The sequence below is a fragment of the Nannospalax galili genome, unplaced genomic scaffold (genome assembly GCF_000622305.1).
Source record: "Nannospalax galili isolate Female #2095 unplaced genomic scaffold, S.galili_v1.0 scaffold767, whole genome shotgun sequence".
NCBI lineage: Eukaryota > Metazoa > Chordata > Mammalia > Rodentia > Spalacidae > Nannospalax > Nannospalax galili.
In genome coordinates this window covers 2,118,698-2,172,102 of record NW_008357164.1, presented here as the reverse complement: position 1 = coordinate 2,172,102, position 53,405 = coordinate 2,118,698, and the positions used below count along the sequence as shown (strand labels likewise).

Below are 53,405 nucleotides of genomic sequence, written 5' to 3'. Positions count from 1 at the left end.
ATAGGCTAGGATCAGAATATGAAAGAGAACATACATTTGGTTGTCTTTTTTTTCTCTGTGTATTCTGGTCACCTCATTTAATAGAATACTTTCCAGGTCCGTCTGTTTTCCTACAAGTTTTATTTCTTTTTCTTTATAGCTGACTAAGTCCACTACTGTGTATGTATGCCATGTCTTCATTACCTCTTCATCTGTTGAACATTTACACTGCTTCTATTTCCATTAACAGAGCAACAGTAAACAGGGGTGTACAAATATGTCTGTGGTAAGAGATGAAGTTCTCTGGGTGCATGACCAGGAATGGTTCATCTTGAGAAATCTACAGACTAATTTCCTCAATAGCTGTACCAATTTGCCCTCCCACAAACAGTGAATAAGAGTTCCTGTTTCCCCAAATCCTCTCCAATGTTTTTTTTTTTATCAAATTTCTTGATGATTTCACTCTGACTGTGGTAAAGTGGTATCTCAAGGTGGTTTTAATCTGCATCGCCTGATGCCTAGGAATGCTGGACATTCTTCAAAATAGTTATTGGCCTTTGTGTTAATTCACCTGTTAATTTTTTTAACCCTAGTGTTGATTGGCAGTTTCATTTCCTGAGTGTTTAATTTTTACAGTTCTTTGTTAATTCTTGATATTAGCTCCCCATCTGAAGTATAATTGGTAATGATTTTCTCCCATTCTGTGGGTTGTCTCTTTCATCTGCTGATAGTTTCTTTTGATGTGCAGAAATCCTTTCATTTCATTTAGTCTCTTCTGTTGATACTACTACATTTTGCATTAAAATGACAACCACAATCTGTCAGTAACAGGACAAAAACTGAACAGTAAGTAATTCATTCATACCAATAAAAACTATGCTTCTAAATATTTTGTCTTATCTAAAATACCATGCATGTGAACTGATCAATAATCCAGTATAACAACTTCAACTAAGACTATAAAAGAAGGATCATACCCCCCACAAGGGGTGGCACAGCATGTGACTCATGCACCTGTTAGGAAAATTTTCCAGAAAAATCACCTGAGAATAAATTTCCACTTCCCCTGAGTTTGACTCAAGGATGCTTTCTCCTGCCCACCATGCATGGTCCACTTCAGGATGATATTACAAGCTGACATTCTAAACAGCTTGCCATGTGGATTTGTGGCTGACATTCTGCTCCTTGGCAGCCTTGCTCCTGGGTATCTTAATTCCTTATGCAGTCACCAGCACATCCTTCTGCACCAATATCTACCCTACGCCTTTGCTCTCAATATAAACTCTTCAGATTCTATAGCCTCATTAACCTTTTCTTGACTGTTCTGTAGCCTATACATCATATCACATGAAGTGTAATGAGTGATTGTTATTGATTTTAGCAATCAAGACTGAAATGGATGGAGTAAAACTGCATATTAGGAACTCCTTCATATGGTGAAGGAGCAGTAATGATAGCAAAAGTTAGATTCTATTATAAAAAGACTAAGATTGCAAGAGCATTAGAAATCACAAATGGCATGTTAAGTTATTATAGCAGTAACTGTTTAGATGTTCTTGCTTCTTGCTGTTTGTGCTTTTGTAGTAGATGGAATATCACTGAAATGGGCCAACAAACCCATGGGATGCAGATGATGCAGAGACCCGAAAGTTCAGTGCCTCACCACAATGGGAGGAAGATCATCCCACAACTATCATCCCCACCAAGGCTCAGGGACTTTCATGGAAGAGGTTGGCAGAAAGAATGTAAGAACTGGAGGAAAGGGTAGAGTGTTACCTGGAAATATCCCCCAACCACTATGCCAGCAAGCTATAGTCATACCTTCCCACACTTGTCAAGGCATCGATGGGGGAATCAGTTGCCCCTCCCATCTAATCAGTCAACCTCGGCTGCATATGGGGGAGAGACTAAGGATATATGAGCCAAGAACACCATCAAGCACCTCTCTCACCATTTTGTGTGGCTGTCAGGAAGTCACAGCATCTATGCTTGAGTGTGGACTTGTACATAGGGGGAGGGTGCCCACTCTTCTGTAAGTAACCTCCACCCTATGCTCTGTTACTAAACCCAATAAACTCATTAGGATTAAAAAAAATAGAAATCACAAATGGGGTGATCTGAAAATGGGGACACTGAAAAATGCAGAGAAACATAAGGCTAACACAGCACAAAGTAGTAAGCAGCATATCAGTTGATCAAGCCTGCCTCCCTGCGACAGAGAGAGAGGGAAAGCCATGGATTCCTTACTCAATTGGTAAGGCAGGGCTCCAGGTGAAAGATAATTGGCAGTCCTATGCACAGCAAGAGCCTTCAGTTCTTTAAAGACTTGAATCTTATTGGAGGATTTCGTGAACTATTGACTTTTCCTTTGTAATAGTTCAGCAGTCTGTACAGGACACAAAATCTGGTGGGAAATGGGGAGGGGGTGCAGTAAGGGGAATGGGTCTAAATATGATCAAAATATATTGCATGAAACTCACAAACATGCAATAAAAACCTTTTTTAAAAAGTGGTTCAATTTTTTCACTCTGAGTTTCTGAGGGCTGCAGCTGGGTGCCATCCTGAGGAGGAACCTATCACTTATGATTAAACTACTCTACCATCCTAATAATAAGAAACAACTATGAGACAGTAAGTCCCTGGAAATTATTTAGAGGAAACAAATTCTAAGCAAGAAAATGCTAAGGTTATTGAGGGTCATATTGACCATTGTATTAAAATATGCTAGAATCTATAGCTTATATAAATCATTTGATATTTGAGTTATAAACAGTTATTATCTACTTTGGATAACCTGAAGTTTAAAAATACATCTTTCTCTTTTACTAATTAATGGATTATTTCAAGACTGGGGATATAGTTCACTTAGTATAGATTGCTTGCCTTGTATGATAAGGCACTAGTTACTATCCTTAGCACCACAAAGACTATTTCAAGTAGCTAGTAGCTTAAGTTTGCCTAACTTAACAGTATGATTTGTTGATGTGACATGATGCCATAATGACTGTAGAGATGAGAGGCTTGCCCTAACCAAGCCGGCTCCTCTCTAATATGTAAGCTGTTTTTTTATAAAGTCTTTGCTTAAATTATTGAAAATGTAGTTTTTAATATTTTTGTTTTTGCAGGAAAATCTAACAAGATTTGGAAACTAAATCATTAGAGTTTTCATATGACTGTACAGTACAGGCATCTATAAAGATATGCATATTTTATCTGTAGTACAGACATAAACATATAAATAAACACTAGTTAACAAAGAAATATTTAGAACTCTACAAGCAGGACTCTAAGTGTAAGAATAACCTGAATTCTAAAGAGTTTATAATTAAATGTTCTTAAAGACATTATAAGATTATTAAAGAAATCTAATATTTGGTTGCTGCAGGAGGGTGTATCATTTTCATCAGTGGTCTAGCCACTCAAAAGTTACTCATACTCCAATAAGTAATGTCCCATCGATGTTCATGGGAACATCCCTAATTTTACTCAGTGAACAACACACATAAAAATAGACATGAAAGCAGAAGAGGGACTTCGGACTTCAGTTAAGAGGGGAGGAGTGTTGAGAAAAGGTGTTGAAAGTAAAAAGAGCTAAAGGTCATTCTGTTTGAAAGACTAAATAAATAAATATTTATGTTTTTCTCATGTTAAGGATAAAGTAGGTAGATAGAAATCACAGGTGATTTTTAACAGTACTTGATAGCATATGTGTATTTTCTGATTTCTATAATGTTATACTTTTATAGCAATATGGGGATAACATTGTTGAAACTAAAGGTCCATATGAGCGATGAAAGTATAAAATATTATAGAAGTGTTATAAAAATAAATCTTCCAGAATATTTATATGTAATTAAGTCATATATAATCAAAAAAGTTATGAAATTTTCAAAGATCAAAACTATTCAGGTATAAAACTAGAATCTAGTTCTTCAATCCTTTTTAAAAATTTTTACTGGTTTTATGTATTTCATTTAAAACATTTTAATTACCTTTAGATCCACTCCACAATCTGCACCCTTCCTAATTCCCACACTGGATTTCATGAATTCTTTCATTTATGTTAAGGCCTATCAAATTAAGTTAGTGTACTCAGACCTCCCTCAGTGCAAGTTCATCCACAAGGATCTAATCAGCAGCCTATCTAGAATTTCTCTCAAAGAAGATCAGCTCTCTTTCACACAGTAGTAATGAGCTGCTAATAGTTATTTGGCTAAGATTGGGGTTTGTTGTCCATTTCCACTGTTCTATACTGGGTTTTAGTCCGATTGAGTTTGCATGGGTGGGTCTTAGGCATGCTGACACCATGGCTGTGGATTTATATGAGCAAGTTCCAAGGAACCTGTAAGACTGTTTCCATATGATCATGACTCCTCACCTGGCTCTTAAAATCTTGCCACCCATCTTCTCAAAAGGTCTCCAAGCTCTGGGTAGGTGTTTGATATAGGAGTCCTGCTCAAGGACCCACACTCTGCAGACTCATTCTCTATACTTTGGCCATTTCTAAATTTTGTGTTCATTGCCCTGTTTTGCATGAGGGAGCTTTATTGATGAGAGTTGAGAAATGCAATAGTATTCTGTCTACTCCTTGTTCCACTAGTTCTGTTAGCCTTAGGTGTAGAGGTTCCATTATACATGTGTCATTTAGAGTACAGCATTTCATAGACACTTATTGTCTGTGTGTGATCAGTTGTGGAACTTTGTAATAGTCTCTGTTGCAAAAGAAGGTTCTTTGATGAGTGATGACTGGGATACTTGTCTGTAAATAGAAAGATCCATATTTAGCATTATAGTAAGAAATTACACTTGTCTAGGGATGTAACAGTCTTAGGATTTTCTCTAAGATTTATGACATCCCCAGACCTGTGTATCTATGTTTACAGTACCACACATGAGTTCCTTCCCATTGAGTGGACTTTAAGTCCAATTAGTTAGCTGTCGTTTACCCCCAAGATAAAAGTGACTCTATGTCCCTAATGTAAATTGCTGTACCAGTCAATGTTGTGATTATTAGGCCTTAAAATTGGGGTTGGATCATTGATTAAGTTTTCTCCCTTAGCAGTGGAATAGTGTCCTCCAAAACTATGAGATCTAGCCTTCAAGGACGTAGCTTCCAGGTCAGTTCCAGTTTCTTTGCTCCAAGTCCTGTGTGGGAAATATATCCTGTCTTCATCAATGGAGTCTTACCTTCAAGTTCTAGGTGGTAGTTAAAGGCTATGGCAATAGGCTGTATAATTTCAGAAGTCTCTTAGACTACCCTGGTCAACAACTCCAAGGGAGGTTTCTCCTGTCTGGAACTGTTACTTGTTATATAGCATTTAGCTATATACATGGATATATGCAGATACACTGTATATGTATTTTTTCAGTAGGATTTTGAACTAATACATTCTTTTTGGTTTTTCACCCCAGCTAAGCATTATTCTCTCTCTCTCTCTCTCTCTCAACCCTCCATCCTCCCTATCTCTCTCTCCCTCCCTCCCTTTCCCTCTCCCTCTCCCAACCCTCCCTCCTCCCTAATTAAAGTATGCACATTTTCTCCATGTCACCCTTGATAATATCTGTCTCCTACAGTTCCTCTCTCTTGAATGCATTCTTCCCCTTTACCTCTATGGTTTTCTATAACCCTCTGATTTAAATACCTCCATTTGATCCATTTTCCTCATGGTAACACCTGTTTTCTTATGATCTTCTCTCTCAGGTTCCTTCCTTCCCTTTACCTGCCTGGTTTCTTTCCATTTCCTGGCTGCTGAACTTACATCAAGATATACTTACATATAAGGATTCAGTGCTAAGATCCACAAATGAGAGAGAACACATGTGGTTTGTTTTTCTGAGTCTGTGTCACTTCACTTAGTATATCAATTTCTAGTTCCATTCATTGACCTGCAAATTTAATGACTTCATCTTCTTTATTGCAGAGTAGAACTCCATTGAATGAATGTAACACATTTTTATTATCCACTCATCAGCTGAGGGACACTTAAGTTGCGTCCATTTCTTGGCTATTGTGAAAAGAGCAGTAACAAACATGGATGTACAAGGATCTCTGCAGTAGGATGAGTCTTTTGGATATATGCCAAGTAGTGGTATAACCTGATCATATGGCAGGTTCATTATTAGTTTTTTACAAGTTCTCCTCACTACTTTCCATAGTGGTTGCAGAAGTTTGCAATCCCACCAGCAGTGAATTATCATTCCCCTTTCCCTACATTTGGTATCATTTGTTATCTTGATCTTAGCCAGTCTGACTGCTTAGGATGAAATCTTAAAGTGGTTTTAATTTGCATTTCCCTAATTACTAAAGATGTTGAACACTTTTTACAGTGTTTCTTAATCATCTTTATTTCTTCATTTGAGAACACTCTATTCAAATCAATAGCCTATCTTTTTATTGAGTCATTTGTTTTCTAGATTTTTGTTTTTTGAGTTCTTTACATAGTCTGGATATTAAACCTCAGTCAGATGTGTTTCTGGTGAAGATTTTCTCCCATTCTGGGTTTTCTCTTTACTTCCTTGGTTGTTTCTTTTGCTATGCAGAAGGTTTTTAGTTTCATAAGGTCCCACATGTTGATTTTTTACTTTAAGTCCTGAGCAACTGGTATTTGATTTAGAAAGTCTTTTCATATACCTATGTGGTGTTGGGTACCGCCAATATTTTCTTCTAATAGTTTCAAAGTTTCAGGCTTCACATTGAGGTCTGTGATTCATTTGGAGTTGACTTTAGTGCAGGGTGAAAAATTAGGGTTTAGTTTCATTCAAGTTTTGCCAGCACCATTTGTTGAAAATGTCTTTCCTCCAGTGTATTCTTGGCATCGTTATCAAATATCATGCAGCTGAAATTGCATACACTCAGGTTTGGATCTTCAATTACAGTCCATTGATCTATATGTCTGTTTTTTAGCTAGTACCACGCTGTTTTATGACTATAGATTTGTAGTATAGTTTGAGATCGAGTATAGTAATCCTCCCATCATTGATCCTTGCACTCAGGGCTGCTTTGGCTATCCGGGTCTTTTGTGAGTCCATAAGAATTTCAGGGCTCTTTTTTCTAGTTCTGTGAAGAATGATCTGGGGTTTTAATTAGGATTGCATTAAATTTATAGATTCCTTTCGTTAGGATGGTCATCTTCACGTAATTCATCAATTCATGAGCATGGGAGGTCCTTCTATCTCCCAGTGACTTCCTTAAACTTTTTTCTACAAACTTAAATTTTTCATTATAGAGATCTTTAATGTCTTTGGTAACGTTTATTCCCAGGTTTTTTGTTTGTTTGTTTTTTGAGGTTATTGTAAATGGGAGGATGTCCATGTACTCTTTCTCTGATTACTTATTGGTATATAGAAAGGCTACTGGTTTTTGTAGATTGATTTGTAACCTGCAACTTTGCTGAAAGTGGTCAGAATTTGTAGGAGTTTTTTCATAGAATTTTTAGGATCTCATATAATATATTGCCTGTAAATAGGGATAATTTGACCTCTTTTTTCCAGTCAGTACTCCGTTAATTTCCTTCTTATCTTATTGCACTAGCAAGAGTGTCAAGCATTATATTAAAAAAGAGTGCTCAGCCTTGTCTAGTTCCTAATTTTAATAGGAATGTGTCCAGTATTTTTTTTTTTTTTTAGAATGATGTTGGTTTGGGGTTTGTTGTTCATAGCTTTAATTACGTTGAAGTAGGTTCCCTCCAGTTCAGTTCCCATAAACGCATGTTGGATTTGACAAAGGCCTTTTCTGCATCTATTGAGTTGACCTTGTGATTTTTTTAGTCCATTTATATGATTCACGACATTTATTAATTTACCATCCTTGCATCTCTGGAATAAAGTTGACTTGACCATGGTGGATGATAGTTTTTATATGTGTCTGTAGGTCTGAAGTTTTCTTTTTTGGTTAGGCCTTTAACTGGTTTTGGTATTAGAGTGATACTGGCTACACAGAAGAAGTTTGGGATTTCTCCCTTGGTGTCGCCCAAGTTTTCACCAGGTCTCTTGTGCTATCAGACAAACTGCATATTTTTATGTGAATTTATTATAGTTTATACCGTGGGGGGGGGCGGGTAACTCACAAAGAGACATACACCGGCTGCCCAGCTCTGTGCTGCAGCTCAGAGCCTCGCATTCCAGATTGCTCCCACGCCCGCCCATAGTCACCGCTACCTTTCACCCACGTCTCCTGGGCCCACAGTCTCACCCCAGGTCAGCAAATGCCAGGCCATTCGTTCTTGCACGCCCGCTGCCTTGCTCCTGTCGACTCCCTTCCCCAAGACAGCATAGCAAGTCCCTCCTCCTGTGGCTAGGTCTTCAGTCAATTCTCAGCAGGCCTCGCCCCTTGGAGGAAACAGGCTGAAACAGGCTGTTAGGGACACACTAGGTTTCTATCTTTTTATATTATTTAAGTAGTATTGATTGTAGATCTTCTTCAAATGTCTTATATGTCTGCTATGAATCCATCTGGGCCTGGGCTTTTTTAGTTGGGAGGTTATGTATTACTGTTTCAATTTTCTTATTTGTTAAGGGTCTGTTTATGCTTTTGGGTTAGCTTTGGTGGTCCACATGAATATAGATATCCATTTGTTTCTTTTAGGTTTTCAAATAGAGTATAGGTTTTAAAGTATTACTTTATAACGTTCTGCTTTTTTTTTTCTGGCATGTGTTGTGATGTTCCTGCTTTCATCTCTGATTTTCTTGATTTGGATTTGCTCTTTCTTTTGGTTAACTGAGCTACAGCTTTGTCTACCTTGCTTATCTTTTCAAAGAACAAGATCTTAGATTCATTGATTCTTAGTATTATTTTCAGTGTTTATATTTCCTTAATTTCTGTTCTAGTTTTTGTTATTTCTTCTTATCTGCTGGGTTTAGGTATTGTATGTTCTTGCCTTTCCAGAGTCCTGAGTTATACTGTTATTTATTTGGACTTTTCCTGATTTTTTAATGTTGGCACTTAGAGCTATAAACTTCCCTCCTAGGATGGCATTTTATATATGCCAGAGGTTTTGTTGTGTTGTATTATCCTTTTCATTTAGTTCCAGGAAGTTTTATTTCTTAATTTCCTCTGTGACTCATTCATCTTTCAGGAGTTTTTAAATTTAATTTCCATGAGCTTGTCTAGTTACTAGAGTTTCTTTTGGTGCTGATTTTAAGCTTTATTGCATTGTGGTCTGGTAGAATGCATGGAATTATTTCAATTTTTTTTTTATTTGTTGAGGTTTCTTTTGTGCCCTCATATAGGGTAAGTTTTAGAGAAACTTCCATGGACTGATGAAGACAAAGTTATTCTTTGGGGCTTGGAATAGTCCGTAGATGTCTGTTAGATCCATTTGATGCATGGTATCATTTAACTCAGATGTCTGTTTATTCTTTGTCCAGTTGACCTGTCTATTGGAGATAGTGGGGGTATTGAAGTCCCTTACTATTACTGAGTTGGGATTAATCTGTATCTTAAGGTCCTGTTGCGTGCACCAGAGTCTGGTGCATATATGTTCATGATTGTAATATCTTCTCAGTCAATTGTTCCTTCTCAGTCAATTGTTTCTAGTGACCCTCTTTATCTCTTCTGATTAGTTTTAGTGTGAAGTCTATTTTGTCAGATATTAGCATTGTAACCACTGCTTATTTCTTCATGCCATTTTCTTGGAATATTTTTCCCCCATCCTTTCACCTAAGGTAGTGCCTATCCTTGAAGACAAATTTCTTGCAAACAACAAAGAGATGGATTTTGTTTCATTATCTATCTAACTATCCTGTGTCTTTTGACTAGGAAGTTCAGGTCATTTACATTTAAATTATTGAAAAGTGTGCATTGGTTACTGTAATTTTAACTGTTTGCATTCTTAGTCTAATTTTGTGTTTCCACAACTATAACTTCACTTAGTTTCTTTCTGTTGTCTCTTGGTAACAGTCGTTCCTTCCTTCAGTCCTTTGCATTGTTTTGGTCATTCTGTGAAGGCCTGATTTAGCAGGCATGAATTCTTTCAGCCTGTTTATGTCCTGGAAGATTTTCCTTCTCCTTCAACTATAATAGAGAGTTTTGCTGGATAAAGTATTCTGGATTGGCATCTATAGTCATTTAGAATACTTTGATCCAGGCTCTTCTGGTTTTCATAGCTTGCATTGAAAAGTCAGCTGTAATTATGATGGGTTTTCCTTTACGTGAATTATTTTTTTTCTCTTACAGCTTTTAGAATTTTTTCTGTATTTAGTGATTTCACTCTGATAAGCTGTGGCCAGTTTCTTTCCTGGTCCTATCTGGTGTTCTATGTACTTCTTGTACTTGTATGGGTATGTCTTTCCTTAATTTTGGCAAAGTTTCTTCTATAATCCTATTGAAGAACTGGTCAACAGCATTTATCTGTGATTCTTTTCCTTCCTCTATGCCTATGATGTGTAAATTTGGTCTTTTCATGGTGTCCCACATTTCCTGCATATTCCATTCCTTTTTAAAAAATGTTTTCATGTTCTTTGAGTGGTCCAATTCTTAAAATTTTATCATAAAATCTTGATACTCTGTTTTCATTTTCATTCAATCAGTGAGGTTTTCTCCTGTTGTTTCAAATAGGCTTTTTGAGTTTTTCACTTCCTTCTTCATTTCAGCTTGGGTTTCTTCAATATTTTTCTCTTTTGAATTCAGTCAGAAGTTTATTGCTTTGTTCTTTTAGTTCTTTGATTTGTTTTTGTGTTCTTCATGTTTGTTGAATTCTTTGATCATATTTATGATTGTTTTTAAATTCTGCATCCTGAGTTATCTCTGGGAGGGTCTCACTGTGGAACTATTCTTTAGGACTGGTGGTGTTTGGTGGGAACATATTGTTTTTTCATATTCTTCTTGTTCTTGTTGTTTGGCACGTGGAGTTCTTCTGCTTGTGATTCTGATAGGAAAACCAAGCCATCCTTTACTGAGTTAAAGTCTGATTGGTTTGGCTGTCAGGTTCTCTCTTTCGACTTTATATTGGAGGGACAAGATGGCTTGAGTCAGGCTACTCAGAGAGGGAGAAGCAGGCCTAGCTAGTTGGAAGCACTTCAGAAGTCTTAGATGAATAGTGCCAAGAGCCTGTAGAGGCTGAGTCAGGCACTCTGAGGCAATCTTCAAAGGTCTAGGTCCCTATTGTTCAAGGAAGCCTGGCCCTGGGGCAGCAGGATGGACTGCAGATGGTCTCAAAGCTGGGAGATGAGCATGACGTGATTTGGTAGGATCACCCTGTAGAGGCTGAAACAGGCAGTCTCCAAAGGTCTGGGTCTCTACTAACCAGCAGGGAAATGTCTTTTTAACAAGACTTTCTTAAAAGATTGAGCTGCTCTTAATGAAATTTATGAAAACATCAACTTCAGGAAAAAAAGGTTTTGTGTATCAAGATATATATTGTGCTTTCTGCTTTAAGGTTTTTGGTTGCTTGGGAAAACTAAATCTCAAGAAAATTGTTTAAGCATTTATCTTAATCTTTTTGTCTTTTTTCAATTTTATTGATTTCTTGTGCATTTCATGCAATCAAGCATAATCATATTTAGACCCCTCCCATATCTACACACCCCCATAACCAGTCCAGAGGATTTCATGCATTCTGCCATCTATGTCAAGGCCCAGGCAGTCAAGTTGGTGTACCCAGATGTCCCATGGTGTGATTCATCCAGTAGAGCCTGTTAGCCTATCTAGCATCACTCCGTTAAGGAAGATTAACTTCCTCTCACCCAAAGTGATCTGCTGCCAACAGTTCCTCATCCTGCTTAGCATCTTCCAGTACAATGAACACTAGCTAGGAGCAAGGGACTCTCCAATTAGGTTCATCTTGATTATTCTGTGTCCTGTAACAAAAATGTGTGGTATTTTCATCTGGTGAGTAACCAAGAATAAAATAGCTTGTATTTTGGGGGGACCCCTGAGAACCTCGCAGTCTAACAATTCATACACAGGAATCTCACAACTGATGTTGAAACTCTTCTTTAAAAGCCTAGAGCTTCTTGGAATGGTATCATCTATGAACCTTGGAACTTTTTTTTTATTTTGTTCTTTGAAACAGGGTCTCTCTGCAGCCACAGATGGCCTTGAACTCACTATTGAGACCAGGCTGGCCTCAATCTCAGAGATCTTGAAACTTTTGACACACAGATTTTACTTTAAAATCAATTTGGTAGATGTAAGACAAATGTAAAACAATGGTTCCCCTTCAATGATAATATCACCTTAGTTTCTGACAGACCTACGCTTTTATAAATTGGTTTTTAGTTTTCAACTATGGCCTATAAAAAATTCTGTGAGTACCATTTGTTTTATGATGCAATCACTTCCATAGTAGGCTCCAGGTGAATTCACCCTGAGTCACTCTTCCCAAACTTCCTTTGGTCTTCAAAAATGGTGAAAAAAGGTTTTTCTCTATATTGCCCTTCCCCCTATGTGAGACCAGACTAGCAAGAGGGCATACATATCCCACCAAGAGAAACCAATGCACAGAGTGATTAACTAGTGATGTCTTCATACAAAAACTTCAGAGATAAAACTGAAGGGCCCCACCAAAAAGCAGCAACTACAGTCAAAGAGATCTGAGTTCTTGCTCATGTTACTTATCCTTTCCCTAGCAGAGTATGTAACTATCATCTGACCTTGGCTCCTATTTATATTCTGCTCATATTTCTCTCATGCAACAGCACATGAATCTTTTATTATTTATATACTGTAGGTACCCTCAGTGGAATCCAGATGAATTCAGCAACAGATGGCTAACCAGATGACAAAACGTCAACTTCCTCAATATTGGGGAATGGTCAAGCAAAGGAATGTTATAATAGGGCCTCAAGAATTAGAATCAATTTGCAAATATTGTCTTTTTTCAACTCTAGCTACCCATAAGAAAAACAGGTTGAAGGTGGCAATGTTCCTGGCTCCAGAAGAAATACTTATCTTCCAGTTATCTCCAGTAGCTAGGGCCCACAGATGAAGCACACAAGCACATTCAATGGCTTCTGTTTCATGTTTTCTATAAACTAAAACACTGATGTGATGTGGGAAAAGTGGTGACTGAAAATTTCTTGCTGGTTTTGGTCAAAACTGAAATTTATGTAATCATTTTTCTCTTATGTAGGTGAGCACTTGAACCCAGAGCCAAGCGTTTGCTCAGGAACTCTGGTAACATTTTAATTCATTAAAAATAGATCTGAAATGTCTTTTACCTTTGTAAATCAACTGGATTGAAGTAAAATTTACTTACATTTCATACCTTTTCAGTGTGTAGGTCACAGACTGTGATAAATGTGTAGTTTATAAATATTACCTCAATCAGTATGAAAAACTCATTAGAAAATTCCTTCACTCTACCTTAATGTAAAGCCCTAAAGAATCCCCAACAGAGAATCATTGACTAGATGCCCATCAAATTAAAGATTGTCCTAAAACTTCTTAAATATGGACTATTACAGTAGTGGGATGAGAGGTGGTCTGAAAACTACCTGGTTCTTTAATTCATGAGAGAAACTAGAAGGAAACTGAAGGAAACATCTTCAGCTTGATTAAAAAAAAAAAAAAAAGTGGAGAGAAACGTGACATTTTCCTTCCTAGACAAGGAATAAGGCAAGAATGTCCCCTTTCAGATTCCTATTCATCATCATACAGGTAGGTCTGGCTAATGGCTTCAAAACATGACAAGGGGCTGGAGAGATGGCTCAGTGGTTAAAGCACTGGCTGCTCTTGCAGAAGACCTGGGTTTGAATCCAAGCACCCACATGGCAGCTAAGAACTATCCTTAACTATAGTTCGAGGGAATCTGATGCCCTCTTCTGACCTCCATAGGCACTGCATGACACCTGTGCACATATGTGTGACATGCAGGCAATATACTCATACACAAAAAATAAAAATAATATTTAAAAAATTACAAAATAAAGCACTTGGGAGGCAGAGGCAGGTGGATCTTTGTGAGTTCAAGGCCAGCCTGGTCTACATAGTGAGTTTCAGGACAGCTGGGGCTACAAGGCGACCCTGTCTCAGAAAGACAAAAAAAAAAAACAAAACAAAAACCAAAACAAAATAAAACCTATTTTAAAGTAACAGATAATAATAGCAAGGAGCAAGAGTGTAGGACACTATGCTAATATACAAGTCAGCTGCTTTCTTATATAAAAGTAATGTTAATTTTGAACTTGAAATTGTTTTTAAAACTTTATTTTCTAAGGTGAAAATGATTCTTTCCACTTATTTTGTGAAGAATTTCCTACATTGTATAACTCATTGTTTTCTCTTTTTGTTTTTTTTTTAGTATTTCATTTTTAATGTGTGAGTGTATTGCCTGCATGTAATTGCATCTGTGTCATGCAATTCCCACCAAGGTCAGAAGAGGGCACTGGATCTCCTGAAACTGGACTTAGGACTGTTGTTAGCTGCCATGTGGGTGCTGGGAACCAAACCCAGGTTCTCTTCAAGAGCAGCCAGTTCCCTTTAACCACTGAGCCATCTCACTCACCCCTAGTACAACTCATTTTGATCTTATATGTCTCTCCTCCCTCCAACTCCTCCTGTGTCCCTGCCACAACCTTCTCTCAAATCCATGCCCTCTTCTTCTATTATGTATTATCATACATACCCACACCCACAGATATATAAACCTACTGCAGACAATTAAGTACTGCTCATATACACAGGGCAGACCACTGCATGAGCAACCTATCAGATCAGAGGTTCATTTCTTTACTATCTCCTAAAATGGTGCACTTTAGGTATAAATCTAGCAATTTATATAAAATTTATATGTAGAAAACTACAAAATTGTTAATTTTTTTAAAAAAACTAAAAAGAAAATTTCATATCTATTAGCAACATTAAGATGTCAGTTTTTCATAACATGATCACAGATTCAATGTAAAACAAACTAAAATCAGAGCATGTTACTACAAACTGATTTTAAGTATAATGTGGCATGGGATTAGGTCAGAATCACCAACAAAGTTTGAAAGAGAATAACAATGTCAGGATACTGGCATAATTAGAATTAAACACTCAATAGACAGAATATTCAAACCAGGATGGCATTAGAGAAAGATAACAGATCAATGAAAAAGAGCATAGAACTTAAAAAAAAAAAAAAAGACCCATATAAATACCCAACTGCTCTTTGACTAAGATACAAAGGATACAGAATAACTTTAATATTTTCAGCAAATGATGATAGAACACAAGTGAATATTTCCAAAGGAGAATGAGACAGACTTTATACTTTAGAAAATTTAACACAAGATGAGCTACAAATCTAAATACAAAAGGCAAAATGATAAAACATCTATAAGATAATATAAATGAAAATCTATGTAGTTATCAGTGTGGTCATTACTTTTTATATGTATTACAAAAGGCATAATTAATAAAAAAAAACCAACTGATTTCATTAAAATTATAAACTCTTGCCCTGTGAAAGACTATCAAGAGTATAACACAAAACACATATTAGAAGAAAATATTTGCAAAAGATAAATTTGAGAGATACTATCCAAAATGCATGAAGAACTCTGAAAATTCATTGGTGTGTTACAATTAAAACAATGATACACCATTATAGACTTAGAATTAAAGAACATGGTAGCTCTAGATATTGCTGAGGATGTGTAGAATAGGAACTCATATTCATTGCTTATGTGAATGCAAAACTGTCCAGCTTAATGAAACATATCCTTTCTTTATAACAATAGTTACCAGGAAAATATGCATCTTCAAACAGAACCTTCTGCAAGGCTGATTAGAACTTCAATGATTGTGGAAAGCTCGGAATGGTGCAGGTCCAGAGCCTAATTACAATTTATCTTGGGCTATATTTAGCCACCTAATTACCCATTTCTTGACCACTTCTGTGTCTGACCTAACATCCCGTAACAGGTAAGACCTTTTGGAATGTACTAACTCAAGAAAACCCTAGCCTCTACCATCGAAAATGCTGTGTATCAAATAGCACAAGACATAACATCTGAAATCTCTTTCTGTTACCGCCCACTTAGTGTTTCCACCAATCCATCTGAACGTGCCCTGATTTCTGACTTTCTTTGTTCTGCTACTATAAAAACTTCATGAAACTGCTTCCACATCAGAACATGGAATTAAGGGTGACATAAATCTGTGTTCTCAGGCCACAGTCATGCATATTTAGCTCCAGAATAAACTATCTCTTATTCTCTTTGAGGTGAGAATTGTGCTTTTGCCTAAACACATACAATCTATAAAAACACTCCCTTGGTGTTTACCATACTGAGTAAAAGTCAAAAGCCCACATGAAAACCTACATCCATTGTTTACAGAAGCTTTATAATTTTGAAACTATGAAGAAACCATATAGTCTTCAGTAGATGAACAGAAAAACCACGGTATATTCATGCAATGGAGTTTTAGCAGTAATAAAGAGCGAACTAGTAAGTTACATATTTCAAGTGAAAGATGACAATTTAAAATTCTATATTCTAATTCTAACTGTATGCCTCTAATTAAAATCAAAATATGGGCTGGGTGCTTGGGAGGCAGAGGCAGGCGGATCTCTGTGTATTCAAGGCCAGCTTGGTCTACATAGTGAGTTCCAGGACAGCTGGAGCTACAGGGAGACTCTGTCTCAAAAAGACCAAAAAAAAAAAAAAAAAAAAATCGAAATACGAACAAAGAACATGAATTGCTAAGAACTAAGGGAAAGAATGAATAAATAGAACATGAAAATTGCATGAATTTGTCACATTACCTTACATGATACTTCAATAGGAGATACATATACTTGCTCATTTGGCAAAATTCATGCAATGGTCAACACCAAGGAGGCACCTAAATGTAAATTTTAGTAATGAAGATATATTTAGAAATAAAGAATATATATATAAAATTCAACAACTGAAAAAATGCACCACTCTGCTTCAGGATAAGCAGAGGTGGTGGTGTGGGGGGAGTACAGATATACTGAAACCATAATGTGTATTCATCTTTTTTGTGAACTTAAAATGCTCATAAAAATAAAGGTTATTGGCCAGATGTAGTAGCACATGCCTTTAATCCCAGCACTGAAGACGTAGAAACAGGCAGATCTCTATGTGACTGAGGCTACCCTGGAGGGAGCAGGCATGGATTTGATCAAAACACGTTACATGCATGTATGACATTCTCAATAAAGTATAAAAAAATAAAGTGTTAAAAAATGTAAACACTGAAAGATCATACAAAGTATATTCTTTTACTATAGCTACTTTAGGCTGAAGCTGGGGATCACAAAGTAAGAATTTTTTTCAACATTAAATAACAGCTGAATATGCTTAAAGCAGAATTTTCAAAGGAAATTACAAATATATGAATAGAGTAAAAAGGAAAAACAAAATACGTGAGATGCAGTTTAAGGAGGGTTTAAATGCTATACATTTTGGAAGAGAAGGGAAATCACAAAATGGCCTTCTACTTTTAAAAGCTAGAAGAGACCAAGAACAAGTAGAAATTAAAAGAATAAACTCATAAGAAAATAGAAAAAGGCAAAGAAAGCTGGTTCCAAGAAAAGATTAATAAAATTGAAAAAGTTCTAGCCACACTGCCAAGAGACCAACGATAAACACTGTAAATAAAAGACATCGAAAGCCTCTTTAATAGTCTCCAAATTCTGAAAAGATAACATTTTACCTAATTTACTCCATAAATTTAGGAAAAGGACCAATTTCTTGGTGGTCACAAGCTACTAGTAGAGTTAAGATACAGTAGACAATCTTTTCTTCAATCTGTAAGAAATTTACTTTGTAAATCTTCATGCAAGGAAAACTCAGCCCATACAGGATTACGGATGAATTTTGACAAATTTCACATAGTTCAATACTCTAGTCCCAAACTCATTTTGCAAAGCCTGCATGCACATTCAAGACCATGAGTAAGGAATCTATGATGCAGTCTTCCTCATGAACATACAATAAGAAATTTTTACATAACATTAGTAAGTAGTGTCAACAATACGTTAAAATAAGCAATTCTGACAAGTGGGATTTCTCTTGGGAGGCAAAATTTGTTCAACTTTTGAAAAATCAGTTATTATAGCAACATAAGAGTAAGAAAGGATTTGACAAAACTAAATATTCATTTATGATAAAATCTCAGGAAATCAAGAATGAAAGAAATCTTGAGTATTTTATAAAACTTTCAGTTATTTTAATGCTGAAAGATTCAGTAGAGTCGTTTACCTGAGGTTGAGAACAAGACGAGCATGCATGAAGGTGACACTCCTAATAAATGTCTTACTAACATTAGCCAGTATAATAAAGCATGAAGATAAAAGTGTGAGGAATGAAGAAATGAAACTGTCCCCTTCAGTAGTGGCCTGATAATTTATGTGGAAAATCCTTAAGTGCTAACAAAATTTCTCCAGGCAATAAGTGTTAAGGTTGCTAGATTTAAAAATAAATATACAAAGTCCAGGTGTTTATCAGTAATATGCTATTAGAAACTGAATTTTCAGGGTTAGACATATGGTTCCACAGTTAAAAGAACTGGCTGCTCTTGCAGAGAACCAGGGTTTAGTTTCGATCACCCACATAGAGGCTAACAACAACTGTAACTCCAGTTCCAGAGAATCTAATATCCTCTTCTGATCTCCATGGGAATCTTCCATGTTACACTTACAACATGCATACAAAACAATAAATTTTAAAAGAAACTGAGTTTTCTTTTAAAGTACCATATCCAATAATGCCACATATAAGAAATATATAACAAACAACTGCCTGTTTCAGGAAATGACACTCTCTTCTGGCCTCTGAAGGCATTGCACATGGGTGCTCTTATATTCATGCAGGCAAAACACTTATGCATTTTAAAAAATACCATTTATTTAAAGTAACTGAAGAAATCCAACTAGCTAATAGGCCTACATGTCCAACGGTATTGTTAGTACCTCTCCATGATAACTCATTTACACTCTTTAATGACACTGAACTATTATCAGGATTATTGTCAGCACAATGGGAGGCAAGTCTAGGCCTTGCACTAACCAGTAGAGAAAAAGTTTCTACGTCTAAAAATTCCCATAGCTGGATACTTGGATTGTATGTTTCATTTATAGAGTATATGGTATACATTTTATTTCTTCTACACACATGCATTCCTAAACTTGTCACAGAGCTCCATGCTCCAAAGAATGAAGCAAGAGTTCTAAGAGTACTGGGAATCTGTGATGATTACGGTGGATTACTGGGGCCTTTTTTTTTTCCTCACAACTACTTCACATTTTTTACCTAACTCATAACTGTGTTGGTTTGATGCTAGTTTGAATATGGCTTTCTTTAGTCCCACAGGGGTTTGTATGGCAGTGGCTTGTTCCTCAATGTGACAGTATTAAAGTGATAAAATCCTTTCAGAGGGAGAGGCTACTGCCAAGTGATGGGGTCTGTAGGAGTAACACCATGAGAAAGGGGATGAATGGTTCTCATGGGACCCTAGCTAGTTCCTAAGTAATTGCTATACAAGAGCAAGATCAGCCCCAGTACCTATTCTCTGCCATCCCGTCGCACTATGCACTCATTCCCTCACCACACACTCCATGGTGATGGCATCTACCATAGAACCCAGTGCCATAGAACCCATCAGAGCCCAGCGGAGGCCACTGCCATAGTCTTGAACTTTCAGAGCCAAGAGCTAAATAAATTTTATTTAATCTCTGATATTTTTATAGGTATGGCAAATAGACTACCTGTGACATCTCATATTTAAATCTTATTGTAGATTCAAGTCCTGCCCAGTCCAGTTGGGATTAGACCTGTCACCAGTGTCCATCTTTGAATCCACTGCAACACAGGAAATTCCCCTATGTATCAAACTCCATATGCATTAGAATCACCTCTACATGAAGGATGCTCTACATGAAGATACATGACTTTACAATTGTTTATGAAAGTCTGTTTTGCTTGAGACATTATCTGTGTAGCCAGGCTGGCATGGAACTATAGTTCAACTGCCTCATTCTCCAAAATGTCGAGATCTTGAGTACCACCATACTAGGGCCTAAAACTGAAATTTCTGGAGTATCCTTTTCCCTAAACGTGCAACAAAATGAGCTCCCAAGTCTCACCCACACTAGTGGAGCTGGCAAATGCAGGTGTTGCTGAGTGATGAGGCCTTGGCCAGCTGTACTCTGGGGAAATTGCCAATGGAGGTCTTCCTAACAATGTTCAAGGAAGCCTTCATGAGCAGGCCAACATCCTGAGGCTAAATGCATCAACCTAGCCCTGCTACTGCCTCCCTGTGGGGCCCTGAATTAAGATTCCCTCACCTGGAGACTTTCAAGGCTGTGCTAGATAAAGAGGATATGCTGGTAAACCAGGTTTAGTTTAAAAATAGTAAACTTTAAGTGCTAGGCATCAGGAGTGAGTCCAGGAACTTCTGGAATGTATGGGCTAAGGCCCAGTATGATAGCTGCTCAGCACAGGTCATGAATAAGGAGTTGGGAACCGTCTAGTAGGTGGTGAAGCATCTCGATATTAGCTGATTGTGATTTCATTGTGTAACATCTTGACGAACATGAAAAATATTAGGTGCAGTGTACCCAGCAAAGTTCAGTATATATGTACTGCAGATTTGTGTACTGCCCTAAAAATTTTAATCTAGAAACATTCCTAACCTTTCTACATTGTTTCTTTTATCAGCCCAATTAACAAACCTTTGTCTCCAATCTAAAAAACAAAATCAAAGCAAACCAAAAGTCTGTTATGAAATTCCTACCCGCCATTAAAGATCCATTTACCTATTTCATTATCTTTTTTTCTCTGTGTTTGTCTTTTTAAGACAGGGTCTCCTTGTAGCCCCAGCTGTCCTGGAACTCACTATGTAGACCAGGCTGGCCTCAAACTCACAAAGATATACCTGCCTCTGCGTCCCAAATTCTGGGATTAAAGGAGTGCTCCACCACGCCCGGCTCATTATCTTTTAAAAGGGTTGTATTCAATTTTTACTAAATTCATCTCTACTGTTTTCTTGAATACATTCTCTCCTTTTTTAATCAGTTTATCAGGCTCCAGGTCATACATGTTGCTTAAAGATCAATCTTAAGAACTCATCTTTTCTGACACATCAAGGAATCGATGTACTTTCCCTCCGCAGTTTTGGCCTCTTCATCTGACCTCTAACTTTTCCTCCGTGCTCTTCCTTAGTAGTTCTTTACTATTAGGAAACTGCTAAATGTTATTCGCATGTTCCAGGATTCACTTCTTTCTACTTCTAATTCATGTCTTTACTTTTGTTATTGCTCCCATTTCATAAGGCTTATCCGATAGAAGCTGTGATTCACAACAATTTCATTAAAAACCTCAGCCTTTGAGCAGTGGCTCTGGGGAAAATCATCATATACTTACAAGCAACCACAATTATTTTTAACCTAAATTTTCTTCTTATATACACCATAATTTCCTATGGGAAACAATTTTACTTTTGAGAAATGTTTCTATAGATTACAGGTTTATGGGTATAAAAATAAAATTCTAAATTTAAAATGTTTACAAAAACTACTTAAAAATATTTTTAATTTATGCATATGGGGCTGGAGAGATGGTTCAGCAGTTAAGAACACTGGTTGTTCATGCAGAAGACCCAGGTTCAAATCCCAGCACCCACATGCCTGTAACTCCAGTTCCAGGGGATTCAACAGCCTCTTCTGTCCTCCGCGGGCACTGCACGACATGGGTACACTTTACCTACACGTAGGCAATACACGTATACACATAAAATAAAAATATTTTAAAATGTATGTGTTTGAGTGTATTGCCTGCATGTACATAATGCACTCGAATCATGCAAAGTCTTCAGAGATCAGAAGAGGGTGCTGACCCCTTTGAACTGGAGTTATATATGGTTGCTAGATACCATATGGATGCTGGGAACTGAACCAGCTATGGTGATTCATACCTCTAATCAGAGTACTTGGGAGGTAGGCAGAACTCTGTGAGTTCCAAGACTGGCCTGGTCTATACAGTGAATTCCAGGCCTGCCAGGGCTATAGGGAGAATACATGTACAAAAGAAGTTTTGTATAGGTACACTGTACATGGATAATGAAAAATAAAAATTTATAATCATGGCTGGACGTGGTAGTGCACGCCTTTAATCCCAACACTCAGGAGGCAGAGGCAGGCGATCTCTGTGAGTTCGAGGTCAGCCTGGTCTACACAGTGAGTTCCAGGTCAGCTGGGGCTACAGGGAGACCCTGTCTCAAAAAGACAAAAAAAAATTTATAACCATAAAGGAAAATGTAAAGCTAGTACTACAAAATTACCTAATTGAAAAAGCCATGTAATTACTAAGTTACATATAATATGTATAAAATAATGAAAAATATGGACACTGTTGAGATGAAAATAATTTATTATATACTCAATAGATCATTAAAACATATATCCCACCAAAAGCTAACTTGAAGATATATAATTTCTGAATACTCTTTCAAACTTGTTACAAACAGATCTGTAGTCCAGATGATCAATTTCTTCTTCTCAAACAATGATAGTACTTGAAAGATACGGAATTCAGAAGGAACCTAAAATACCATAGAAACCCATAATAAATAATCATGATAGAACAGTATATTAACTTAAAAATAAAAGCCAAAACATTTGTATTTAGAAAATTAGTGAATCATGTCAGTAAATTTATGTAAAAACTACTACTTATGATATATAAAACTACCATTTTAATTGCACTTATTAAGGGACTGCAATCTTAACTTGGGTAATATTTTTCTAGTCTTAACATGATCAATAAGAGAAATTTGAATACTTTATAGTATTTATAATAGCATTTTCTACATATAAAACGTTGGATGGCTAAGTTGGTAGTGGATAGCCAAACACATTCTAAAAATGTAGTATCCGTATTAACCAGTCCTTACTAAGGAAATCTTTTCAAATTAGACACTTGGACCTTATTCCTAGTGATTCTGATTTATTGGCTCTAGTATAGACTCTGGACATTGAAGCCTGTCCTTAGTGGTTCTCTCTATATTAATAATACATTAGAATGCCTTTGATGTTTTGACAAATTCTAATATCCACGCTACACTCTGAAGTCATAACCAATCAAACTTTGAGAACAGAAAACAGAATTCAACAATCATATTTTCAAAAGCTTCCCAGGTTACCCAAATGTGCAGCCATGTTTGAAACTGAATGTTATGAAAGACTCTGGCCATCACTCAGCCTGGTAATCAATATTCTTAGATTTCTCTCTTACTGAGCTATCTGAAGCATAGCATGTCCTGTCTTGCAGGTTTCACTTTTTCTTTAGAAAAGACAAACAGTAAGACCCTTTCATTTATCAAGGATATTTTCATTAGACTTTGGATGTAAAATTTGCTCTTCTAATTTTGAATTTACATGGAAACCTAGTTACTCTTCCATATATTTATTGTTAAAAAAAATTTTTGTCCCAAACTTTAGATGTTTAGAATAGAAGAGATATCCTGGTTCATTCTGTCAACTCGACATGACCTAGAATCACCTGAGAAGAGTCTTAACGAAGAATTATCTAAATCACACTGACCCGTGGGCATATCTGTGGGGGACTTTCTTAACTGTTAAAAGATGAAGACCTGGAGAACTGTGGGCAGCACTGTTCCTTGGGCAGGGAGTCCTCAACAGATTGAGAGGAAGCTGCTGAGAGCAAGCTAGCAAGGAGCCATGGGTTTATTTCCTCTCTCCTCTTGAGACTGTGGATCTGATGCTTTAAATCACTGCCCTGAACTCCCTGCAGTAATGGACTTACAAGCTGGTATTGAAGCTAAAATACCCTTTCTTCCCTATGTTGCTTTATGTTAGGTTGTTTCCAACAGCAAATGAAACTAGGACAACATCTAAACAGGAAATATCATCAAATAGAAAGCATGTTAATTAGGATTAGAAAATACACATAGAGAAGAAACAGACTATTATCTTGTGGTAAAGCAAATTTATACACTAAAGTGACCTGATTCACTAACTTTCCCTGAGAAAACTATTTGATCTATATTGTAGCATAGACTATTCAACAATGACTCTGAAATACACATATAACAGTTGTTTGGGCTACAAAAATAATTTGAGAAATATTTGAATAAAGTATAAAAATACTGCTTAATCTGGATCAAAGGTAGAAGATGGACTAAGCATTACTAGAACAAAATAAAACAAAAAGAAACAAAACAAAATAAAACCAGTGCCCCAAAAAGGATACAAGAAAGGATACACTTTGTCTGACAGTATTACAGCAGTATTTACGCAGGAATGCTTCTAAAGAAGAACAGCAGAATGCACTTTAATTTTTTTCTAATCTTCAGCAATAGATTTAAAAATGAATTTCTAAAATACATTACTGAAATTCCTCAATTTTTCCTCTACTGTATTTATGAGACATCTGATTATACCATATACTTGAATGTGAACTTAAATATTTTAGGCATCTCAGAGAGAATAAAAAGTGCCCAATTCTTCCTCCTAGCTAATATTTTTTCAGTTAAACAAAAGCGATTTGACCAATCTATTGCATGATCTTCCAGTTCCCAAGGGAAAAATGACTAAAAGTAAAATCTCCCTCCCCAAAAGAAACCCAGAAAAGAATATCCCCACTGATTTCTCAAAGTAACATAAACTTATGAATTTAAATGTTTAATTCCACTTGTAATTATTAATGTACCTACTTTAACTTTAAAGAAACATTTTTATGTGTATGAGTATAATGTCTACATGTATATAAGTGCACCCTTGTCACGCAATGCCTGCAAAAGAGTGTGTCGGAACCCCTGAAACTGAAGCTATGGATGGTTGTTAGCTGCCATGTGGGTGCTAGGAACTAAACCCAGGTCATCTCTAAGAGCAGTGTTCTTAACTGCTGAGCCATCTCTCCAGTCCCTTGGGGTTTTTTTTGAGATAGGGTCTCCCTGTAGTCCCAGCTCCCTGTTCACTATGTAGAACAACAGGCTGGCCTTGATCACAGAGATTCACCTGCTTCTTCCTCCTGAAGGCTAGGACTAAGGGCAAGTACTGGGACTAAAGGTGCACTACCATGCCCAGCCAATTTACTTAAGTAGTAAAACCAGCTGTTCTCCAGACAAATACCACAAAATCACATTTTTGTGAAATATGTTAATAATTTTATTTACATAGCACTTTAGCGTTTTGGGGGGCGATTATTTTAGACAAGCTCCCCCTGTAGCCCAAGACGGCTTGGCACTTGCTTTGTAGATCAGGCTGGCCTCAAACTCAGAAATCTGCCTACTTCTGCCTGGGATTAAAGACATGCGCTACCACACCCAGAGCACTGTAGCATTTTTAAGAGTTGGAAGGAGTGTTTTAACTATTTCCTTGTGGAGTTTTCCAAAGTGTGGTCTCCAGACTCAACAAATTCTCTGCTACCTAGGAACTCACTGATAACATAAATAGTCCAGTGTCAACAAAAGGAACCAAGTAGCCCTGGCTTGTCAGACACTTTGCACTTTCAACACCGTAAGTCCTACATATGAGAAATTCCTTAGTCATAGGAAAAACAGGACTACTGGTCACCCACCTCAGACTACTGAATCAGAAACTCTAGGAGGCAAGAGTCAGCTATCTGTTTGATCAAGATTTTCAAGTAATTAAAATATAGAATTTAAAAACCATCTCCTTAGGCAGAAAAAAAAAAGAACAAAATAATTGACATATTTTCCCTTTATAAAATTATCTAAGCCTATTCATATACATTAACTTTATTCTAAGGTTGTAATTTTGAAGTTTAATGAGAATTAAGTTTACACAAAGAATTTTCTAGAAACTTCATAAAACACATGTGAATTAGTACTTCACAAGGCTCTTAATCTTTTATTCCAAGAAAATGTCTTTTCATGTTTTATTCACACTTACCTTTACTCATTCTTATCACTTTCTTTTTCCTTCTTTAGAATCTTGTTTCGGTCTAGCAGATCGAGCAAATTGCTAATACATTAAGGTTTCTTTTACAAACATAGAAATAATTTTTTCTAAATAATTGTAAGATCTAATATACAGTAATACATAGGATACAGTAGCAATATTCTAATAAAAAGTAGAGTACCAAACAGTCTTTATATTTTTCCCCTAATTCCTGCATTATTTTCACAATTTGTGAGGTGTAAAGAAAAAAACTCAGTCTTTTATTTACAATCATTACTTTCCCAATCTGCACCTTTGGCGATTTCTGGTTTAAAAATTGCCATGTACTTAGTAAGGCATGGTGGCACACACCTTTAGTCCCAACACTTGGGAGACAGAGGCATTAGCAGGTGGATCTCTGTGCAATCAAAGGCAGCCTAGTCTTTATAACGAGCTCCAGAATAGCTGGGGCCACAGGGAGGCCCTGTCTAAGAGATCCCCCCCCCCCAAAAATGCATTTACTACTAAAACAGAGTTACTAATTATATAGGTTAGATATTAAAATTATTCAAGCAGAAATGTGAATTATAGTAAAATTATAATGAATTCCTTCCAAGTGACTCTAAATATATTTCTAAATACCATCTCTCGATCTTAGCATGAGGAAGTAATTTTGAGCTTCACAAATGAATAAACTTGGCTGAAATTCAGTAAGTTACATTACAGAAGTTACCCCACTTTCCAATAAAGCTCTGAATTAAGACCATCATCTGACTTTGCTAAGGCATGTTTAACTATTAAGGAATAACTCAAATTTGAATGCTAGCTGTTGAGATTATTATAAAGGATAACTTGAGAATTAAGTATTATATATACATATGTGTATATATATCTCCTATTGCTAAATATAAAATGGTTTTAGAACAGACTGATTCAAAGGATACAACCACCATAGGTTTTCCATAAAGAACATAGCCATTAGCTTCCTTTAGGGCTTTTGCTGCTGCTTTTTCATTTGGAAGTCCAATGAAAGCTTGTCCTTTCATGCGGCCTTCTTTCATCAAACGTATATCAAACCTGGAAGTCAAAGAAAGTCATTTTGATTCAAAGGACATCAAACAATTTTAAAGCAATAAATCAAAATGTCTTACCAATTTAAAATGCTATTTCAAGTAAAGACAGCAATATTATCTAATAACAAACATTACAGTTTATAAATTTTTGTTCTTCATAATAGTTTGTAAAATTCTTATATTTAAACTATTACATATGTAATTTAAAAATTGTATTAGTAGTAAGGATAAAACATCTTATTTTGTAGTTTACAATAATTAAAGCCAGGATTCAATTATTATAGCTGTTATCATCAACAAAGCAAAATGAAGTTTTTCTTTTCATCTGTCCTTCTTAGGTTTCTTACAATTGGTTCACTATTATTTGCTCAAGTGATATGATGTGTGTATCTTCAAAAATAAAGGCTAAGAGGAACCAAAAGTAAGTAATTATTGAACTTACATTATAAGCAGCTACAGGCATTTAGCACAGACAGGAACTCAAAGCCACGATTTTATTAGTGGTACCTAGAGACACTAAGTGACTCTTCAAACATGACTCAAGTTACAGACAGTATCTTATTAATCTACAGAATATTCATTTTTCAGCATCTTTGAGAGAAAACTATATTCAAAAGCTATTCAGAAAAACAAGGCTGCAATTTACAAGTAAAACATGGTCTAATATACCAAAACAAAGAAAAAAAAATTAATTGATGGGACTAGGGTAAAAGCTGAACTAGTGAAGTGATGTGACAGCACAAGGACATGGGTTCAATACTGTGGTGGTTTGAATGAAAATGTCCTCCCATAGGCTCCAAGTATTTGGACATTTTGTCCCCAGATGGTGGTGCTGTCTTGGGAGGACTTAGAAGGTGTGGCTATCCTAGAGGGAGCACATTACCACCGGGGGTGGGCTTAGAGAGCTCTTAAGCCTTGCTGGATCTCCAGTTGCTCTCTTGCTTCCTGTGCCTGCTTGAAGATATAGAGCCTAGCTTCAGCTTCTGTTCCAGCCACCTATGGCCAGCATGCCTCCCTCACATGAGAGACTGTAATTCCCCTGGAACTGGAAGCTCAAATAAATGTTTCCTTCTATAAGTTGCTTTGGTCAGTGTTTCTAACACAGGAACAGAAAAGTGACTAATAGAAACACCCTGAATACTCAATTAGAGGGGGGAAAAAAAAAAAAAGCTGCCAGACATGGTGGTGCATGCTTGTAACCTGTAATCCCAGAATTAGAGAAGATGGGTGCCCCTGGGGCTCACTGGCCAGCTAACCTAGGCAGCTTGGGGAATTCCAGGGCAGCCAGAAACCCTGTCTTTAACAAAAAGGCTGCATTTGGAGGTATAGACATATACATACATGTGTACATGTGCAACCACCTAAATTGCATGCACTCTGCTGTATGCATGTGCACAAACACATATATACACACAGTAAGTATCAAGTGAAAATGGGAAATTTTCAAAAAGTTCATTGCTATTATTACTAGTCTCATGGAAAACAACCACTTAGGAATTTGTAATTTTTTTCCAAACAGAATTTTTTTCCTGCTCAATACTGGAAACAGAATTTTTACATAGCATATATATGTACTTATACATATGAATTATTTTTTCTTTACTTTTTTCAACCATTTGGATTCACTGGTAGTATCGAAGGAAAAGAACAAGCATTTCACATTGTGAGAAAAGAAACTTCTGATATCCATGAGGAGACAATCTAAAAATAGATTATAAATAGCATGTCTTAAGACATTGTGCTACCTGAATATAAGCATCCAGAAGGGTACATAGAACAGATACAATTTTAAAAGTATTGATATCAGATGAAAATTAAACAAGCTAAAGTCCTTTCTGCATTTTACCAATACCCAAGTCTTTAATCTCTCCTACTTCTTCCTAGCTTCTATTTATATGACCAAGAGTTGTTCTTTGTTTGAAATTAATATGGAATTATTCTTTAGTTTGTATTTTATTTGTGTATGTGTGTGTGCCTGTTTATCTGACTATGAACCACACATGTCCAGCAGCCAACTGAGGCCTTAAGGTGGCCTGAACTGGAGCTACAGGCAGTTGTGAGCCACCCATTGTGGGTGCTGGGAATCTAACCTGGGTCTTCTGCAAGAACAGCAAGTGCTCTTAACCGCTAAGCAAGCCATCTCTCTAATTCCATAATATGGAATTCTAAACACTGAAATTCTAACTCAAGCATTATGTTTTACACCATTTACAGACTGTATCCCTCTTTTGCTTTCACAAACTTGTGAAGTTTGCTTGAGGAAATTCAACTAAAGAATGAACCTCCCTTACTACAATATAAGTCTGAAGAAAATCTGCCTGATTACTCTAAGTTCCGGATGAAACATTACATCAACGTTTCAAAGTACGGTGGTTGAACGAGGAGCGTCAGCATCAACCGCGACCTTTTTAGAAATGCAAATCTATGAACCTTGCCTCCCTAGAACACAAAAATCTGGAGATAGACAGAGAAGGACATTTAACTGATCTCTCCAGGTAATTCTTAGGAAATGTAAAAGTTGAATACATATGTTGAAGTGTCAAAGGTTTTGACAGAATTTATCAGAAGGCCTGAATTTGTAAATATTTACTAGATTAATCTGAACAGTTACAACAAATATGGCCTGAATTAAAATACTCCATCTTTCCTATCCATCCACTTACAGACAGATGCTTACCTATTCTTGTTCTAGCCCTCTATTTTCATGTGGGTTTTAGCATTAAAGAGAAATTCAGGCATTAACCAAACATGATAAATTTGTAACAGATAAAACATAATTTGAGCCAGACCTAGTAGCACATGCCTTTAATACCAGCACTTGGGAGGCAGAGGCGAATGGAGGCATTTCTGTGAAATGGAGTTCAGGTCAGCTGGGGACACAAGGAGACCCTGTCTCAAAAAGACCAAATACAAAAAAATAAAAACAAAAACCAGAAAACAAACCAAAACTAACATAATTTGAGGTTATACCTGCCACTTACATGATCCGCTGTGTTTCTGATGAAAAGTCAACGTATCTTCCAAAGATAAATTTAAGGTCCTAGAATTTAAGGAAAAAAAAAAAAAAAAAAATTAAAGACAAGACGGAGAAAAAGTAAAATAACAAAATCAATTTATAAATTTCAACTTACCTTTTCTTGAACTTGTCTAGCTAAATTCTTTACATAAATTCTACAATTTGGTTCACCAGGTTCGTAACTTCTAAAAACTGAAAGTGTTTCCATTTCTTTTCAAGAACAAGGGAAAACAGAACATAAAATAATTGTATCAATTTTTCAAATAAAACTATATCATCAATTTTAACTGTTATATAGGCAATGGTAAGCTTTATGAAAATGTTAACAGACAATAGTAGCAATATTACTAATGGATATACAAATAATCATTAAAAATATAAAAAGATAATATAAAAAATTAACTTGCTTAAAAATTTTCAATTAAGCAGAATAAAAATGTTATAAAACAGTATTGAAGGTTTTTTAAGAGGTGCCACTTTATTAAAAATACTATATCACACTAATGCATTTGTATTAATATTTTACTTAAAACTAAATCCCGAAATCTTTCTCAAACCTAAGAATGCAGTAATCAAAATCAATGATCAGAACTTCTAGGCAAATCAAGGCCTCTCAGCTCCTTCAGAGCTCCTCCTAGTCACTGTCCATATGTGAACTGGACAACTCGATTTTATATGCAAAGACGTTAATTTGGAATTTGATTTCTCATTATAGTAGAAAAAGATACTATACAACAATGAAAAAAATTCCTAATTTTCCATATATCCCTGGCTGTTGTGGAACTCAGAGATTATAAAGGTGTATGCCACCACTCGTAGCTCAAATACAGTTAATCTAATCACATTTAAATAATAACCTTGCATGTAACACTGCAAATACTATATGTAAGGAATTTTCCCTGTATAAAATCTGAATTCCAAAAATACAAAGCGGTGTTAACTAGTAGTAACTGGAAAGAGACACGCATGTGTCTACCTTAAAGTAAATGAAATCAAGAGATTTGTTTCATTTTTGTAATTAAGGAAATGTAAAATGGAAATAGAGAATAGAAGATGGATTATGTGCTGGCTTATTTCCATTATTTTGTTACATTACCTTCTCTAGAAATTCGACCCTTTTCCAACTCCCTTCTAGAAATACATTCTGAGGGCATATCATCAGAATCTTCTTTAATTTCTTCTGTGATGTTCAAATTAGGTTTAGGGAAGATCTTTCCAAATCCTGTATTTGAAGCATCAACTTCAGTGGCTAGTGAATCTAAGAGTTCAACATTAACATTAGTCATTAAAAAACCTCTTGCTTCAAAACATATTTTAAGTTTCTTTTCCCGTTCTATACTTAATAAGGAATCATGTAGTATTATTAGTAAGGTATCTCAGTGTTTTAGAACAGGTAAATTTTTCCTGTAAAGTTCAGAGTAGTATTCGTCACTTTTGCAGACCAAGGACTGACTTCACGCCTGACTACTCAGTTGTCATTGTAGCATGAATACAGCTATAAACAATATCTAATAAGCCAAATAAATGGCTGATTTGTGGTGTTTCTTAGAGAACAAAGAGGAAAGAAAACTAATTCAGATTTAGCACACCCAGTTGGATGTGCAAAATGAGAAAGTGATTGAAATATTTAGCGGTCAGGTGTTTTTGTTGGGATACACTAATTGGTATTTTGTTGAACCTACCCACTCTGAAATTTTAATAACTGTGTAATTAATTAAATTACATAATTAATGGTGTTCTAATTGAATATAGTCATTCAAGATCATTTACAATAGTTGTGAAAACTTCATTGAATATAGTCACTCAAGATCATTTACAATATTTGTGACACCAGAATATTGTGAAGCAATATTTATTCCTCAACAAAAATTAGATTAGTATCTGCACATGACAACGAAATAAACACAATTAAAGAACATATTTCCATCTGATTGTACTAAAAATCCCATTAGCTTTTCCACCCTACCAAAAAAAAATTGTAATCTTTACCTTGTAAGAACAAGAATTTCACATTTAAGAGATTAGCTAAGTAAATTTAAAAAGTGTTAACTTTCTATTTTGGATAGCAACATGCTAGATTTATAAATAATCAATTTTAGCACCTGCAATAATTAAATGGAACTGACAGAAACTGTTAAGAGAGGCTTAAATACTACTAAAAACATTCTAGCTAAGCCTGAAAAGAAAAAAATGGAAACTAAAAGGCTGGCTGGGGAAAGGTTACAAAGAACACGCTACACTGAGGATTATAAAAATCTTAATTTAAAGGCAGTTACACAAACAGAACTTCTATGGTCTAAAAACATCAGTAACAAAAACGTCAAATGCTTCCACTGTCACACTTCAACGTTACTGCTTTCACAGTGACACAGAACAAGATGATAGACTGCTTTTCATACAGGCAAAATCTTTTTAATTAACCAAGCTTAAAGCTGCACTCCATAAATCCATGTAATTTTATGTACCAATTATAACAAAAGTAGGCCAAGGAAGGGTGACTAGCTATGAAATGAGAAAATAACAGAAATAACAAATACTGAAACACAAAAAGCTACCTGAAAAGACAGTATTTTCACAAACTATCAAAAAAGACACTGTCTTAGTTTCTCCATTGCTTTGACAAGACACTCTGACAATACCACCTTGGGGAGGAAAGGGTTTATTTGGCTTATATCTCCCGGGTCACAGTTCATCAGGGAGCCCAAAGTAGGAACTTGGCAGGAACGTGGAAGCAGGAGCTGGAGCACAGGCTATGGAGGAATGCTGCTTACTGGCTTGCTCCCCTGGCCCCTGCTCAGCCTGCTTTCTAATGCAACACAGGACAACCTGCTCAGGGGTGGCACCACCCACAGTGGGCTGGGCCCTCCCACATCACACAACAATCAAGAAAATACTCCACAGACATGGCCAGAGTCCAGTTCAATGGAGGAAATTTCCCAATTGAGGCTCCCTCAATGCAGGTGTGTCAAGCTGACACTACAGCTATCCAGCACAGACACTAAAACTAATTCACTTCTATTTCAATCCTTACTAGAATTCTACTCTGTATTACATATGTGACAAGAAATATACTCTAGTATTTTCTTTACCAGATTAAAAAGGGGCTGAAGAGGGGCCTCAATGGTTAGGGCAGCTTGCTCCACAACCAAGATGATTGGAGCTTGGATCCTGGAGCCTATGTAATAAGCCAGATGTTCCCTGCAAAGGCCTATAACCCCAGCTCTGAGGGGGACAGACACAGGACGATCTACTATTGGGTCTTTCTCATTCCAGCCAAGCAGAAACATGAGCCCCAGGCTCAGGAAAAGACCCGGCCTCAGAGAACAGGCTAAGAGTGACAGAAGAGGACAGCAGACCCCGTTTTCTAACACCCTCACCCCCCACACATAAATAAATCTTTTATTAAAATGTAAGAAACACCTCAAAGCATAAAAGCTACACTTAGAAGACTGATATGACTCTACTATGTACTACTACCCGGCAATAAAAAGGTATTTGTTCTAACCTGGTAAGTTATTCTCACTAGCCTGTAAACTCTAAGAGTTGCCCAAAGAGCCTGTCATATAACGAACTTCAGCAAAAAGAAAAATGTGCTTTTACCTATGTAGGATGCTTTAGATTTAGAATGCCTTCTACAGACGTGTATAAAAGCTTGGTCTCTAAGCACAGCAATATTTTCATCTGTAAAATATGGAGTCTTCAGATCATTGTGGGTATGCTCTTAAAGGGTGTTGTAGGAGCCAGTCTCTGGCCATCCCACTCTGCTTATGCTGGATACAGTAAAGTGAGCAGCTTTCTGTCACATACTCTTCCATAGGCCTGACCATGGATGGCTGAACCTCTAAACTGTGAGTCCAATAAATTAGCCTTTCCTAAATTGTATGAGGTACTCTGTTAGAAACATAAAGCTAGGAGACAACAATATAAAGTCTAGAACACACAAACACACACACACACACACACACACACACACACACACACACACAGTTACTAGCATTAGGTACCTTCACATAACAGGATAGAAGATAAAGGGATTTGGTATTAAAACTTTTTACTTTAAATGTTTCTGTTGTGATTAAATTTCTAAGTTTGTATTATCTTTGAAATTTGAAAAGGTTTTTGTTTAAAAGATGTTACAAAGACACAGTTATACATATAATTTATCATAAAAAACAAATTAATAGCTAAAATAAATAAAAATAATTGTAATTTATATTTAAATTAATGTCTTTGGTAGCTAAAGCTCTTTTATAACTTTCAGAAAAATAAAATAAAATAAAAATGTGTGTGAAATCTACAACTCCAGAACAGTAACATCACTAGTGTCCTAAGAAATTATATAAATCATTATACAATTAGGCTTATAAAATCAAAGAACATCTTGTCAAACAAGCAATGAAAAGTTGTGTTATATTATCAGCATTTGTATGAGCAAATGCCCCTACCTAAACTCCACAGACGCTATCACTAGCACAAAGGAGCAAAAAGCCAAAGTGGTGGTGCACATTTGCGACTCTAGCATTAAAGAAGCTGAGAAGACTGAGATCAAGGGAAACCTGGGCTACATAGAAAACAATCTCTTACGAGACCAAAAAAAAAAGTGAAAAAGTTTCCATTTAGTGTATTTTAGTTACATGAGTTGAAAATAGTATTATTACCTATTTTATTGATTTCAATTTTGGATTATTTATTTTAGATAGTCCCTTGTAACCCAGGCTAGCCTTGAATTATTAGTCAAGGATAACCTTGAACTTAGATCCCCCTGCCTCCAGCTCCCAAGTGCTGCAACTACAAGCTCTGTCACCATGCCCATTTCATGCCAGGCAATCTCTCTACAAACTAACTGAGCTATATCCCTAGACTGTAACTGCATATTTTATTTGCTTATTTTTTCACGTGTTTAGGCACACTGCCTGCATGTCTATAAGTGCAACCGTGTCGTGCAGTGCCTGTGTGCCTGCAGAAGCCAGAAGAAAGCGTCAGATCCCCTGGAACTGGAGATACTGATGGTTGTTAGCTGTCAAGTGGGTGCTGGGAACTAAACCTTTGTTTTCTGTAAGAGAAGCCAGTGCTCTTAACCGCTGAGTCATCTCTTCAGGCCCTGTATTTGTATTACATATAAAATTTAATTCTAACATAAAAAGCAGACTTTAGCATATGAAATAACTAAAATATTCTTACCAGAATTCTTTTCCTCATAATTTTGTTCCCTTTCTGAATCTTTCTTCAATGCTGCTGGCATGTTGGCAGATATATGGAATTCAATTCTTTTATTACTTACAGATTGTGGTTGGTCAAATACATCTGAAGGTAACAGCACAGGATGCAAATTGCTATTTACAAACAATCACAGCATAAGTTAATCAAAAGAAAATTAAAAGATTATTTCAAATTCTCGTTACATTTTAAAAAGCTAACAATGATTAAACATTCACATTACAGGCACTGCACACAGTGACTTAGATAGTTCAATAAAGTTCAACAAGTGTGCTAATGGTACTATAAACACCTAGTTTACAAATAAGGAGACTGCAGTGAAGGGCGTCAAAAATTTACATAGTCCCTTGGTAAATGAGAATCTTAGGACTCATTTATTGATTTTAAACATATTTGCGTATCTTCACACATGCACACACACAAGGTTCTTCTACGTCAATATAAGAGGAAATTTTTTTGTTTGCTTAACATTTATTTATTGATTGATGTATTTATTTTGTGTGTGTATATGGGTGGTGGACACACTTGCCATGCAGGTCATGTGGAGGTCAGAGAACACCTAAAGTCATCAGTTCTCTCCTTCCAATATTGGGTATCCTGGGAATTGAATCCTGGTCATCAATCTTGGTAGCAGGCACCTCTACCCACTGAATCCTTGCTTTGTTTTTTGCATTTTGTTTTTGAAACAGTGTAAAACAGGCTGGAGCATAATGGAGGAGAGAAAAGTCCTTCACCTTCTGATCATTCTCCCTCCCCCTCCCAAGATCTGGGATTACAGGTGTATACCACCTAACTTAGCAGTACTAGAGTTTTTAATACACTATGTAGTCAGAGCTATGCTATATTATATTAGTGAATTTCTGTGAAAATAAATATGTAACTGCTCAGTAATTTTCCCCCCTGTCTCTCTTCTATTTATTTTTTATTCTTTTTTAAAATTTTTTACTTTTTATGCAGATTATCTGATAAAATAATATTTGGATATAATGGATAAAATAAAATTATTAAAAGTAGTCTAAGTAGTTTATTTTTAATGTTTTAGTGTGGATACTGGACAACAATGTGGCTCCCATTGCTTCTGTTGTTCAGCAGGGCTACAGAGGTTAAAAGTATGGGACTGCAGTGTCAACACAAAAACGATGGGCAGCATTATAATTTATGTATCATACTCTATGTAAAACAAAATAAAGATTAAAATCCTACTCTCTTAAAACTGGGGAAAGTTAAATTTGAAGGATACCTTTCTTAGTGGATTTACAACTCCAGGAGAAATATAGCTTGCAGAAAAGCTAAAAAGTTAAAACTGTAAATATTGCTAAGAGAGAGTTAATTCAGATAACCAAAAGCAAAAGGTGGTAAAGTAAAATGAACAGAGTATTATCAAATGCTGGTATACAAAAACAATTTGTGAATTATTACATGGTGGCGCAGGCCTTTAATCCCAGCACTTGGGAGAAAGAGGCAGGCAGATCTCTGAGTTTAAGGTCAGCTTGGTTTATATAGCAAGTTTCAGGTCAGCTGGGGCTACAGGGAGACCCTGTCTCAGTAAGACAAAAAAAGAAAACAAAACAAAAACAAAACCCAAATCTGACAACTAGAACCCCAGCTAAACTAAATAAACTAATAAATTGTCAGCTTGAATAATCTTGAGTTACACAATGAACAAAGTACAATCAGACAACCTTCATTTCATAAACATAAGTAAAATTACCTGTGTGAAGCAGATGAAGGTACGTTCAGCATATCCTTTATTTTTTGCTTTTTCCTCACTTGGCGAGGCTTCACTCTTTTGGGTCTTTTGGGCTGAAGTTTTGCTAGTTCCATTAGTTTGGTCATTCTATGTTGAGGAAAGGAAAGGTAGGTAAGATTTCACTTTCTACAACATGATTTCTAATATGGAATAGATTTACATGGAATCAGGATAACTTTTAAGCCAACAGTAGACACAATCAATTTGACTAATGATCACCTTCTAAATTGACTTATATCATTTAGATATTACTTTGAAAAAATTTAATAATTCACCTAATTAAAGTTGTTTTTCATTATGACCATTAATTGTACAAATGAAATGCTAAACAATGGAACAAGATAATATAATTTATCATTTGGCTTTTATTTAAACTAGTGAATATACTGAAGTATTTCACTGAAAAATATTCTCTACATATTTATTACAAATAAATCAATTATAAACAAGGTTAACAATTTGAGGAAAAGTTTCCAAATACTACCTGGTAAAGTTGCTTACATGCAATAATCAGGAATTGACAACTGGTATCTTATATATACTTTTGTCTATTATGACTACAGACAGTTTATGTTTAGAATACATAGATCTTCTTTAGGGATTTTTCTATCTTCCAGAGAAAAGCAATTTATAACTAGTTACAACTCTATCCCACAGGGTTTCATTTATGAAACTTGAAGGTGAAATACAACCAAATATAGAGGAGAGGCAGAGGGTGTGGTTATAAAAATGCTTTCTTTCAACAAATAGAAAAAAAAAACGTAAGCACATGTGACATAGTTTAAAGCTTCACAACAATCAAGCCTTATTATCAATTTCATTAAAAGTCTGGTATCATGGTACATACTTGTAATTCCAGCACTCAGTAGGCAGAAGCAGGAGAGAAAGAATTTCTGGAAGTTCAAGGCTAGCCTGGTCTATATAGCAAGTTCTGGGACAAACAGGGCTGCAGAGTTAAGACCCTGGCTCAAAAAGCAACCCCAAACAAAAACAAAACAGAAATGTTACAAAAAATTTAGATAGTCCAAGGTATTCAAATCATACACCTAAATTAAAATTGCTCACCCAAATTATAACAAGCCTATAAAACAAGACCAAGAACATATTAGGCAATCAATAAATACTTGATGAATAAGTTAGTATTGTTGAAGGTCTTGTTATATTTCTAGAAGATAACACACAGGCATGTGTGTTTTAAGACTCAAGATGAATTACTACAGAATTCCACACTACATTCTAAATAGAAATTTACAAAAATGAAAAAGAGTATGGGCTAGACTATATAAAGCATTTCTAATTAGGATTCTAATAATAATTGCTATTTTTACTTAAAAGAAAGCATTTCTAGGGGCTGGAGAGATGGCTCAGAGGTTAAGAGCACCTGCTACTCTTGCAGAGGACCTGATTTGATTCCCAGCACCCACACAGCAGCTAACAACTATCTGTAGCTCCAGTTCCAGGGGAACCGATGTCCTCTTTTGACTTCCCCAGGCATTGCATGACATGGGTGCACTTATATACACCCAGGCAATATACACAGACATGCACATACACACTATACACACACACACACAAAATAATTAAAAATAATTTCTAATTAGTACTATTTAAAAAGTAAAAACTTCTAAGAGTAAAAATTTAACCAAATGCAACCTTAGCAATAAGCATAATATACAAGGTGGAACTGTCAGCTTTGCTGAATACCTCTACTCAGATTCTCTGTTTATTCACCTGCTATAGTTAGCATTCCACCTGCAATTTGATTTTTACATGGAGAGACAATATGCACTGAACCACTACTTAGGTGGACAATAGTTTAGTAAAATTCCTGCTGATTGGGGCTGGGGAGGTAGCTTAGTGGTTAGAAGAATTGGCTGCTCTTATAAAGAACCTGGTTTGGGTTTCCCAGCACCCACATGGCGGCTAGCAACAGTTCCTAACTCCAGTTCCAGGGATCCAACACCTTCTTCTGACCTCCACAGGCACTGCATGACACAGATGTACCTACCTACATGCAAACAATATACTCGTACACATTAAATAAAAACAACAAATATTAAAAAAGAATTCCTGCTGATCATTTGTGTATGTCTTCCAGAGTCTCTGAGTTCTGACTCATGTTAGGAATTCCTTTTATATCTCAACTTCTGTGCCGTTAACTAAAGATGTGTATCATTTGCCCATTAGTTCTTATAAGCTAGGGGTTGGTCCAAGGCTAGCTATCTTCTCTGTAAAAGGTTTTGTACCCACACACTTGGGTACGGATTCGTTGCTTTCCTGCTACTAGAGTAGAGCTGAATCACTGCTGGGACAAAGACCATTGGGATCACAAAGTGAAAAATATTTATTGTCTGGACTTGAAAATGTTTGGCAATTTCTGCATTCCTGTAGGGATTATATATTCAACATTAACAACAGAATATTCCAGAATCTTTAAATAAAATACATGTAAGCTCTCAAGAATCACCAATAAAAAAATAAATGGCCATCAGCAGAAACTACTATGGCTGGTGCTGCACAGACTCCTACAAAAACCCTCTACGCTTCGTTCTGGAGTAGAGTCCAGGGCTACACAAACATTAAATTACTGAATATAAATCTGTAGAAGTTCAAGGCTATGTTCTTATACGTCTTTGCTTAAAGCCCATGAGAGAAATTATATAACTACGATTTATGTGCATTTATGTTAAAGTCAATTTATTTAACATATTGTTGATGCCACTCCCACTCAATACCATAAAAACTCTGGTCTGGTTTTTTTCCGTTCGGTTTTACTGAGCTTAGGATCATTAGGGAGCACTTAAATAGTATGACTAAGAACCATTTTGAATATCCTAAATCACTAGCAAAACAAAAATGCTAAAAGCGTAATAGCAAATAGACCCAGAAAAGAATACATAATACATGTGTACAGCACGAGAGCTAAATGAGAAGGCAGAGGATAACTGGGTATGGAATGTTCACAATAGCCTATTTGTGAAGAGCTCTACTCTAAGGTTGGTGGAACCTGGTGCACAACCTTGGGTTACATGGGCTATCTCTAAAAGGAATTGTGGAACCATGGTTTCTTCCTTTCTCCTTTGTTTCAAGGTTTTAAGGTGAGTAGTAAGTACTATGCTATCTTGCCCATGATGTGTTTAACCAATGGCCCATGGGGCCAGCTGGTCATGAACTGGAACCCCCAAACTGTGACCCAAAACAGACTTTTCTCTTTTTAAATTAATTCACAAGTATTTCATTATAACAATGGAATACTGTTTAACAGTTACTAGATTTGACCTCATTTGGGAACATATGTGCCAAGGATGCAAAATTTTCAGTACATTGTACATACTCATATTTACCAAACACTGTAAATACAGAACAATTTTTGTAAAGAAAAAATAAGAAAAAAACAGGACATTTTAAAAAGGAAAAAAATCCTAATTTTGGAGCTACAAATAAATTTTAGAAGTAAATCATAAATATGGAGTGCACAAGTAATGAGGCTGAAGTGTACTTTGTAATATTAGTATGACCAATCTAAAAAATTATGCTGTACTTAAAATTTTTTTTCCTAAAACGCCAATACATATTTAGCTACTACATATGCTTAAGGAACTGGGAACAGGCTAAGGAAAATCTGAATGTCTCCAATTTTGAAGAGTTAATATACACAGGACACAGGAAGAGCAAGTCCTGCTCACATTCTGATCTGATTCTTAAGAGTCAAATAAGTATTGCACATTACAAACCTCTGTCGGTCCTCCTCATCACTACTTTCATATTCTGATTCTTTACTAGATAATTCTTCATCCTCATCTGGTAAGGGAGGTTCCTCAGGTGGTTGAGGAGATGTAGGTGGAAGAGGTGCATGGAGAGGCATGTAGTCCTCATACTAATTAGAAGAACAAAACACACAGTACAGTAATCTGCAATATTTATAGAAAAGAAAAACAATTTTGTATAATACCTGATTCTTGAGTCTCATCAACAGAATCTTATTAAATATAAATATCTTTTTTTAACCTCATGATATTCCTTAACACATTCAGAGAAAATCTGTGATGACATCTGATTACATCTTTTTTTCCATTTTCCCTGATGTTATAAAAACTGCAAACATGTCTTTGTGTTTTACCATGTAACTGAGTTTCAGCCCATGAAAAAAGAGCATAAAAACTTCCACATACAATCCTCCTTTCGCTTCTGATCTGCAGACTATTGGGTAATACTCTGATCTGTCTGACAGGAACATGAAGACAACTTAGGTTCATTGAATGACTCAGAATAAAATATCCTCCTTCTCTATTTTTGAATGGAACAGACATCACAAAGAAGAAACTCTTATTCCATTATAAGACTAAGAATTTAAGTTGTGATCATTACTACTATCTAATATTACCTTAATTAATAACCCTGCACTATACCAAGAACTAAGTAGGTTGTAGTGTTATGAAAAATTAAACTAACAGTTCATATACTGTAACAGTAGCCAACCCCCCATAAATGTTTTACCTATTTGTATGGTAAAGTAATTTTCCATCAACATTATTAATAGAGTATTACAGTAACATATATTTAAAAGCAGATATAACTTACTACCTAACTATTTAAAAAAATTTAGCAACCTTATTTGTCTTGTCCAAATGAAACTATATTTGAAATCAAACCACAGCAACAGAATTTTTTTATAATTTAGTGAAATACAATTATCTTCTAGGATGCTAGCAATGTTTTGGGTCAAAAAACAGAACACTGGAAGAAAATTTGGCTTCTATTATCAAAAGCACTGCCTTCACATTCTGGTTTTCTTCCACCTTCAGTTCTCAACTTTACTAACAGTTTAGTTTGAATCTGCTCCTTATTTTTCATGTACATCTGAAGTTCTTACAAAAGTTGCAAAAGAAAATTCTAAGCCCTTTCTTACCATTGGAGGTCGTGCAGTAATTGGTCCAAATGGTGTAGGCAAATTCATTTTATTCATAAGATGTAGCACCTTAAAGTGGCAATACATTTAAAATCACAGTGAATTAATCATGATTTAGCTCTTATTTTATGTAATAAAAAATATTCTTGATTAATTTAGTACAAAGGAAAGTTCATCTCTTGCCTGACAGTTAAGGGAAATCAAGGTATCATTAGACCTCAGAACGTTAATCTTCCTAAAATGTCATTTCTATAAATATATTATTTTAATTACCCATCATTAATAATGTTACAGTCTGGCAATGTAAAACCTACAGAAAATATTTCCCTATAATTATTCCTGACTATTTTGAGACTGTGAAACACAAGGAAAAAAGAAAATTCACAACATCTATGTTTTATGCTTCAAAAACATAACTTCTGACAGTGAAAGTTTCCAGCCGCTTGCTGAAGGATGTACTATGTCTTTTCCTTTAAGAATCTCTGTATGTCTGGGGCTGGCAAGATGGCTCAGTGGTTAAGAGCACTAGTTGCTCTTGCAGAGGACCGGGATTCAATTCCCAGCACCCACATGGTAGGTAACAACTGTCTCCAGTTCTGTGGAATTCGACACCCTCTTCTGACCTCCACAGGCACTGAACAGCACGGATGCACCTACCTAGATGCAGCCAATACACTCATACACATAAAATAAAAATAATGAAGTATTTAAAAAGAAAATAATCTCTGTATGTCAATGCCATACTCTCAAGTAACAGCAATCACAATCCTAACGTAGCTTCTGTTCAGTAGTGTCCATTTATACTGTACTGATGACAGTCTTTATTTGAGAAAATTATGTAAAGTTCATGAGATTTAAAACACTGCATATCACAGAACTTATCTGAAATTAGTAAGTTTTTATTATTAAAAATAAGAGTCAGCACAGATTATAAAGACATGATCTATACAGACTCATACTTTGAGGACACGTTTTATTCTACCTACCTGTACATAGAATCTGGGCACACTTGCCAAAGCATTTACTATATTTGCTAGGATTGTGCTTGAAGGTGGTGGGTACATATATTTGAGGCATGAATTTAGAGGAAAAGTCAGCCTACAAAAACAGTAAGATACATGCTTATTACCTTTTAATAATTCCACATCAATAACTCATTTCAAGTAACCTCATAACACACAAAATTGCCCAAATGCTCTATCAGTCACATTATTTACCTTAATCCTTATTCCTATTACATTAAAGGAAAAAAAAGGCATTCCTTATTAGAGCTTATTTACAGCCTTTAACACTTACTTTAACAATTCATACCTCGAAATACTTATTCAACACATTAAATTATATATGGCATATTAAAGAATTCTTGATTTTAAAAAATTACCTTATTTACAACATACATGTGTAATATACATATATACACACAACAATAAAAGCAGAGTAACAAAAAAGTAAATGCGAACCCATGGTTTGGTGCGATTCCATTTTCTAGTGTTAAAATATCTGGTTCTTTCTTCTCTTTATCATCTTCTACAACGTCATCAGACCTAGAACACAGAATCACATGATCTGATCTTTGGAAACAGTAAAAAATTGCATACAGAAAATAAAATTACCTTTTTAAACATGTCATCATGAAATCCATTAAAACAGAAATGCTTTCAAGCATTTCTCCAACAAGAATAATGCGACGGAAGCAAAGTAAGACTCAGCTGAGCACCTGCTTTCACAGCGCGTGTATGAACACCTGTGATAATTCCAAACGATCACAAATAAACTGAAACACATGGTATGCATGCAATAGTGGTACTCAAATTTCCTTAACATGCATCTTTGTCCAAAACTAGAGGCTTGCAAGTCCATATTTATCTCTTTCACCTTCATTTCTTAAAAGTTCTGATCCTAGAAGACTGGGTCTTACATTAAAAGGCCTAAGATTTCGGTATTTCAGTCAAATTCCTAGTTTAGGGTTTACACTCTGAGATACAACTAGTGTAAAGAAACTCTGCAAGGCTCTAAGACAAAAAGTCATAGCTTGGAACTAAATACTGAATTTTGGTATCAAAAACTATGCCTAGACAGAATACCTTGCTATGTCTAATAAAGAGTATTACAGGTTGAAATCTGAAATGCTACCAAATTTGAAACTTTTTTTTTTTTTGGTCTTTTTTTGAGACAGGGTCTTTTTGTAGTCCCAGCTGGTTTGGAACTCACTTTGTAGACCAAGCTGGTCTTGAACTCACAGAGATCCTCCTGCCTCTGCCTCCTGAGTGCTGGGTTTAAAGGTATGCACCACCACGCCCAGCATAAACTTTTTGAGGCAACATGATGCTACCAAGTGGAAAATTCTACATGTGACCTCATTTAGCAGCAGGTCATCATCAAAACACAGGCACGCTAAAATACTAGATGAAATTACCTTCAAGCAATGTGTACAAGGTATATAAGAAGTAAATTATTTCATGTTATGCTTTGAATACATGTCAAAGAGAATCACAATTTGTAAATATTGCAAAAAAATGTTTCTCATCCCCAGACATTTTGGAGAAGGGCTAACAATCCCACGGCTGCCCTTCTCTCACTAGAAGTACAATGCTTTCCACCCTACGTTCCTGCCACTTTGTTGATCCCTCAGTAAATCAAGGCTCAGCTCTTAATATACAACCATAGCAAAAATACTATTTTAAAATTTACTAGAGAAAAGTTTCCTTACAGTTTCAACTTATTTACTACTGTTCTGAAAACAGTCCAATAATTATAAAAGTAACTGAAAACCTGCCCCCCACCGAAACTTCAAAATGGTAGGAAACCCTGAATACCGACATACCTTTTCTTTTTTTCAGTACTTGATGTGGGACACGGGGAATGAACTCGTTCTTGTTCTTTTGCAAATTCAACAACTAAAGTATGACCTAGAAGTTTCAGCTGATGGAGTCTTGTCAATGCCTTCAGTGAAAACAGGAATGAAAATTTTTGATAATCTACCAAAAACCACTTGTTAGTCACGATATAAGAAAATAATTTATACCTTCTTTAGGGTCAATATTGTAAATATACGCTTAGTTATATCCATCTCAGGCTAGTGTGTCTTTACTGATTATCAAAGTGCTGTTTCCTGTACTTTAGTAAACTGAAACCTTGCTAACTCTATTAACTCAGCTTCTATCTAGGCACATGAATATCGTTAGAAAACAAACAGCAAATCTCCCTGGTCTCACATTAGCTTCAGACTTCAAATCTCAAGATGGGTCTACTGATGCCACACAATTACATGTCACAATCTTGGCCTACTTTCTGTCCTAATCTAAGATTTGGGCTTCCTCCTTGACCTCACAATACTTCTCCCCTTCTAACCTCACATCTCGCCTCCTCTGAGACAAGTAGAGACTGGATGAGAAACTCTTAAATAGGACTCCCCACCACCACCATGTGCATCTGCATAGTCTATTCTCCATTTACTCTCACAAATTAACTGTTCATATTTATATCCAAATCCAGTGGCTCGACTTACCCCTAAATCCCATCTTTATCTCATCTTTCTTTAGTTATTATCTAAACATACACAGGAAAGTATTCCACACTGTTTTAAAGATTTATTCAAGGGCACGAGCTGTCATTCCCTAGCAATAAGTATCACATGATATCACCGAGAGATAATCCTAGTCAAAAATATGATAGATACAAGTTTAATGCCTCTTATCTGAAATGTCTGGAACCAGAATTCAGGTTTTAGGTCTTAGCATGCTGTTGAGTACTTCTACAGTCATAATCAGGAATCTTGGGGGATAATTTAGACTTAGGTCTAAATATGAGATTGATTTATTTCATTTTTAACTTATACACTTAAATACAGACTTCATTTCTCAGGTTTCTAGCACCACCATGAGTTCCTCCTCACTTACAGCTCTTCATGCCCCTAACCAGTGTTTCCTGAACCTGAAAAACCAATTTCCTCATGCTTTAGTCTTTCCAAATGATTCCTTGAATTATACCTTTTAATACTTAAAATATGTTGCATTATAACATTATAGAATGAGCCACCTAATATCCCTTAGAACTTGGTTGTTTTTAAGTTATAGATGAAATTAGCCTTACTTTAACAGTTAATCTACAATTCTTATAAATCTTTTATATTTATATCCTCTGAGTACATGTAAGTGCACCCCAGCCACATACAGTGCCCACAGACGTCACAAGAGGGCGTCAGATGCTTTGGAACTGGAGTATAGGTGGTTGTTAGCCACCATGCAGGTGCTAGGAACCAAACCGAGGTCCTTTCCAAGAGCAGCCAGTGCTCTTAAGCACTGAACCAGCACCAGCTCCACTAATCAGTATCTAGACACTGAACAAGCTCTGATAGCTAACAAGCTAATTATAGCCTGTTGGACAAACTTTCAGGCTATGAATGATTTTGCTTTTAAAAACTACACTTAAACAGTACCTCCCATTTTGTCCTAAGTAGGATAGTAAGAACTCTCTGGTAGCTTTAATAATAAAGAAAAAGGTATACCTTTATTGCTGCTTTTTCATTAGGGAAAGTAGCAAATGCTGTATGTTTCTGAAAGAGAATTAAGACATGTATTATTTCAATACAGTTTAAGTTTCTCATAAAAAAAAAAGTCCAACATTTATCAACAGAATTTGGTATATTAATAAAATTATGGGAAAGGGTAACTGAAAACTAGAGGATTACTAGTTTCAATCTAGTTGCTTTGAATTTTTCTTGGGTCAGAGTTCTTTGGGTTGAAAGTTATTCAACCTTTAAAGCATACAAATATAAACAGCATGATTTATAAATATAAGCATTTCAACAGACAAAACTTTAAAAATTTCTATGATTTGCGGGCTAAAGAGATGGTGCACTGGTAAGAGTGTGCCGTATTCTTCCAGCAGACCCAAGTGTCTGACTTGCAACCACCTGTAATTTCAGCTCCATGGGTTCTGAGGCCTCTGGCAGCAGCATAAGGTCCCCTGCACTCAGGTGTAGATACTCAGAAGTCACTAACAAATATGTCCAAAATGACACATCCATGACCTGACAATTCTTTATTTTTCATAGGTAAGAAAGACTGAACGTAAGAGGTATTATGGAAAGTGGAGCTAGTGCTCTTACTGCTTTCGAACTAAGCAGGATTAAAAGAAAATTAAATGAATCCCTCTTTGTTAGGCAATAGTGGTACTCAAATTTCCTTAACATGCATCTTTGTCCAAAACTCACAGGGTCTTCCTACTCACAGCCCACCTGCAAATCACAAGGTGAACCTAGGTGGCCTTGATCTCACAGAGATCTACCTGACTCTGCCTCCTGAGGTGCACACAACCAGAGCTGGCACCCCCCCAACACACATTTTTATTTCATTAATGTGTATTAGTGTATTGTCTGTATGTGTGTATGTAAGTGCACTGGTGTCATGCACTACCCATGGAAGTCAGAAGAGGGCACTGGATCCCCTGGAACTGGATTTATAGATGGTTGTTAGCCATTGTGTGGGTACTGGAAACCCAACCAGGGTCCTCTGGAAGAGCAGTCAGTGCTCTTAACTACTGCACCATCTCTCCAGCCCTACACACATTTAAGCCTGCTAAAGTTCTAAAATGTTCCTTCAACACAGTCCAAGGTAAAATTTTAAAACCTTCACCAACAGAAAAAGCATTCCTCAAGAACTATTTTCTCTTTGCTTTATTTTGTAATTCCTTTCAAAACTCTTGGTTCTTTTTAATATAAGTTCCAAGTATTTTCAAAACTATAATACAAAGGTTAAACAAATCATCACATTATTGGTAAGTACTGATTGTTTATAAATTACTTGCATATTATAAATCCTAATTTTGTCCAATCTAAGATGAACTGAGTATACTTAAATTGAGCCAAAATAGAGCATTTGTATTTGTATTTGTAGGTATATACAACATTCAAAGCGTTCCAGACTGACCTTTCTTAAAAATTGGCAATTCTTGGGGCTCAAGAGATGACTCAGTGGTTAAGAGCACTGGCTGCTCTTGCTCAGAACCCCAAGTTCGATTCTGAGCACCCACAGTGTGGTTAACAACCATCCCTAACTCCAGATCCAGGGTTTTGCACGGGCTTTGCACAACACAGGTACACTTACATACACGCAGGCAAGAGTTATATACACGAAAAATAAATATAAATAAATAATAAAACTCAGCAGATCTCAACCTTGACTGTACAATTAGAATCTCCTGAAACTAAAAATAAAAATAAAAAATAAAAAAAATAAATTTCTCTAGCTCCATCAAAATCATCTTGCTTAAACCTAACATTGGCATTAATATTTTAGTGAACACAACAACATACACATCTCTCGAGTATACATATATTAAAAAAAAAACAAAACAAAACAAAAAAAAACAACTAAGCATTTCGGCGTGGAAACTTTTAACTATTAAAATAACCTTCCTTAAGTGCTGGAGAGCAGGCTCGGACGTTAAGAGCTAGTTGCTCTTGCAAAGGACCCGGGTTCGAGTCCCAGCACCCACATGGTAGCTAACAACCATCTAACTCCAGTTGTAGGGGATCCGACGCCCTCTTCCGACCTCTGCGGGCATTGCATGACAGGTGCACTTACATGCATATAGTCAATACACCCATACACATAAAGAAAAATAAACAAAAAATTAAGCATCCTTCCCTGTCGCATGGGGAACTTTTCATGGTGACCCTCTTCATCCTCTGAAGCATCTGGAAGAAGCTATCAGATTATCTCCCAATGCAAACTGCGACTCCAGGACGTGTACAAAGACACCGCCAAGCGCAACTCCCGGCTTGTGTCAGTGCGGCCGCGGAGGCAGGCCGGGCCGCGCGGCGTTCCGGGGGCGGAGGAGGGCCGCAGCCCTCGGCTTCTGGGTGCAGGCTTACCAGACGCCCCTTGTCGGACAGCACTCGCACCGACTGCGCCCCGAAATACTTCAGCAGGTCCTCCTTCTCCTCCGCCGTCAGCTCGGCCGGCAGGTGCCTGACGAGGAGCGTGCGGTCACCCCGGGGCGGGGAGAGCGAAGCGGAGGTTGGACCGCCTCGCGGAAGCGGCATAGGCGGCTCGGCCGCCATCCTCCTTGGAGAACCAGCCGCGGAGGAGTCTCGAAGAAGCTTCCCTAGGAACCCCAGGGTCCTCAGAAGCTGATTTCCGCTTCGCGCTAAGGATTCTGGAACCCCGGAACTATCGCGAGATTTTGGTCTCCTCGCGAGAATGGGTGGTGGCAGGAGCTGCAGCCGGAGTTGACGGTGTCTGAGAGGCGAGAAGTCCCAATGATGTGAAGATGACGGCTGACAGTATTAAAACTAAAGTATTAAAACTTGTGACCGAAAGAAGCATAAGTGTTAAAAAGCTAAAGTTGTAAGGAGAGAGGACCCTCAGCCCCGGGAGGGAAGCAGTCGGAAGAATACGCAGTGCGCATGTGCGAGCGGTAATGGCTAGCTGCAGCCGCCGGGTTAGGTCTTGATCCGTCTTGCTGAAGTGAACCTGATTCTGACTGAATGGGGCACGGTGTGGAAATGCACAGTGTATTCTTAGAATTGGGAGTGGTGACACAAAGGTATCCAGTCCGGTATTTAGCTCAGGATGGACCATGTCGGCACAACCGTGTTTAGACAAAAACTAGACCAGCGTTGGGTTTTCTTTAATTAGGGTGCGAGTACAGCCTGCTGAGTCCCTGCCACAGTTTATTAAACAGAACTGTCGGTCTCCAGTTAGAACTATCCAGGGGGCTTGACAGAATGCTCAGTGGGTGAGAACACTGGCTGCCTTGCAGGGGACCCAGGTTGGATTCCCAGCACCCACGTAGTGGCTAACCCTCATTCTTAACTCCAGTTCAGGGGATCCGACGACCTCTTCTGACCTCTGCGGCCGTTGCATGACACCGGTGTGCTAACATGCATGCGATCAATAACTCATATACATAAAATAAAAATAAAATTTTTAAAAGAAGTACTCGAAAATGTACAAGCACACATCTGCACAGCTGAGGATACTGATGACCGGACAGGATAGTCACACACCTACACGACGTGATTTCTGGTGTCTGACTTGGCATCCAAGCCCAGAATGCAGTGAAGTTGAGATTAGTCCTTGCGGTCAGAAACACCCCTTACTGCAGGTCATCCACATTCAGATACTGCAGTCTGGATAACCAGAGTGTGTCTTACTGATCTCTTAATGTGCTTGATGGGTGTGAGTCAGGTAGCACTAAACTATGCATTGTTAGGGGAAATGGCCCAAAATATTGAGTGGGTAGAGCTACATTATATGAACCTTACAGATCTGGTAGGAGCCCTGAGCATCAGAACAGCTGGAAATGTACAGACTTTTTTAAGTAGGAGTGTGTGGAAGGAATGATTAAACTTTAGTTTTGAACATTTCTCTTTGATTTCACTGTGAAAAAATAGAACAAAGAGAGAAGAGGAATCTCAGCCATAAGACTGGAAAACATTTTACATAGGAAAAATATAAAATTTTGGTGTACCTATGTGGGCAAATTTTTCTTGTTAACTTTTAGGAAAGTAAACTTTGATTTTTCTTACTCAGTTAAAATGTACATGTACTTTTTTATCTCGTGGTTCTTTTCAAGTCTGTCCTATAGAAATAAATGCTTTTGTCTTTAAATAGCTGAGTGGTTGAATGGAGCTACCCCCCCCCAAAAAAAAGTTCTTCAATTTTGCAAGTATCTATTGACTTTCTCTTTTCTGTCATATTCCTTAGCTTGCATATTCATTTTGATTTTTAAAGCAATCTGCTACTGGGTTGGGGTGATAGCTCAGTACATAAAGTGATTTTGAAAGCAGGAAACCTGAGTTTGATCCCTAGAGCCCACATTAAAAAACAAACAAAAACAGCTGAGTGTGGTGATAGGCGGATCTATGAAGCTCACTGGCCAGTCTGCGTGATGCAGATACCCTGTCTGAAAAAATAAATAAATAAATAAAAGGATGACACCTGAGGATTGATACCCAGCGTTATCCTCTGGCCTGCATGTGTACGTGCTCAAGTGCACATGCATACATATGCAAACACACAGACATGCACACAGAGCAACAACAGTCCACTACATATAAGCAAAATTCTCTTTCAGTTTTAAACACTGATGTCACTTCTAGGTTTACACCTTATCCAAGCACAGGAAACCTGTAGTAGGGTAGGTGGCATAGTGCCTTCTTGTCCCTGTTCCTTTACCTCCTCTTTCTGCTTTAGGAGTCTCTAGAAAAGGAGAGTGGTCTCTCTTGGCTGTTGATGGTAACTGAGGCAGGCTAGAAAGACAAGAAAATTATGGGGCTTATGGAAAGGGAACAAAGTCCCTCACCCCAGAGTCTGGTTGAAATCCTTATCAACTGAGAGGCAAGAATTCCAGCAAAATCAACATTGGCTGTAAAGGTCGCTCACATACAGTTAATATTCCTTTCCAATAACATACAGATGTTTTATATTAAAATGGAAATGATTCAGGCTGAAAGCCAGTTGCACATGACCTCGGGCAGGGCCTCATTCCTTTTTCCAGACATTTTCTGGGATTTCAATAAGACTATTTGAAGTAAAGATGTTTTACTTTCCTGCATCCCTGTGATTGAGACTTTTACCTTACCAACTGTAATTCTGTCTGTTGCCCCCAGGAACTACTCTGTTCTTCATTTGTATACCCTGGCAACCCCTTGAAGATAGTAATTCCTAAACCTACTGAAATGGTGTTTATGAATATTGTACAGACGATGAAATGTACCTAGTCTTTGAGAAGCACCTACTCATGTTATATCTTTCTTTCTGGGTGCTTCTCTTTTAGCCCTCATGTCTAAGCTTATAATAAATAACTGTGAACTCCAACTGTGCCTCATGCTGGGTAATCCTGAAATCCATAGCATCAAAGCCTGGGACACAGTTTGGTCTGAGTCAAGGTCCCTAAAAGATTAGGGGACTTCCTCAGGCTTCTGTGGATGACAGAATGCAGCTGGGCCTCCTGCCTCTGTGGCCCATATCCTTGCACCACTGATAGCCCATTGACTGCAAATAAACACACAGAGCACTTTTGGCTCTTTTGAGAGCATGGAAGAATTTATGCCATATAATTTGATGGTGTCAATGATACATTTTATCTTTATGTATGATTTCCATTTTGATTGTGCTTCCAACTGTTAGAGTAGTAAATACTCCATAAGTTTAACTGTTCAAGAATATAAAATCTGTATCTGTTGGAAGACTCAGCTTTTCAATTTCACAGGTCAATCACCTGGTCATAGGACCATCCCTAGGAAGGCAGGGCCTCCTTAAGTCATGCTAAATAGATGGGTGGAATACCTAGTGAGTTAATGAGATAGTGAATTTTTCCTTCCTGGAATCCCACCTCCCAGCGTAGAGCTTCAGGTCCCAGTAGCAGACATGTAGGTCTCTGTAAGGCTTCCCGCTTTTCCGAATTGTTTGAAAAAGCGTAATCTTTCCTTTTTCTTCTTCATATACCTTTTTCTAAGCATGCTTTCCTTAATGCTTTTGGCTGCTCTAGCATCTTGGATTTCTTTACTTTTTCTCTAAAGCTTACTTCTCCCAGCCATGTGGCTGCCAGTGAGCCTCCATGCAGGCTCTCAGCCACCATAGCTTCATGGCTTCCTTTCCTTCTCCCCTCCATTCTCCTCCTCAAGGCAGCTGCCAAGATGACCAGCTTGCCTGCCCTGAGGATTTTTTCTTAGAATTCTAATAAAATTGTCCTAAAGCTTCCCTTTGGGTTCATTCTTAAATTATTTTATGAATGAGACTAAGAACCCTCTAGGGGATGTTCTTTCTCCCCCAGTGTTTCACAGCCTCTTGAGAATTATTGATCCCAGCAGATCAGCCTCCTGATTAGGTCCTTATCTATGTGCAGTAAGTACTTCTTTTGGTGATTTAGTGATGCAGAGATTAATTTCCAGGAAAGCGCAAAGCTTTTAGTACTAGTTTACAAGTGGTCTGAACAAAAGATGGTTTGTCTTCCACTTACCTAAATTCCTTTGTTCACTTCATTCATTCACAAGATACATAATGCTTTTGCTTCAACAGGAAAGCCAAAATTTTAAGCTGAATTTGAATAAAATGTGTTAAAAGCTATGGCAGTGTAAAACTGTTGATTTTCATTAATGATAGCACTGACGAACTTTATTTTCTCCTGTTATAGACTATCAGTTATGAAATCACATTGGTAAGATAGGAACATACCACCATTGCCTGGGAATCTGATGCAGAAAAGCAGCCTTGATTTCCTACCTATATTAAGTTTCAGATATTGTTTAGACACAGCATTGGATTTTCATCTTAACTTTGTAATTTTCAATGCAGCAGGACCTTAAACACAGCCTGGCTTTAAATGTAGCCTAACAAAGAGGGATTCATTTAATTTTCTTTTAATCCTGCTTAGTTCGAAAGCAGTAAGAGCACTAGCTCCACTTTCCATAATACCTCTTACGTTCAGTCTTTCTTACCTATGAAAAATAAAGAATTGTCAGGTCATGGATGTGTCATTTTGGACATATTTGTTAGTGACTTCTGAGTATCTTCTATGCCAGACACTCTCAGGAATGTTAAAATAACACACAGAGTACTACATTAGATGGAAATCATCACATAACTAAGAGATTTATTCTTCATCAGTCTCTTGATTGACTGGAATATGGATG

General features: G+C 36.7%; 1 protein-coding gene across 3 annotated transcripts; it reads right to left on the bottom strand.

The window, feature by feature from the left end:
- Positions 1 to 22,284: 22,284 nt before the first annotated feature.
- On the bottom strand, positions 22,285 to 48,922 carry Rnpc3 (RNA binding region (RNP1, RRM) containing 3). 3 transcript variants are annotated; one of them, XR_608028.3, is made up of 16 exons: positions 48,639 to 48,922; positions 46,269 to 46,316; positions 44,586 to 44,704; positions 43,222 to 43,305; positions 42,748 to 42,859; positions 41,762 to 41,830; positions 40,587 to 40,729; positions 36,814 to 36,939; positions 35,067 to 35,218; positions 30,982 to 31,143; positions 30,001 to 30,095; positions 29,851 to 29,909; positions 26,741 to 26,873; positions 25,809 to 25,880; positions 23,476 to 24,200; positions 22,287 to 22,474 (listed from the first exon to the last, which is right to left on the bottom strand). XR_608028.3 is itself a non-coding variant. In XM_008855068.3 (15 exons), exons 1-14 carry the CDS (start codon positions 48,825 to 48,827, stop codon positions 25,824 to 25,826), a joined length of 1,548 nt encoding a protein of 515 aa, XP_008853290.1. In that variant the 5' UTR covers positions 48,828 to 48,922; the 3' UTR covers positions 22,285 to 22,474; positions 25,809 to 25,823. The 3 variants fall into 3 exon arrangements, 2 of the variants coding, with proteins under 2 accessions (XP_008853290.1, XP_008853291.1); XM_008855068.3 differs by lacking the exon at positions 23,476 to 24,200 and having other exon boundaries at positions 22,285 to 22,474; XM_008855069.3 differs by lacking the exons at positions 22,287 to 22,474; positions 23,476 to 24,200; positions 25,809 to 25,880 and having other exon boundaries at positions 26,742 to 26,873; positions 29,840 to 29,909.
- Positions 48,923 to 53,405: the final 4,483 nt, after the last annotated feature.

Excerpts from the sequence above, each read along its gene's own strand:
- Rnpc3 (XM_008855068.3), bottom strand. The coding sequence starts at position 48,827 with ATGGCGGCCGAGCCGCCTATGCCGCTTCCGCGAGGCGGTCCAACCTCC. Across the intron at positions 43,306-44,585 it reads AGTACTGAAAAAAAGAAAAG|GTCTGATGACGTTGTAGAAG; the intron begins GTATGTCGGTAT and ends TCTGTGTTCTAG. Across the intron at positions 41,831-42,747 it reads TGCCCAGATTCTATGTACAG|GTGCTACATCTTATGAATAA; the intron begins GTAGGTAGAATA and ends TGCCACTTTAAG.